The sequence below is a fragment of the Notechis scutatus genome, chromosome 2, assembly GCF_049901735.1.
Source record: "Notechis scutatus isolate UNSWTSFEM ecotype Mainland chromosome 2, rNotScu1.2, whole genome shotgun sequence".
Taxonomy (NCBI): Eukaryota; Metazoa; Chordata; class Lepidosauria; order Squamata; family Elapidae; genus Notechis; species Notechis scutatus.
Genome location: NC_142010.1, coordinates 111225984 through 111298072, shown reverse-complemented (window position 1 = coordinate 111298072; position 72089 = coordinate 111225984). Strand labels below are relative to the sequence as shown.

Sequence of the window (72089 nt, the reverse complement as noted above, 5' to 3'; positions counted from 1 at the left end):
ATTTTGAAGATATATCCCGATTTTCAAAAATAGCCAACAGCCAAAAGATTAAAACTTGACACTGTTAAAACTGGCAGCTAAAGTTGTTCTTAATTACATCCACATTTATTGTTAGGATTTTGGACAAGTAAGGATCTTACTGGATATATTTTTCATCAATTAGTCAAAGCCCAAGAGCCAGTTTGGTCTAGTGGATAAGGCAGGAAACCAGGAGACTGTGAGTACTAGTCCCACTTTTGGCACAAAATCAGGTGGGAGACCTTAAGCCAGCCCCTCTCTCTAAGCCTTAGAAAGCAAGTCATGGCAAATTATTTCCAAAAAATGTTGCCAAGAAAACTTCAGGCAATTGTCCTGGCAGTCACCAGGATTTAATATGGACTTGACGGCACCAAAACAACAACCGCAACAGTAAAAGCTTAGATAGAGATTCAAAGGCCTTCCCACCTTGCTTATTTTTATAAGGATGTTCATTCCTCACTAGAAATCGAGCCCTTCAGATGGGGAAAAAAGTCGTTTCTTACTTTCACATCAATATTTGTAACTCTGACTCCTGCACAAAAGTACAGGTTAAATGTCACACACATAGATAATAGTCATGCTTTCACCAATTATGAGAACATAGATCTATCTTCCCTTCCCATTCCTATAGCATTATGACATGTTAATAGTTTTATTAATTCCTAGAAGAGCTGAGTTCTTTCTGTTCAACCAGTCAACTAAGAAAAGTATTATCAGCTAGACTGCCACCTCCTTTACAGCATGCCTGGCCCTTACTCATTTTTATTAGTTAAATAAATAGGTAGGAAGGCTACCTAAGTTGGCTTCTAGAGCAAGATATACCTTTATTTTTCAAAAGTAACAGATATTATAGTATAAACAGAGGACTAAGAAATAATGTCTTGTATGTATATTTATACAGAAATATTACAACACACCATTTGTGGGTGTGGCTCTCTGAAACTTTCAAATCCTTCCAAAGGATAGCATGGATGTCACTGCTGATTCTAATGTTTTGTGCCTCTTCTTCAGGCTACAGATCACACCTTCCAACAGAAGTGCCATTATCGTCATGCCAACAATCGTTGGTATGACAAGCCAAACCTGCCTTTGCCCATCTTCACTATACAACATTACGCAGGACCAGTTACTTACCAGGTACATTGAGAAGCTTCAACTTCAAGCATTCCTGATTTCGTGTGTCTGAATGTAAGCTGGGGGAATGACAGAATTTTAAGTTGGACAAAAATAAAGTTGATTTCATCAACAAATTTCTAAGGCAAGAAATTTTAGTTACAGCATTCCTAGCTGTTCGTTTTCAATAAATAACTTAAGAAAAAGAATCTGCTTGTGGCATCTTTGTCATGCTGGCTTGGTTGTCCAATTGAGACATATAATTCTTATGTTAGCTCAGAAGTGTGATATTTCTTTTAAAAGTCCTTTCTGAATGTTCTCATTACTTATTATGACCATGTTTGAAATGTTTTTCTACAAAAATGAAAGTTTTCTTTTAAAGGCAAGCTAAAAATTAAAAATAGAAGTAGCATTTTAATTTTCAAAAAAATACAGGCAAAATAGTAAGCCAGAATTGCCAAGAATTTTAATTTTTTGATCATGAGCAAGTATTTGTAGAGTGTTCAATCTTGTTAAGGACTATAGCTGTTAAGAATGTATTAATGGTAGAAAGTTGAGTGAATATGTTTGAATCCACACTCTTCTCTTTCTTTTCCCCAGTTAGAATTTGAAATCAGGTTGAATGTTTAATTTTGGTTTGGTAGGAGAAAACAATCAGGGTATGAATTTAGTCTACACCAGGGATGTCAAACTCAAGGCCGATGGGCCAGATCCAGCCAGGAGTGCTTCAATCTGGCCTGTGGGACTGCCCTGAAAAGAGTGAAAGATTGGCCTGTGGTACCTCTGCCAGCAAAAATGGAGCCCACATGCAGCCCTCCAAAGCTCAGTTTTTGCTGGCAGAGGGTTGCAGGAATCCCTCCCAGCTGAAAATGGAGCTGGGGAGCCCGTTTTTACTGGCAGAGTGGTCGGGCCACAGGTGCCCCCAACACAAGTGATGTCAAGCTGGCCACACCCACAACAATCACCCCCCCCCCGCCACCCCCCAAGTCAAACACAACCCTGATGCAATGAAATTGAGTTTGACACCCCTGGTCTACACTTCAGTGGTTGATGCATTCTCTGTCCCTGTAAGAGACCTCATCTGTAAGAATAACCCCAGGGAGATTGATGAGCTGCAGCATGCCTTAGTCATTCTGTCTTATTCTTTTGTGTAAAACAGGTGAGGTAAGAATCCTCCTGGGAAAAGTCTGAAAACAGATAAGAGAAACATGTACATGATAGCCATAGTGCAATCCAGAACACATATACTCTGACCTAAACTCCCTTGTGTTCAATAGTTTATACTGCCTGGGTAAATCCATTGAAGTTACCAGCCTCATGTTAAATAAATTAAGAACCATAAACAAGAACCAATTGTGAGAATGATATAAATTCTGGCTTTTCAGGTTCACAAGTTTCTAAATAAAAATCACGATCAGTTACGCCCAGAGGTCCTGGAAATTTTTTCACAAAGCCATCTCAAGGTATAGTGAATGGATTAGGTTACTGTTTACTTTTGGTACGTGCATTATTTTGGAGATGGACTTTTTAATGTATTTATTGTACAGATAATATTATATGATCAAACATTCATGCATGGGATGTTGCGGAATTGTGGACAAGACAGTGAAGGGCTATGCAGAACGTCATTTAATGCGGAGTCCTTGTTGCTCCCTGAGCTTGCTTATTTGCTTAAAGACTTTTTGTTAGCAAACTAAATACTGTAATTTCATCAGTGATAGGGACAGACATTCTCTTCTACTGGAATATCCTGGAACATTTGGATCATGGTTCAGTCTGTTCTCTTATTGATATGGCTCATTGTGGGGCGTATATAATTTCTAGAATACTCCATGATCGAATACTTTATAATTTCATCCATTCTCTTATAAATATCAGTTTGTTTGCTTATTAAAGTTCAAAACCTGCCTGTGGTAAGAGGGCAGCCAATACATTGTATAAATACATAAATAAATGTATTTCAGGTCTTGAGTGAATGGAAACATACCTTCTTTTTGCTTACTTTTCATTCATATTTTGACGTTATTTTGATGATGAGTGACTTTAATTATTTCCCTATGTTCTCTTTGATTCTTTTCCTGTGAAGCTGGTGTCCAGCCTTTTCTAGAATGTCAGCGAACAGCAGGTCAACCAGAGAGAGTCAAAAAGTAGGCTCCAAAGGTTAAAGCATCGAGCATCTACATTAGTATCTAGATTTCAGCAATCTTTACAAGATGTCATTGCTAAATTAGACAGGTAAAGAAATAAAGTTATGTAGCTGCCATTTCGTATGCCTATATTACCATATCTATGTTTGGAATGTGAGTAGCAGAATAAATTAAAATGGTATCCAATAGTTGAAAGGGAATCTTATCACCAACACATTTCATGGTACCTTTTGAAGATAAACTTACAATTTATTGTTTTCAGCATATAATGTTAAAATCATAATGTGTGCTACGTCAGGCAGACTTATTTGCAGGAAATATATCTAGAAACTTCCTTATGCGTTATCCCAGAAATTCTTCAGATAATCTTGGGAACATTGGTGGATTACATGATTGGAATAGAAAAAATGATAAGGTGGATTTAACCAGATTAGTGCTCAGATAGGAGGTCATCAGGAAACCCCCTGGGCTACAGGTTAGATTAAGGAAGTTATATTTTAAACATTGAACCGTTAAAGAATCGTTAATTGTTAAAGAAAGCAAGAGGAAATTAAAAGCTGAATGCTGCCCCAACTCCCATATAGATCTGTCCAGAGTGTAAGCAGAAATAAAGCTTGACTTGGAGGAGATTTAACTTTAAAATAAACAAAGGAAAGGTGGTTTAATTCCTATCACTTTCCCTAATAAGTGTAGTTAAGTAGAAATCAGTTCCCTATAGCTGGCATCTGTAGTAGTGTCTAGAGTAATTCATCTCATTCCATTAATGGTTTTATTTTTTAAAAGTCTGTTAATAGTTACAATAAGCAATATCATCCTAATTTCTTGAAAATTGAGGTACATTCTTCAATGTTCATTCATAGCAATGAAACTATATTTCCCCTTTCTATCTTCATAATAGCTCTCTGTCAAATCAGAAAAGAATGTTTCATCTTCCAATGTTTCACTTCTTCCTATACCTTACAGGAGCCATGTTTTCTTCGTTCAGTGCATCAAACCCAATTCCAAAAAGGTAAGAAAATGATTCCATTTGCAAAACTGGAACCGAGTTGATTGTCAGACGCTTCTAAGAGGAATTGAATTTTTGTGACAAAAAACAAAGAAATAAAAGTTAGAAGTATAGGAAGAGATGGCAACAGTATTTGATTTGTAACAGGGCTGTCAAACTCACAGCCTGCGGGCCAGATGTGTCACATGCTGGCCACACCCACACCCAGTTTAGCGAAGGGGGAAAAAGTTGCATTACATCACATGACGATGCCATGATGATACGAGTTTTACACCCCTGATTTATAAAGAACCAGTAAATCAAAACCAAGGGAGATTTGCACCTGAGTATTTGAGTTCTTTCTTAAAGCTAGAAATTTACTTTTTTTTTAAACAAACAGCAACCAAGAACAATTGAGAATACCGGATAATATCTGTAACAGTACTCTAAATAAATTTCATTTATTTAGAAAGTAAGAAAGCATTTTGCTCACTCAGAAGTTCATACTATCCTTTCAACATCAAATACTTTATCTGCATCTCATTCATCCAGCAAAAAGAGTTAAGTGTGCTTTCTTAATGGCATTAGTAAGAGACAAGTAAGAAAATAATGAAATTCAATCTTTACACTATGAGACATCTGCTTCAGAGAATACAAGGAAACTTTAAGTTAACATTAACATATATTAAGTTTTATGTTTACCTGGGAAACTTAGTGTGCCTTATGAACACTGCAGCTCAGTTAAGCTAACAGCTAACCCAAAAAAGAGTCAGTTTTAGTGTAAACAACCCTTTTCAGGCTAAAGTAGGCCCTCTTACACTGTTATAAGAGAGGTGAAATACTTACAAAAGGAATGATTATCCAATTCACCAAAAGCATTTTTAAAAACCATGCTTTCCCAGCTGCTACACATCATAGAAGGAGAAATGGCAGGAAACAGCAGTTTGTCTATCTTGCCACTATTGTGAGGGCCGAAACAGTGTCTACTTCCTCACCAACCTTGATGATGCACAGAGGTAAGCCAGATGAGTAGGTGATCAGATGACTTAGTCCCTGATGCCTTGAATATGTCCTGGGGAAGAGCAAGGCATGCGTCTTACCCTAGTTTCATGACATTGTGAAATATTTCTTTCATTTTAAAACGATCCTCTTTTGTCCATGTATATCATGGCCTTTTGAAACAGAACACTTGATTCTGTTGCAAACATAATTAGTTTGTGTAGTTGGCTGTGTATTTTCTTTTACAAAATGAGGGGCCCATCAGTGCACTGATGATGTTACCTAGTTTGGGGAGTGAAACATCTGCAAGAAAACAACCAAGCTAAGAGAGCACCAAGGGCCCCTCATTTTAACACTGAGCTACAAATATTCTTTTATAGAAATCGAAAAACTGCAATTTGTAGATGTACAGTGGGTATTAATGTATTGATTTTTTTTTTTGGCTGTCTTTTCTGTCTTTGTTCCGTTCATCTTTTGTGGATTGATCTTAGGTGCCAGACATCTTTGATACAGAATATGTGGCTTGTCAGTTGAAACATTTGGGGATTTTAGAAGCCATTTGCCTCGGGAAAGGAGGCTATCGTATCCGCCTTTCATTCCACCACTTCTTAACTAGGTAACGGTATTCCTTTTCTTTGCTATATCAACGCATAATAAATGTATTTAAAGCATATGTGTTTACTTCCAATTCAACCTTTCTTGAAGTAACTTCTTCTAAAATTCAACTTGAAAATATTGCCTAACTTATTGGAATAAAATATATAAAATAACCAATAAGCAATAAAATAATAAATCAGAATAGAGAGTAAAAACAGCAAAGAAAAAAAGTCTAAACTATTGGAGCCAACTTAGCATCTTATTAAATGACCCGGGAGAATAAAAAAACGTTTGCCTAGCACTGAAAAGGCTTTGCTTCTGCTACTTGGGTCCCAGGCATGAAAATCAAGTTCAGGATTACCAGTGACAGTTCAGAGAAGTAGAATGGGCAATATACTAGTAGAATCTGCAGCCTGCCAGTGAACCTGCAGGCCAGAGAGAGATTTTCCTCTCAGCCAACAGAGAGAGAAATCTTATTATTCATTGACCTGACATTTAGCAGCAGCACCTGTAGGTGAGACAATACAGCAGAATGGCTATTTCAAGAAAACAACCTAACAAGTTACTCCTGCAAATGATATACTTTCCTTCACCTTTAGTTATCTTAATTGGAGCCCCCACCCCACTCCTCGCCAAGATATTGTAGGATTTTCTCAGACACATAATGTAAACATCTGCCATGGTCTGTGGGAACATCCTTGAGAGGCAGGAGGAGGAACAGCCACAGCCTAGCAATGGTCAGATAAGAGATATTTGCCTCTGAAGTGCTTGAATTTGTGTGTACTTTCTCTGACTATATCTTGTGAGACTAGAGTAATTTGGGAAGTGAGTGTTATCCTCCTTTGTGTGACTCAGGTATGGAGTCCTGGCTGGCCAAGGTCCCAGCTGCTTGCAGAAGAGAGAGAGCTGTGTTGCTGCGCTTTCCCATGTGGTGGGAGATATCTCAGAGCTTTATCAGATTGGAGTCACCAAGGTAGATTGTCTAAGTGCCTGCTTACTGTTTAGCTTTAGAAAGCTCAAATATGGATATTGGTTTCACTGGCTCATCCTGAATAGATTCTCCCTTACATATTGCCAAAATTTAGAGTGAGCCTCATAGTCATCATACTTAAGCATGCTGCTTTATCAAAAAGGACTTCCCCAGGTTCTATTGTCTCATTTGGGTTCTCATTCTGTTCCTTGGCACAGTGGCATCCATTTTTTTCCCACTCTTAAAAATATTTTTTACATATTGCATATGGAAATACATAATTGTAAGACTAGACACCTGTTCAATACCTTATTGTCTCACTTATTTTGACTCTTAAACTACTGGTAAAAAATTATTAATTGAATGAAGAGTTTTCCGTGACTGCTGGATACTCTCTATTGCATTTATTGGTGTAATTGCTATAAATATATTTTTATTGTGTTATTGTATTCTATTTCTTTTACTTGGTCCTTAATGACCAAGGTGAATCATTAATGAAATTAATGATGCCTTGGGCATGAATATAGTTAAATACATTTATATCTGAAGTCATCGTACTTCATGAGTAGAATAAAGATTGTTAAAATTAATTAAACAGGTTCTGCTTTCCCACCCACTTATCCCTTGTTTTAGACTAATAAGACAGTGAGGGAATGAAGTTGCCTATGTGTTAGGTAACCACCCAATTTTTCTGTAGTCATTGTTTTTGGCTATTTTTTCCAGGTGTTCTTGAAAGAAAAGACATGGCAGATGCTAGAGAAGCAACGAAATCAAAAAATGACATGGGCCATTGTCACCTTCCAGCACTGTCTCCGAGGGCTCATCAACCGTTGGCAGTTCCAGGTCTTCAGGCAGAAAATCACAGTGATCCAGGCTCACTTCCGAGGTCATCTGGCAAGGTAAAGAAACAATGATCAAGCAGGCAGGGCTTATATAATGTTCCTAATATCAGAGGAAACTCCATTACTTTTGATGTCAACTGGCAGATTTACTGACACCAATGGGTTATAGCAGCTTTACCCAGCAGAGGTTTTCAAAGTCTCACACTTATGTCTTGTTTTCTAACTCTACTCCTTCTTTGTAAACTTCAGAAAACGATACCAAAGACTGAAGAAAACTCTGCTACACTTTGGGGTGGCTGTACTTATTTCTGGAAACCTGGTTCACAAATGCAAGGTAACAAAATTATTGACAAAGAGTGGGGATATATATATATATATATATATATATATATATATATATATATATATATATATATATATATATATATATATATATATATATATATAGACATTACACATCAGGAGGATGGTGTTATATATATATACAGACCACCCTCAACACAGACCACCCTCAAGACAGACACACACACCAACAAACTCAGAAAACTACAACAATGCCAGAAACCAACTCCCCCTCACAGCCACACATGAAACAAACAGTGCACAACATCTCAGACAAGATCCTCACCGAAGCCGAAACCAAGGTCCTTTCAAAAGGATTCAACTTTGCTGTTGCTCCCAAACACATCCCCACAGAAACCATCATATGCGGAGTTGAAACCAGCCTGACCAAAACCAACCCTGATGAGGCTAATAGAATCAGACTCGAAATCACCAACATCCTCTGCACTAGCAAACCACCCAAAAGCAACTTATCCAAAGAAGAACAAACTGCACTACGTAACCTGAAAGAAGACACCAGCATAATAATCCTACCAGCAGACAAGGGCAACGCAACAGTGGTTATGAACACATCTGACTACCAAACCAAGTTAACCAACCTACTCCTAGACCCCACATACAAACCCCTAAAGACAGACCCCACCACCTACCTGGAAAAAACCACCAGATCCAAAATAAAAGCCTCCCCCATCAGTGAAGAAATCCAGCAAAGAATCATACCCAGAGAGAAATCATCCAGATGCCCTAAGCTTTATGGTCTCCCAAGATACACAAAGAAGGAACTCCACTTAGACCAATAGTCAGCTCCATAGGCTCACCTCTACAAAACCTAGCCAAATTTCTCGCCAAACAACTACAGCCCTATGCAGAATCCATCAACTCACATGTAAGAAACTCATTCCAGTTCATCGAGATCATAAAGAAACAAAACTTACAACCCAGCGACCTACTAGTTAGCTTCGATGTCATATCCCTCTTCACCCAAGTGCCAATAAAAGAAGCCTTGACAGCCATCCAAAACAAATACAACCCCCAAGCACATCCTAGATCTGACCAACCACTGTCTATCCAATACATACTTCACCTACAATGGACAAAAATACAAACAAATAGAAGGAGCACCCATGGGATCACCCCTCTCACCTGTCATCGCAAACCTCTACATGGAACACTTTGAAACACAAGCTCTAGAAAAATATGATCACAAACCCAAACTCTGGCTCAGATACGTAGATGACACCTTCATAATCTGGCCACACGGGAAAGAAAAACTGAACAACTTCCTCACACACCTCAACAGCCTACACCCCAAAATACAATTCACCATGGAAACAGAAGCTAACAATCAACTTCCCTTTCTAGATGTCTTGGTATACAAAAAACCCAATGGCTCCCTAGGACACACCATCTACCAAAAGAAAACACATACAAACCGCTATCTACACGCACTCTCACACCACCACCCAGCACAGATCAATTCCGTAGCTGAGACACTCATCTCCAGAACAAAATGCTTAGCTGATGAACAACACCTAAAAACCGAACTAAACACTCTCACCAACGTACTAACAGCCAATGGATTTCAAAGAAAGAAGATCACCCACCTAATCCAAAAAGAAACCCCAACCAAAATCCAAGACAGAGAACAAGAGAACGCAAAGCCCTCCTCCCATATATAAAAGGCACTACAGACAAAATCAGCAAGATCCTCCAAAAACACAACATTAAAACAGCATTCTGCACAAACAGAAAAATATCCACCATCCTAAGAAACCCTAAAGACAAAATCGAGTTAGAAAACCAAGGAGTATATGAAATCCCCTGCACTGCCTGCCTCACCACATACATTGGACAAACTAACAGAAGAATAAGTGCACGCGTTGAAGAACATAAGAACTCAATCAAAAAGAAGAACCAACCTCTTCCCTGGTCCAACACCTCAAAGCCACAGGACATGAGATTGACCTTAAAAATACCAGAACTATCGCCAAAACTGAACACCACAGCAGCAGAATAATCAGAGAAGCCATAGAGATAGAAAAACGCCCACACAGCATGAATAAAAGAGATGACACCTCCGCTTACCAGCCATTTGGAAACCCGCCCTCATGAACAGAAGTACCCAACATGATAAATGACACCAGACCCACACCCATGAGGGCCACACAAGATGCCACCACCACACTTCCACGTAAAAATCAGACTCACACCCACACAGAAGATGAGACACGACCACAGACCAGAAGCCGCACTGCAGCTGCATCACTACCCACTTCAAACTCCTCTGAACCATACATGAAGCGAACTGACCCCCACCATGAAGATGTGGCACGACCACGAACTCGAAGCCAAACGAACACAGACCCAGACCCCAAACTCAAAGCCATATTAAAAACCCAAAATGCTACATCACAGCCACCTGCTCAGGACATCACATCAGAAAACTCAAGAAATTACACCTCAAGAACTCAAGAAGTCACAACACAGCAAATGACCCAGGATATCACAGCACAAGACCAAGGATACCACAGCAATAAATCTCACAAGGTCATCACACAACCCATTACCCAAGCTGTTACTACACAGGAGGCTAATGGAAAAGAGATCAAAACACAAACGACCCAGGAGATTACAACGCAAGACCCAGGATACCACAACAAAAGAACTCACAAGCCCATCACACAACCCATTACCCAAGCCGTTAAAACACAAGAGGCTAACGACCCAGGAGATGACAGCACAAGATCCAGGATATCTCCACAACAAAAGGCCATTACACAGCCCATTATACCAACATCAACTCCTTCAACCAATCAAGAGGCTGCAGCACAGCCAACCAGCCCAACACACCATCCCCCACCACTTGTATATAGAGAGAGATGGCAGCTCCGGTCACACACTGCTTGCACTGGCACTAAGCCGAAAGCACCAGCCTGAAGATGGCGAGTGGGACCTCGCCCGCGTTGCCTAGATACTTTGAATCTTACGCGGGAGAGAACCGAATAACCAAAGATCCATATATATATATATATATATATATATATAACACCATCCTCCTGATGTGTAATGTCATTACCAGAAGAAAGAGAAGAAAGAGAAAGAGAACAACCCTGAGGAGAAATAACCAATCATTTATTCAACAATTGTTAAAGCCCAACTTTACCTGAAATAGGAACCCTGAACAATAGGAACACAAAGAGTTGTATAGAAATTAGACGGGTGCAGTTAGGAAATCCTAGGGATCTGATTTGTTAGCAGCTTTTTGGGGGAGTCAAGCAGGTCCTGCTCCTACATGAGGTGATTTATGTTGTTATAAGCCCTTTCAGGTGCGCACCAGAGCTGGGGAAGCCCATTGTTAAGGACATTAATCTTAAGGTAGTCAAAGGGGTATCTCTGATTGATAGTGGACCTTGAGGTTTCACTATGTTGCAATTCCTTTGTTAAGGCTGCTCTTGTGCTATGGGCGGGTGTGGAGGCTTTTATTCTTTGCTTTAGATTGGATTACAGCAGGCTTGGTCTCGGGGCTGGGAGGGTCAGTTGGATCTGATAGGATTAGGCAAAGGCAGGAGTTGAGTTTGACCTGGTCATGTCCAAAAGACAGAGGAGTGCCTCAAAAGGGTGCGGTCTCCATTTTATATGCTACATTTATTTTCTCTGGCACAAAAAAGTAAATTTAATAGAAGGAAACAATAAACGAAACTTTGCTGTGAGTGGAAGAAACATTATGCGCGCGCGCGTGTGTGTGTGTGTGTGTGTGTGTGTGTGTATTATGGAGAATATGGTAGATAAAGTAACCACTCTTTCCCATCCTCCCCAATGTTGCCAGAATATGTCTATATCTGTATCTGTATGATTAGGATTCTGTGGTGAAAAGATCCCAAGTTGTATGTAGTTGATAGGTCCAGATGGGCCTATTAGCAAAACAACATTGAGCATGACTCTTAAGTTAGGCTGTTATGGCTATTAACATCTAACACATTTTAGGATGTGTAATATATATTTCTTCTTCATCATCATCTATTTGTACATAAACAATCAGTACTTGAATAATTTTTGGAGTGTGGATATTATGATTATAAAATGACATCCTTGGAACCTTACATTGGAACACTTTACAAGATTGGCTTCTTGGGAAGCTGTATGCTAAAGGAAATGTCTGGACTGTGATTCTGTTACTTTGGGCTTTTAATCAAATATAAAGAACTAGTTTAAGTCAAAGGTGCACAACTAATCCATCTGGGGTAAAAGTGCAAAGTTAGCATAAGAAACCAATCATTATTCCCTTTTTCCCTTGAGATGACTTCTTCCAGTAGAAGTCACTTGGAGTCAGGTAGTGTACAAATTTAATTTAAAAAAAAGACCTGGCAAAAAACTGACTCAGATATTATTGTATAACCCAAAGTGGTGACATTCAATTACATACAGTATCATGTGAGTCAGTGGTGGGAGTCAATTTTTTTTTACTTCCGGTTCTGTGGGCATGGCTTGATGGGCGTGGCGTGGCTTGGTGGGCGTGGTGTGGCTTGGTGGGCGTGGTAGGGGAAGGATACTACAAAATCTCCATTCCCTCCCCACCCCACTAACCTGCTTTCCAGCTCTGTTCTCCTGTGCAGGGCAACAAAAGAAGACCCAGCCGAACATCTGGGGCTCAGGAGGTAGAGAATAGATGGGGGCGGGGACAATCAGAGGTGGTATTTGCCAGTTCTGCGAACTACTCAAAATATCCACTACCGGTTCTCCAGAAATGGTCAGAACCTGCTGAATCCCACTTCTGGTGTGAGTGGATTTTTCTTTAAGATTTCCTCTTTTATGAATCCCTTGCGCAGCCTGTTCAAGGACCCACACACACTCTCCAAAATAAATAGGGGAGGCAGGGAGAAGAAGGAGTCTGTTCTTCTGCTGATCAGTCAGTACATGGATATAATTAAATAAAACCCAATAATTACCCGAGAAGGTCCCAGGAAAATGTCCACTGCAGGCCCAGCTTGTTTTGGATTTTCAAGTTCAGTTCCTAGCCAGAGGTGGGTATTCAGCAGGTTCTGACCAGTTCTGGAGAACCGGTAACGGAAATTTTGAGTAGTTCAAAGAACTGGCAAATACCACCTCAGACTGGAGATTTTACAGTATCCTTCCCCTGCCAGGCCCACCAAGCCACGCCCACAGAACCGGTAGTAAAAAAAATTGAATCCCATCACTGTTCCTAGGTGAAAGTGTGTTCTGCACCTATTCTTCCCTCTTTTAATGGCTCCCTGTGATTCTATGTTAGGAACAAAGCAAGGTTATGCCTTTGATTCATCATCCCTGCCCTCTGTGTTTAGTGTATGATATGGAGAATTTATGGGAGAATTACAACAATAAAAGGTCTCAAAGTTCACTATTAGAGTTGCAGATCCTCCCTGTTCATTTTCCTCCAGTCAATACTGCCGCTGCAAGGACTTTAGCATTCTTTTAGTCTTCACCAGGCAGCCGGTTGTATCTGTTCACTGGCACTCAAAAACCGGGCTGTGGGAAAGAGGGAAAGAATAATAATAATATCCAATATATCGCTAAAACAGCAAAACTGGTAAGTACCTGTAGGGAACACTGGTTTATAGACAGAAAAGACAACGCCGGGGAGAAGCAGATGATTGTAGTTCAATCTGCCACACTTTGGAGGAAAAAGAAATACGATGCGTCTTTTCCAGTATTTTCAGTTATCCTCTTCAGGGGTTTGAATAGTAGAGGAGAAAGATTCAATGAATACCTTTTCTAAGTCAAACTGGCAGTTGCAATTACACCCATCATTTATAATATTGTGTTAATTCAATTGCTAGTTAATAAATAGAGCCTGGGATTTAATGGTAGTGAGAAAAGTACTCTCTCTCTCTCTCTCTCTCTCTCTCTCTCTCTCTCTCTCTCTGTGTGTGTGTGTGTGTGTGTGTGTGTGTGTGTGTGTGTGTGTGTGTATGAATGTATATAGATTTATTTCTGTTTTGAGCATTTAAAACTTCCGGGAGCTTCATATTCTATAGCTAATGGTATCTCATATTCCTGTTACATTTTCCCTCTTTCCTTGAGGAAGAAATCCAAACCTTTTTTAAACCAGGTACATGCTTTTAAGGAATCAAGATGTTGCTATGAACATTTATTTGTATAATTAACATTCTGTGAATAAGGGTGGTGGATGAGTACATATAGCATCGTCACAATAGTACTAAAGGAAAGTGCGCACATTGCTAATTGTGAAAGTAAAAGCAGTTTGGAAGACAAGCCAGAGGTGAGGGAAGAGAGAAAGCATAGCTTTCCATAAGATGTATGGAGAGTCTATGGGATTCCCATAAGGTCATTTTATTTATTTTTTCAATTGCTTCTTCGTGTAAGATGGAAATTGGAGTAAATGTATATGCTGTAATATAAAGCTATATAATTTACAAGAAACAAAGAATTTAATTTTCTTTTTCACAGTGCTAAGATTTTTTTTTTTGAAAGAGTCTAGCTTGATCATGCATACTGGTGTTTTTTTTAATACTATCCTTGTTCCAGAGGGCTGAGAACAGAAAACAGAGAAACAAGTCACTGGTCAAAGGTACTGAAGAGAGCAGGAGTTGCCTGGAAATGGTAGGTTAAATTGATAAAGTACTGGCTGTCATCTGGCAACACCCCAAACTCTGCATGCATACATTTATTACTGTGCATTGCTGGATCATGTGTGGAAGTGGGAACATTTTCTCTCGCTGTGTATGTTTCAAATTTCCATATATGATGGCACTTTGTATGCAAAGACATTTATAGCCATCCATTAAAAACACAATTAGAGGTTGCTCCCAACAATCCTAAAACAATAAAAGTGAGAAACAAAGGCAGAAATAAAAACTTGGCATCACAACTACTTTTCCTTCAAGGAAGCCAATGCCATTATCTTAGGGGAAGAGCAGCAACTCAAGGCAATCTAGATTCTAGAAGGCAAGGAGGGTGTGGGAGGTCTGCCCAATATTTGGGGGTAGAATATCCTACAGGGCAAGGCTGTCATGGAAAAGGGACATTTCCTTAGTCCCACTAGATGGCAATATTTAAGGGAAGGGACCTGGAACATGCCTGTTCTATACTCTCTGATAGAATGGGCAGACGCTGTCAGGGAGATGTGGTCTTGCAGCTCTAAATTGTCTTTTCTACTTTCCAAACTGTTAGGCTGAGCTTAGGGCCCGCTTCCAAAATACTTCATCCACTTTCTTCTACTCTGTTAAGTAACTTTGGAAAGTAGCCAAAGTGCTAAAATCTGAATTTTAAGATATTTTCTGTAAGTTAAACGTTCTTGTGGAAAACTCTTATCATAATTGTAATAATCAGATTTTGACCTCAGGTTTTGTAGGTTATTGCTTAAACCACAAAAGACAAGAACAAATACATGTTTATGTATGTTGCTATAGTATGGCATATAGTTTATTTTTTTGCATGAGTAATTTAGTAATTTAATGCTTCTGCAAAGAGGTTGTCGAACTGTTGGGCAGAACCACATATTGAAACCTTGCTCCTTTGTATATGTATATGATATCAACACACATAGAAAGAGCCAGGGCTTCAATCCATGGTTGTTCCCTTTCATTGCAGACCTTCTGAGTGGATTGATTTTATATTGGATAAAACATCTTTGCTTGATTTGTCTACCGATTAATGTAATACAACATAGACAAATGTAGCTGATTTGGGAGCAAGATGCTTTGACAATAGTTCATGGTCTGATCACCTTGTACTTGAATTGCTGAAGTTCACTATCCTTGGAAATGCCCTTGGAGACTATTCAAAAACTGCAATTATTGTAGAATGCAATAACGTACTTGCTGATGACGTATTTCGGCAGAACTCTTGTTCTAAGAGTTGGCAAGTTATTTCAGATTACACTTGAATGTTCTTTTGAGCCCTTTTATCTCAGGAACATCATGCTCTGAATAAAGTCTGCCAGTTGTGTGGGTTCAGTTCCAAGAAGGTGTCTTTCCATTTAGAAGGTTCACGTCCAGAAGCAGGTCTTTTCAATAGCTAGCCTAGTTACAATGGAATAACTCATCCCCAAGGCCAAGAAGTTAATTTCTTTAACTTTCAGGAAAAAGATTAATTCAAATAGATAAACACCTGCCATATACTATCCCAGACTTAACAACTGTTGATAAGAAAGACCAAAAAGAAGTCTGCATTGTTGGGTCAGGAGACAGCAAAATAAAAGAGAAAGCAATGTAAAAAATATCAAAATACAAAGACACCCCCCCCCCAATAGAAGTAGAAGATTGTGGCAAAAGAAAGCAAAGATAGTACCAAAATTAATAGGCACCTTGTGTGCAATCCCCATGTGGAGCATCACTTGAACAGCATTGGTATTCACCAAATTCACCATCAGTCAGTTCTAACAGGCAGCTGTACTTGGAACTTCCTGCAATAATACCTCTAATATAATCAAAACAGCTGCCTATATCAGGTCCTTTGGAAGGATTTGATAGGTGGATGCCAAATTCAGTCTAAACATCTGGCTGCCTGTGCAATGAATTACGATAATAATAACAATGATAGGAATTATTGATTTCTGATTCTCCCCTTTTTATACATCTACTAATTTGGAATATTTATGGACATTCAGGTCCCTTTAAAAGCAGAGTCTTTATATGGGACTCTTTCTTGCTTGAATTTAGTTACACTTCTGTTGTGTAAGTATGCTGTTATTTTTGCCTGCTGTGTATTCACCAAGTTTAAGTTCCCAATCAGATATTATTGAGGTTGTGTTTTTCTTCCAGTGTTGAGCAAATTTTATTCTTGATGGTGTAAACATATATTCCATTAAATTATGACATTCCTTGTTGATTTTTTTTCCCTGAGATTATGCCTAGTAGGAAAAATTCTGTTTTCCATTTTTTTTTCCTGATTGTGAGCCATTCACAGTCAGTCTATTCTTAGGGTATCCAATAAATCTTCTGTAATAAATAATAATCAAAGCATTGCAAATCAAAAATGGTAGTGTACATTACAGAACTAAACTCTACAAGTTATTATTTAAACCCAAACAGGTAGAGTAGCATAACGGAAAAATATCCCATTCCTCATTAATTCCTGTATGAGTAATTTAAAATGTTAATGCAGTGGGCTCAAAAATATGCAGTCACTGTGAAATTGTACAGTGCTTGAAACTCTTTTGTCTTCTGATTCCCACCTTTGTCCCCTGGCAAAAGGGAGAACCAAATGTAATGTCTCTGTAGATTGGATGCCACATTATTGATTGTTTTCATGAAAATGCTTCATGGAGTCTGAGAAGCAGCAAAGGCACCTATCCACTTCTCAACTAGGGAAGCCCAACAAAGCAAGTGCAGATTTGACCTAGCCATTTCCTCATATTAAAATCTTAGACTGCTCCTAGTTAAGGAATTGCCATTATGATGGGCTGCTCAAAACAGCTACTTGTATTATTCCAGCAAGTGTTGTGTTGAACTGATGCAACAAAATATTCTTACTTTGAGCAATTATTAGCAGTGTATGTGGGTGTGGGTGCCTTTGGGTCAATTTATGGCTTCTGGCAACTGCCTGTGCCAGTCCCTGCAGTTTCTTTGCAAACATTTTGCTATTGGCTTCTTCCTAGAGCTGAGAGGGAGAGACTGGGCCAAGGTCATCCAGCTGGCTTGGTGTCTGAGGCAGGGCTAGGACTCAGTATTTCCTGATTTCCATTCTAGTGCCTTAACTATCACACCAAACTGACTCTTTTATTAGCCACAAGGAAATGGAATGTATTTATGCTTTCTGGTGTATTCTCAGCTTTCTGGTGCCAACAGTATGAAGTCACATGCTCTCTGCTAAGGTGCATATTAGTCATTGTACCCTGATCTGATCTGTGAACCGATTTATAATGTCTTTGGTATTTAACAGAAAGATAAAGACTGCTTTAAGCAGACTTACCCCCAAATAAGCTTTAATTAGATAGCCATCTTCTCTCCTTATAAGAGCAAGGAGAAGGTAACAGAATAATAGAATTGGAAGGGATCTTGGAGATCTTCTAAATCTAATCCAACTCCCTACCTAAGAAGGAAACCCTATACCATTTCAGACAAATGGTTGTCCAATCTCTTCTTTAAAAACTCCAGTTTTGGAGCATCCACAACTTCTGGAGGCAAGTGGTTCCACCAAGTAATTATTCTCACTGTCAGAAAATTTCTCCTTAGTTCTAGGTTGGTTCTCTCACTGATTAGTTTCAATCCATTGCTTCTTGTCCTGCCTTCAGGTGTTTTGGTCTATAAGGCGTTATCTTCTGTTTGCATTTTTTCTGTGTTTTCCCATTGTTTTTTCCACTTTTCCTTCCCATTTAGAAAACAATAAAATAGCTGCACAGAAAAATGGCTGAAAATATGTTTAAACCTCAGTGATTATTATAACTTAAGCTGAAGATGAAAAGTCTCTTCTATATTTAGGAGAATGTTAGATAGATAGATAGATAGATAGATAGATAGATAGATAGATAGATAGATAGAGATAGATAGACAGACAGACAAAGACAGACATAGAAGTAGAGATAAAAACATCACTAACAGTAGAGATGCAGTAAAGACACCTCATATCTACCTCTGCTTACACTGCTTCAATTTAGAAGTGATCATTTTATCATTTGAGTCTACAATCCGTGGGGATGGATTATAACAGGAACTTGTTTTCTCAACAGCTGATATGATACCGAATGTTGCAGCCATCAACATGGCTTGAAATCTAAAAATAATTTTAAATATCTAAAAAAAAGTTTTATGAGCCATATATTCCAAAATATATGGAAAATTCAGTGAGTAACCAGGAAAAACAGTTATTAGAATTACCTAAATTGACTGAAGCTTAACAAGGTGTTTTTTCCTGGGGCATTTGGCCCCCTACAAAAATAAACTCTTTAAGGCATGAGGCCTTTTTCCTCCTTTCTTTAGAACGTATAAAACCATTCTAAGCAGTTCTATACTATGTTTCTCATATTGCCCCTAGTTGATGACTTTTTTTTATTGTTAATGGCTTCCTCCTAAATCAGATTTATGATTTATTTGTATATGCTTATTATGAAAGTGAAGGTTTTAGTATTTTTTAATTTAACCAAATAAACTGCATTTTACACGAGGAGAGGAATTAAACTAATAAAGTGCCTTTCTTGCTATTTCTTCTCCTTAGGATGTCCGAAGGCTCGAAATCCCTGCTGAGCTTGCAGCTCTCCTACGCTTGGCTCAGGGTGAGTAGAATGCCTGGTGGGGGGGGGCTTGCATTTGAATTAAGAGGGTGTCCTTGACCTGCAAAATGTTTTTAAAAACCTAAAGAACATCTTAAAAATTAGGATTTTCCCCCCACTGAGTATTTTCCTGCTGTTCTCCATGTGCTTGAATATTTTCTAAGTACTTTGGATCCAAGTGAGGTTGTTTTGATTTGATAACATGACTTCTCATTTAAAATGTCGAAAAAGTGTTTAAAGGTTGAACTTAATTTGATAATCCCCAAGATACATGTATATTTGATGTGTAAGTGGTTGTAAATGAGAGCTGGTTGCCAAGTGCCCAAATGACAGTCACATGACCGTGGGGGAGGTGTGACAGTGATAAATCAGGTCATAAATCATTTATTCCAAGGCTGTGATACATTTGAACTGTCATTAAGAGCAGTAAGTCAAGGGCTACCTGTACAATAATGAACTTAGAATTGATTGTGAAGGTGTTAAACCAAAGATCTTCAAACTTGGCAAGTTTAAGACTTGTGGACTTGTCCCAGAATTCCTGAGCCTAACATGACTGGAGGAGGAATTCTGGGAGTTGAAGTCCACAAGTCTTAAAGCTGTCAAGTCTGAAGACCCCTGTTAAACTGATAGTTTTAGCTTTCTTGATTCAAGAATAAAGACCGAGAGCCTACTAAAGAAATAAGAAGGAACTCAATCCTATAGAAGACAAGGACAAATTTAGACAAGGACACAAAGGACATCTTAGCAGAATTATTACAATAATGGTATTTCCAGTAATAATATGTGGCTCATGAAATCTCTACATTGAGAAAAAATGAGAGAAAGTAAATAAACATCTTCAAATTATGAATGTGGAGATCATAATGAAGTACTCTGTGGATTGCAAGGAGAACCATGATATGGATCCAAAAAGGAGTAGATGCTTTTGTGATCAACAAGCCACAAATGTCTTATTATAGGGTCAAAATTAGGTGTGATTCACTTTACACTTTACGTTACAATTGCCTTGCATATGAGTGAAGTATTGCCAGCTGATCACTAGGAAAAATTATTGTGCAATGGAAAGAAGATAGAAACAGAAGAACAGATACGATGTCAAACAGATCATTGGAATATCTTCAGAACAGCTATGAATTGAGGGGGTCCGTGGTGCTCTCTGAGCTTCCTTGCTTTCTTGCAGACATTTCATTACCCAAAGTAGGTAATATAATGAGTACTGATAATGTCACCTAGTTTGAGTAATGAAACATCTGCAAGAAAACAAGCAAGCTCAGAGAGCACCAAAGACCCCCCCTCGTTTCATTTTTATAACTGTCTGGTTTGGTTCTGCGACCCAACAGGACAGACACAGACTTCAGAGGATAATTAGGACTGCAGAAAAAACGATTCCTACCAACCTGCCTTCCATTGAGGGCCTGTATACTGCACGAGACAAAAAGTGGTCTGTGAAAATATTTACAGACCCCTCACATCCCGGACATAAACTGTTTCAACTCCTTCCCTCAAAACGACACTATAGAGCACTGCACACAAGAACAACTAAACACAAGGACAGTTTTTCCCCGAAAGCCATCCCTCTGCTAAACAAATAATTCCCTCAACACTGTTCAACTATTTACAAAGTCTGCACTACTATTACTGTTAATCTTCTCATCACTCCTTATCACCCATCCTTTCCCACTTGTGACTGCATGACTGTAACTTTGTATCCTTACAATTTATATTGACTGTTTCCTAGTATGATTTGATTGTTGATTGTACCCTATAACTATCATTAAGTGTTGTACATTATGATTCTTGATTCTTAACGAATGCATCTTTTATGTATACTGAGAGTATTTACACCAAGACAAATTCCTTGTGTGTCCAATCTCACTTGGCCAATAAAGTATTCAATTCAAACCTGAGCTACAGATATTCTCCTTTGTTGGAGCTATGAATTATTTCTAAAGGCAGTTTAAAACAGTCCATAAAGTCACTACACTAAAAGTCAATCCTGACTAAATGACTCCTAACCATAATGTAATGATGGCTTGTTTAATGCAACATCTGTTCTTTTACATTCAAATTCCTCAGACTAAAAACAGGTTTTCAGCAGTTACTTAATATTCTAAGTTTCTGTGTCTCAGCATATGGACACCTTGTTTGAGCTTGGGAACTAAGCATAGTGGGGCTTTGTTAATATTTGGATGGCATGACCATGGGATAATTCCAAGGCTGTAGGCTAGACTGGGATATTGAAAAACATCCTGGAATAAGGTAATAACAAACTGCTTCTGCATTGCTGCCAAAACTGTATTGCTATCCTACAAATATGTTAACGCTAATTTAAATTTTATTTGTATTCGTATAATGATTTAATTGTGAATTGACACATTTGAATGTATATATTTATGGTTTATTTTGATGTAAGCCATCCAGAGTTGCAGAGAGATAGGTGTCAAACAAATTTAATAAATAAATAAATAATGGTAGACACTGGGAGCTAGGAAATGTTAACTTGTTCAAAAGAAGTCTCTCATACTTCACTTCTAATGCTGAAAGTACACCTGCTTGCTCTTCTTAAGATTATAAGTATCAAGACATGTATATGCACATGTCATGCAAAGACAGTCACAGTTGGGGCGTCTGTTTTTTCATTCTTATGTTGGGTGGTATGCTTGAATAAACACGCCTTCATTATATTGAAAGATAATGCTATCCTATACAAAATATTGTCTCTGATCCACACTGATCCTGAACTGGGGGAAAGGATCTATAGAACAACCATCAGACTTTTTGCAAATAACATCTCAAGCATTGTTCTCTAGGGATAATTCCTTGATACAATAAACTCCTTTGGCAGTTCCGATGAATACTGTTGTAAAGCATTATTAAGCCCTGGGAAGCTTTAAAGGAGAGAAGGAAGAATACTTGGCAGTAATGCGCCCTTTATACATGCATTCCTTTCACACAAAAAAATATGAGGATCTGGCAATCAATGGCTCACCTCAGCTTCTGCTCCGGAGGGAGTGGTCCAAAGACAGTTTTACTGCATCCCCTCTGGAGATACATGATGGTGGTTTTCCACTGGGGGGCACTCTTGCCTCATCCTATCTCTTTGCTCCTTTTGAGTTCCCGCTTGAAGCCAAAGAGCCGTAGTATCTTCTTCCCTTCTGCCTATTGCTCTCAGGAATAGTTTTATTGTTCTTCAGCATTGTGGTTGGATGTCTCTCTGCATTGTGGCTGCAAAATGGACATGTGAGAGAAGAGTAAAAACAAAGGCACAGGGCCAGCTGACTAACACTTTCTATGTCCCTCCCATTGGCCAACAATTGCAGGGTTGTTTTCTGGGTTTTTAAATAGTAAACTGTTGCAGATCCATAAATAGAAGAAATGGATAGAGCAACTTCTTAAAGTTATCTAGTTTATAGGATACATCTTTCTCTCTAAGGAACTGAAATATTATTCACCATATCACTGTAATTGTTCGCGAACTCATAGGTTGCAATGAAATAGTAGCAATCACAGTAGATAGTCCTCAAGTTATGACCACAATTGGAAACAGAATTTCCCTCTCCTTGCAAGGCAGTTGTAAAGTGAATTACACCTGATTTTATAACCCTTTTGGTTACATTTGTTAAGTGAATCACTGCAGTTGTTAAGTGAACAATATGGTTGTTAAGCGAATCCATTTCACCCCATTAACTTTGCTTGTTTGAAGTCGTCTGGAAAGGTTGCACCTAGTGATCACCTTACCTCCCAGATGCTGCCTAAATACATGCCAAGTGCCCAAATTTTGATCACATGACCATGTAAATGTTGTAACGGTCATAAGTATGATGTCCAGCTGTAAGCATTTTTTTTCAGTAAAGTTGTAACAAATGATTTTGAATGGTCACTAAACAAATGGTTGTAAGACAAGGACTTTCTGTAATCACATGGAAACCTTGTTTACAAAAATATCACTGAGTGTGTTGGGCAACCTCTTCATATTTTGTAGCAGCCATTTATAAAATCCATATAATTTGGACTTTGGCTATTGCTGGATTGGGGAAAAATAATTCCATGATCAAAGTCAGTGGGCAAGATTCCTTGGCTGAAAAAAAAATCCCCTGAAATCACTGGCATCTATAAGCATGTCCCACTATTAAGCAAAAGGGTAACATTGACAAGAATGAGCAGGAGAAAGCCAGTAAGTATTCTAGCTCAGCCAGATAATTCCTTTTGACAACCAAAAGGATTTTGGAAATGTCACAGTCAGTGTAATACAACTTTTCTCAGCTTGGCCCGCTTTATATTGGTGGACTTCCACTCCCTGAATTCTCTGCAATTGCAAAGCTGCTAATGAATTCTGGGAATTGAAGTCCATAGATATGAAGATAGGGTGCGGTGGCTCAGTGGCTAAGACACTGAGCTTGTCAATTAGAAAGGTTGGCAGTTTGGCGGTTCGAATCCCTAGCACCACGTAACCGAGTGAGCTCCCGTTACTTGTCCCAGCTTCTGCCAACCTAGCAGTTCGAAAGCATGTAAAAATGCAAGTAGAAAAAAATAGGGACCACTTTGATGGGAAGGGAACAGAGTTCCGTGCACCTTTGGCATTTAGTCATGCCGGTCGCATGACCACAGAGACGTCTTCGGACAGCGCTGGCTCTTCAGCTTTGTAACAGAGATGAGCACTGCCCCTTAGAGCCGGAAACAACTATCACATATGTGCAAGGGGAGCCTTTACCTTACATATGAAGAGGGCCCCCAGTCTGCTCATTCCTGGAGCCTATTGACTGCAACATGCTATGTTCATAAATGTAAGCATTGATCATTACAGCAAACTTTATGGGAGATTTATACTGCATTGCTCCCAGGAAAAATACATGGGTGCATATCCCTGCACTGAAAATAACTTTTCAAGTCTTCATGGGTTAATTTACACTCGCTTTTCACACGGGGAAGAGCTTTAACTTAGTCCCTTTTCCATCTTTTTTTAGATCACCATCATGCTCAGAGCAATCAAGTCACTGAAGTGTCCCTTCCAGAAGTCAAAGCAAACGCTACCTTCTCTCTCCCTCATGATATTAACAACTTTCCCTTCTCTGCATTTATCAAAACTCACTTTCAGGTAAGACTGCAGAGTCCGTAAATGAGTGTTCCCTAATTTCCTGATGTCCAGAACAGTCTGCAGGGACCGTTTTCCTGTTTCTTGTCTGTTGGATGGACAAAGTAGGTCTTGTGAGCAAGGTGGGCTGCAGCATTGTCACCTCAACTTCCAGTCTACTGGGCATCTAAACGTCTTTCCTTTCCCTTGGCTGTGGCTGCCATGACATACGTGAAAAAGGTCCTTTAGCTTATGCTTGCTCACCTGTCAACAAATGCTAGAAAGTAGGAGACTGTGAGTTCAGGTTCCGCCTTAGCCATGAAAGCCAGCTGGGTGATCATTGGCCAGTCACTCTGTCTTAGCTCAACCCACTTCACAAGGTTGTTGTTGTGAGAAAAAAATAAGAGGAGGAAGGTGTGTTGGATATGATCACCGCCTTGAGTTATTTATAAAGATAATAAAAGCAGGCTACAAATATATGCATAACTAAAATGGAGGTATGTGCGGGGGGTGGGGGGGGAGGAATTGTGACCTAAATGCCTGTAGTGCCACTTTCCCACCATCTCTCTGTCTTTGGTTCTTTGCAGGTTGTGAGTTTTCCAGCCCTTGGACAGCCCTTGCAAGAGCCTTTGACCCAACTCCAGACTGAGCACAGACAAAACGCTCTACAGCTCAACAAGCTGGTAAGAAGAAACAAAGAAGCAACTGAACCCACAACCCGAAACTACTTCCCCGGCTTGGTCAAAAAATGAAATCAAATCCAGTTTAAATCTAGAGCATGATTTAAATAAAGACACGGATTTAACAAACTAAACTTATGAAGGCTGTAGAGGATCTTATGCTATTTCAGGGTAGAAGGATCTTCCAGGAACCTCAAGGTCATCCCAGGCTTTTACTCCTGTAACAGAAGGATTTCAAGGAGCTTCCAAGGAAGGAAATTCTGGATGACCAGGCCAGGCCCAAAAGTCTTCTAGATGCTAACATTTGTAGTTCAATGGCTTTAGAATGGAATGTAGAAAAAGAGGTTTTCAGCAATTAAGAATAACAAGAAAGGATTGTGCTTGTGCCTAAACTGGATCCTGTGCAAGTGTCTGAGCCCTGTCTTCTCCTTTCAGATATGATTTCAGAGGTCAGATGGGAGAATGGGCATATATTTAGCTCAGGGATTGGCAACCTTAAAGACTCAGAGAGCCACAAAGGTCCTAACTGGAAGCCCCCGTTCAATTCTGGAGTTGACCAGACTCTATTCCCCCACCATAGAGTCTCCTCCTAGTGCGGCGTCCTTTTTCCTCTACCTGTACTTTAGGTTACTAAAGCCCTATGAGTTGTGGAGCCAATTGGCAACAGGGAGCCGCAGCAGAGGGATGAAAGAGCCACATGCGGCTCCAGAGCCGCAGGTTGCTGACCCCTGCTTTAGTTAGACATGTTCTCATATACACAGGGCTGTTTGCCAGTCTTCCCTTCTTCCTACCACTCAGTGCAGCATGGAGCTGTTGGTGAAAAGAAGGGGACAGAAGGAGCTGGGAGAACAATTTTGAAAACTCAATCTTGAGTTTCTTCTGGCCTATGCAGCTTCTCTGGCTATTCCCAACAAAATCTTGCCTCTCATTTGTTTTCACAATTTCCTCCCTATTATGCAGAATCTTTTTTGACCAGCAACCACAGGATTACTTTGGATCTGTTATCTAAATTGTGTTTAGAATTGTACCTAAAGGCTCAGACAACCTTTCTGTGGGTAAAGCATGAATGGGAAGCTATCACAATACCTTTGATCAGTGACTCTGTCCAGAAACTTCATATGGCTTTTTAAAATATATTGAACAGTCCTTATCTCTCCTCAGGTTTCTGTGCTTATCAGAAAATGGTTCATTACTTGGGTGTGATTCAAGGGGGCGACTGATAAGATACCAATGTCAGGAACAATGCAATTAATATATTACCTTTATTATGTGTTTATGTTATGTAACTATATATGTCATAATTTTATAATCTTGGAAGAAGAAACCTTACTTTTTAATCATTGTTAATTATACTGTTTTCTTTTAAACATTTTAACTGGATTTTCTATATAAAAAGAAGGAAAATCACCTTTTACTGTTGCTTGTACCTAGAGATATTACAGGTAATACTCTGAGGATAGAAAGACAGAAGAAAGAACAGGAATAGCACACTAATCCTAAATTTCTAACAATTAATATATCTCCTTACCTCCTTACTGCATTTCTTGTAATAAGAAAAATAAACCCACTTCGCTAAGATGGATAGAAAGGGAAAACAATCACCAGTAGGTTATTGACATTTTAGTGTGTAGAAAGTTTCAGGTTCAATTCCTGGCATCTCCAGTTTAGGTTTAGTGATAGAGAAGGAGAATTATATTTTCAAGAAAGACGGAAGTTTTTTGATATTTTCAGAATTTTAGTCTTCCAAAATAGAACTATAAATTAATTCTCTGCTTGCATTCTATCTAATGTGTAGGCTCCATAATGTAATCCTAATTTCTATAAAAGAGATGGGGTATGTGCGCTAAAACTTTCTTTGAATTTTGGGAGTCCTGGGCTGTTGTGCCCAGGGACTAACCTATCCCTGACTTCTTATAAGGATGGTAAGAAGGGGTCAGAGATGAGATTTTTCCATCCATATCTGACATCAGTGCCCCTTATTTTTCTTGTACATCCCTTCCTCTTCCTGCAGATTTTGCGATTCATCAATGACCGGGATTTGATGACCATCCATGAACAGCTTCTAGGGAACTACATAGCAAGCCGAGGAGTGGCCGGCGTCCCACTACGCGATGAACTGCTGAGCCAAGTGGCCACCCAGCTGTGGAAGAACCCAGATCTGGAGCAATGCCAACGAGGCTGGGTATTGATGGCTACCCTCCTGAGTGCCTTCGCACCTTCACCAGCTCTGGAGAAACCTCTGCTGAAGTAAGAAGCGGGGCTTTTTCCTCGCTGGGTTTCGGGAAGCATTGAAATAGCAGCAGTGGTTACTGAAGGCTCTTCATTTGCTGGGATGTAGGTTTGTGTCAGACCATGGTCTGGAGGGCTACAACGGCATGTGCCAGCGCAAACTCTTAACCTCCATGAAGCAGATGGAGAGTTACTTGGAGCTGTCCCGCAGTTTCCCTCCCACCCGCCTGGAGTGGACTGCCAATCAGAGGAAAGGAAAGATGGTGCTAGAAGTCTGCACTTATAAAGGTAATCGTTGCTCTCCTATTCAGCACTCAGTCAATCAATGTAGTGGTGAGATTCAAATTGTTTTACTACCGGTTCTGTGGGCGTGGCTTGGTGGGCGTGGCAGGGGAAGGATACTGTAAAATCTTCAGTCAGAGGTGGGATTTGCCGGTTCTCCGAACTACTCAAAATTTCCGCTACCGGTTCTCCAGAACTGGTCAAACCCTGCTGAATACCACCTCTGAATCAATGGGAAGGGATCTTGGAGGTCTTCTATCTGACCCCTTGCTCAAGCAGGAGACCCTACACCAGGGGTCCCCAACCACCGGTCCGCGGACCAGTACCGGTCCGTGGAACAAATCCTACCGGGCTGCTGGTTTGCTGGGCGCCGCCATCTTGTTTTGATGAAAAAGTGCTTCCGGTGAGCTCACCGGAAGCACTTTTCATCAAAACAAGATGGCGGCACCCAGCTGATGCCGGTACCGGGCCGCGGCATAAAAAAGGTTGGGGACCACTGCCCTACACCATTTCAGACAAGTGACTGTCCAGTCTCTTCTTTAAAACCTCCAGTGATGAAGCACCCACAATTTCTGAAGACAAGTTGTTCCACGGGTTAATTGTTCTCACCCTTAGGAAGTTTCTCCTTAATTCCAGGTTGCTTCTCTCCTCGATTAGTTTCCATCCATTGTTTCTTATCTTGCTTTATGTTTTCGGGAGTAGCATTTTCAAAACCAGTGAACTGTGGAACTGTATGTGGAATATACTGAAGCTCTCTGTTCCAAAGGTTTTAGTCTGATTAGCAAGACTGCAAGTACAACAAACCTTCGTACAAAATGTTCCATTGTTTTTCTTTGGGTCTACAGGGAGACAAAGGTTTCCGGTCCCACTGCAATTTATAGTGCAGTTTTGGTGAACCTTTTCGGCCCTGGGTGCCAAAATGGGAGCGTGCGCACGGGAGAGCACCGGACACCAGAAGAGCAGCTCCCCCAGTGTGCATGCGTGCAATGGGAAGCTGAGCTTCCAACTTCCAGTGTGTGCATGCACGTCGGCCACCTGGTCTTCTGGTTTCTGGCATGCATTCGCGCGTGAAGATCAGCTGGCGCATCAGAAACTGGAAGCTCAACTTCCTGGCACATGCATGCATGCCAGGGAGCTGCTCTTCTAGTTTCTGGCACTCCCATGTGCGAAGACCAGCTGGCCAGCGTCCATGTGCATGCTGGAACCCGGAAGAGGAATGGGTGATGGCTGGTGTGCCCAGAGAGATGGCTCTGCGTGCCACTTCTGGCACACATGCTATAGGTTTGCCATCACAGTTATAGTGCATTGATAGCATGAGAGCAAAGTCAGAAATCCAGGGCCTGAGAACAGACTGGGCCATTAAAATACAGGAGTCATCCAGTTGTATCACTATGAAATCAGTATCTCTCAGTCCTCTATGATAGACAGGTTGGAGAAAGAGACATAACAGTTGAACCTCAGTCTGCTATATGTTTTAAAATTGAGGGTATAGGGAGTAAAAACAGGAGTAAAAAAAAGCAGAGCTTTCAATATTTCAGAATAAATATGTAACATTAAGCTGTCAATCTCACATCTACAGTGAGCTGCTCACACTGCAACCTGGTATGCCCATTTACTTTTGGCTGTCCTTTCCATTATCAGGATGGCATCCTGTGTACCTACTAGAGAGGTGCCCAGAAGAATCCAACCTTGCAGAATTAAACAATATATGAAACAATATATTTGGGGGAGCAGGGAAAATAGGAAAAAAATATGACTAGCTGGCATGCATTATACAGTATAGCAAGATTTTCTTATAGGTTATATTCATGGTTTTTAAACTCTCTTTTTCTTTGGTTTAGAGGAGAGGATTTCAGCAGAAGTAGAATCTTGGACCACAGGAGAGCAATATGCAGGCTGGATCCTGAACTCAAGGTAATCTAAAGGCAAAGAGAAATTGGGATTTGCCTCTTTTTTCAAAAAACCCAGTTAGTTGCTTTTAGATGTCCACCAGAGCTAAAGACTGTATTCTTTGATAGAATTTCTAATCACCAACAGAGATCTCCCGTTTCTTTAAAGACTCATCCAAATGATCTACAAACATATCTTTTATTACTTTGCAAGATAGTTCAGAGACTTGAAAAAGCAGAAGTTTGAAGGAAAATGATAATGTTTATTTCATTTACTCTTGAAACAATCGCCTCTGAATTCAATGGCCCTTATTCATTATTCAGTAGTGACTCTTCTGCAGTGAGAGATTTGATATTCTTTCAGGTTATTCATTAATTTTCAAAAGTCCAACTCTTATCTCTGTTGCATATACCCTATGATAACCTGAAATTTATTAGCTTTTCTTATGATATTCTTATACATATTGTTTATGTGAGGTGTTAACCAGCACATAAGAAATACAGAAGGGATGTGGTGGCTCAGTGACTAAGACATTGAGCTTGTCAATCAGAAAGGTTGGCAGTTTGAATCCCTAGCACTGCGTAATGGAGTGAGCTCCCGTTACTTTTCACGCTTCTGCCAACCTAGCGGTTCGAAAACATGTAAAAATGCAAGTAGAAAAATAGGGACCACTTTGGCGGGAAGATAACAGTGTTCCATGCACCTTCGGCATTTATTCATGCTAGCCACATGATCACAGAGACGTCTTCGGACAGCGCTGGCTCTTCGGCTTTATAACCGAGATGAGCACCGCCCCCTAGAGCCAGAAACAACTAGCACAACTAGCACTAGTGCAAGAGGACCTTACCTTTAAGAAATACAGAAGCTGGAGGAGGAACATATGATTTTCCTCCCTGTTCCCTACTCACACCATCTTCCTGATCCTTTTCACTGCTTCATATCATCCTCTGCTACTTCCTGTGACACTACGTCTCCTCTCTTTGTTGATCTCAGAGGTCTGGATACAGTCCCTCGCGGATGGTCCGTATCAATGTTCACAGGCAACAATTGGCAGGATTTAGCAGGCTGTGACTTTGTGTTGGATCTCATTGGTGAAATGGAGGAAGTAAATTGCCCTTCTCAGTCCTCCTCTAATTATCCTATTCACCCTGAGAGGGATGTGAGCTACTTTCAAAAGAACTCTCCAAACAGGTAAGTGGCTGCCTGATTACCTCCCGTCCCCAGCAACCTCTCTCTTGTATCCCCAGAACTCTCTGCTTTTGAGGCCCCACTCTTATTTCTCTTTTTGATAGGATGTGCTTGGATATCCCTCCTGCACCCACCTTTAAGGCCCCTTCTTTCCCTCCACCTCCCCTGCCTCCCACGTTTAACAAGGCGGTCCATCCAGGTGAGTCTCCATCTCAGGTCAGGAGTTCAAAGGCATCTGAGAATGCTGGGGAGAGATTGATCTTTGCATCCTGAACCAGTGGTGGTATGCTACTGGTTCGTCCCAGTTCACCTGAACCAGTAGTAAAAGTCACTACCCGGTAGTAAAAAAAAAAAAAGGCCTCCATCAGCTGAGAGGAGGGGGGGGAAAGCCTCCGACAAAGAGCTGAGAGGATAAAAGACCAAAAAGTGCATGGGAGGGTGGGAGGGTCACTCCTAGATTTTCGTTTCTTCATCCTGTCAGCTGATTGGCTTGTTAGGTGCGCGCACATTAGGGGTGCGCATGCATGCACACGTGATCACCCACCAAACTGGTAGCGACTAAGGTAGGATCCCACTACTGTCCTGAAGCCACAAAAGCTCCCCATATTTGGACCTTGGGCAGGAGGGGGAGATACTCAACTAATGCATTGAGGATAGATGAAGGAAATGAGCAAGGGATAGTAATGGAGATTGACAGGAGTTTTATTTCTTTGATTAACAAGGATTGTTTTTATCCCTTCCTCCTCCCCTTCGCGAATTAGACATCATGAATAGTCCAACTCCCCCTAGAGAAATGGATCACTACCTGGATGGCCTCTTTAAACCTCTGTTACATGCTGGCTCCAGACCTCATATGTCAGTAAGTCTAATCTTATTTAATTTTTTTTGCTGTTCCTCATACATCACTTTCTGATACCAGTGGGCACCGAGAACAGAACAGTGGTGGTGTTTGTGATCACTGCCTCTTTGCCAAACATATATGATCTCCAGGAGTAGCTAGAGTTGAAACTAAATGTTGATATCTCTCTTTTTTTTCCCCTGCCTCTCTGCAGGATATGGAAAGTGAGGCAAGCCTGACTGGTCGTATGAAAGGAGGTGGGAAAATGAATCAAGGAGTCTATTCAGGTATGAGTTTGAATACGGGGAGGAGAACAACAGGGACTTACTTGGTAGGATAGGTGGTGGCTCCTGCAACTGTTCTTTTTTAGCAATTCTGGAATCAAGGCTTATTATCCATACTGCTGGGATGAGGGTTATTTGGCCTAAATATTTCTGGGATGAGGATTATTGGCCTAAATATTTCTCCCTGCATCTAGGGAGGTTAAAAAAAGAAAGGGTGGGGAGTGGGGGGAAGGAAAACAACTGTACAAGGACAACATGAAAAATCTCTAAAAACTGTGGTATAGAATTCCATATGCTTCAAATACAAATATATTCAAATATAATTCCTTTAGAGGGGGAAATGTAAAAAAATGTTACAATGCTCATACTATTAAATGTATTTGTAACTGCAGGTATCTTTTACAAAGGTAAAACATATGTTCCCATACGTAACAATAATATAACTAGCAGTATGTCAGTATTATAAAATACAGTGAATAATCTACATAGGGCTTCCCTTGAAGACCATCCAGAAGCTACAGCTGATCCAAAATGCAGCTGCGTGAGCTGTGGTAGAGAGATTGTGTTAGACTCACGTGCCTCTATTGCTTTGCAAGCTGCACTGGTTCCTGTTTGGCTTCCATGTGCAATTCAAGGTGCTGCTTATCACCCTTAAAATCTTTTGTGGCGTAAGGGCTTTGGATTTTATTTAGGGCCATCAGATCTGGCCTGCAAAACTCCAGACAAACACAGGGATAGAATATTGTTGCAATCTAGCGGTCATCCAGGTTTGTGCAACCCAAAACAGGGAGCCATAATCAGCCAGACTCTCTTCTCTCCATCCATCAGGTTATCCTGGAATGATGACTATGCCAGCTTTTCCATCTATGCCAGTTATGGGAGGAATGATGCCAGCCACCATGCCGGGAATGCCAGGTAACAAGAACACAAGAACTTGAGGGCTCAGGTGGGATGAAACCCAGCAGAGAAGAAAAAGCCCAGCCCCTGGGAGAAGCCCGCAATCTTCCTAACAATGTTAGGTTTTCCAGTATTAAAGGATCACATTGCAAGTGATTAAAGCATGGGTGTCAAACTCACACTCACTGTCATGTGTCGTATCACGACGTTTTCCCCATTTGCGAAGCTGGGGTGGGTGTGGCCTGCGTATGAAGTTTGACACCCCTGGATTAAAGCATTTTTGTCTGTCAGTTCCATTCTTTGCTACTTGCTTCCCTCATTATAATTGCATGATTATGAACATGTTTTTATAAAAAAATATTTTATTTGCAAATACTTTTTTATAGTTTGACACATGCTTAAATCCATCCTCAAAATGTAATTTTGATGTACATATGTGTGTAGTTTTTTGTTTTTTTTAAATTGGGCTATGCTTCTTGTTTATCATGATCCCTGATAGTCTGCCAGTGGATAAACATCGGTCTGGCAGACTTATGACCATAATTGAGCCTGAAATATCAATGTCTCATAGTTTGGATTGGTTTCAGTTGCTATCTGCTTACTATTGGTATAAACCAGGAATGTCAAACTCAGGGCCTGCGGGCTGGCCTGGAAATAGCAAAGGACAAGCCCCCAGTGCCTCTGGCAGCCAAAATGGGGCACAGGGAGGCCTCGTTTTGGCTGGCAGAGTGCTGCAGGAGACATCCGTCCCATCTTCCCCAGCCTGGCCAGCCCACCCACCAAGGAGAACTATAATGCTGATCCGGCCCTCAAATAAATCTAGTTTGACACCCTTGGTATAAACACTACAAGAAGAAGCCAGTGCTTGTTTTTCATCCAGTTAGAATATTAATTTCTTCATTCTTATCCTCTGGCCGTGATAATTCCCCTAGGAATGCAATCATCTTTTAAACTTTTTATTTGAATTTATTACCCCCCTGCCAATTCCAATGGACTTTGGACAGCATTCGCATCTTATACATTTTTCATTCAAGTGGAAGTTTCCTGTTTGTAGCTTACGCAAGAATTGCTGTGCATTTAACAGCGTGTGGGGACATATGCGTTGTGATTCTATGTGAAAACCCCCCCCACACACACACACACTTTTGCTTTCAGGTATGATGATGACTCAGCCCATGATGCCTTCAGTGGATCCTAACCAGGCAGCAGCACAGCAACAATCAGTCATCAACCAACAAGCCCTGCTTCTGGTACGTGACAGGGTTAGAGGGAAAGAGTACGCAAGACAGGGAATTGACTTGGCTGGGAGTCATGCCTAGTTTGCCAGTTCCCACAGCAATCTGAAGAAATCATTTCTTGTGCAATGCGGTGCATCAAAGGGCCAAGTTATGACTGAGCATCTACTACAGGTAACGTGCAACCTCAGTTGAGTCCAAAATTTATGTTACTAAATGAGAAATTTGTTAAGTGAGCTTTGTCCTAATTTGCGACATTTCTTGGCTTAGTTGTTAAGTGAATCACTGCAGTTGTAAAATTAGTCACCGGGTTGATAAGTGAATCTGATTTCCCCATTGACTCTGACTGTCAGAAGGTCGCAAAAGGTGATCACGTGTCCACAGGACACTGCAGCCATCATAAACGTGAGTCAATTGTCAAGCATCCAAATGTAAATCATGTGACAATGGGCATGCATGCTGCAACAGTCATAGGTGTGAAAAATGGTCATAAGTCACTTTTTTTCACTGCCGTTGTAACTTTGAACGGTCACTAAGCAAACTGTTGTAAGTCTAAGATTACCTGTACTAGGGAATGGGTTCAATGGAGAGAAATTACCTCATGGGAAGGGGTGGTTTTTTTTGCCAAATTTGTGCATGATTGAAATATACAAATGAGTGAATTCATGAATTAAAGATATGCCAGTGGTACCATATTTACAGATAGTCCTTGACTTACAACAGTTGGCTAATGACTGTTCGAAGTTACAATGGCACTGAAAAATGTGACTTATGACTGACCTTTGCAGCATCCCCATGATCCCTTGTGATCAAAATTCAGATGCTTGGCCACTGGTTCCTATTTATGACCTTTGCTGTGTCCCAAAGTCCTGTGATCCACCTTATGGGATCTTCTGACAAGCAAAGTCAACGGAAAAGCCAGATTCACTCAACAGCACAGTTCCTAATTGATCAACTGCAGTGATTCACTTAACAACCGAGGCAAGAATTGTCATAAATTGGGGTAAAACTCACTTAACCAATGTCTTACTTAACAACAGAAATTTTGGGCTCAATTGTGGTCTTAAGTTGTGGGCTGCTGTATTCATTGTGTTTGTGTTAAGCTTTACTTAAGAGCAAGGTGGGAGATATTACAGAATAATAGATGTAGAGGAGAAACACATGAAGAGAACTAGCAAAAGAAAAATTTTAAAACATGAAAAGTGAAACCATAGTTCAGTTATGATGAAAAGTAATCTGAGATCTGAATGTTGGTGAATATAAATCTGCAGTTAAATAAGGAGCAACAAAATATGAATTTGATTTTGTAGGCTCAGCAGATGACACTTCAAGCTATGAAAATGTCAGAACAGGATCAGCAGCGGCAACACAAGTATAGATCTCCTGAGCGTTCACCCCCAAAGCGAATATCTTCACATAGATCACATGAATATTCAAGGCAAAGAGAACCCTCACCCCACAATTCACCTACATTGTCAAGGCCAAGACGAGCATCACCAAAGAGGAGGACATCTGAACGTTTAAGACGAAGGCCATCATCATCAGAAAGCTCACCTGAATCTTTAAGATCAAGACGAGTCTCACCAAGGAAGCGATCACCTGAATCTTTAAGATCAAGACGAGTCTCACCAAGGAAGCGATCACCTGAAGCTTCGAGGCCAAGACGAGTCTCACCAAGGAAGCGATCACCTGAAGCTTCGAGGCCAAGACAAATATCACCAAAGAGCAGGTCACCTGAATCTTCAAGCCCAAAGGAAACCTTACTCCTCAAGAGGCCTCCTGAACTTTCAAGATCAGAAAAGGTGTCAATAAAGGAACAGCCTTCTGAATCTTCAAGACCAATACAAGATTCTTCTTCTCCTCCACCTCCCCCACGATCCCCGGTACTGAGTATTCCTTAATAGAATTCTTTTTCTGGATGATACTCCACTGAGTCTGCATGATGGAAGAGAGGGAAAGAATCCTATTACTTCATTTTATGGGGTATAGAACATGACATCCCCCAGATACATATTTGTTGTATCTGAATTCCAAGAAACTCAGAATTCATAGATAAAGTCATCTCATTTTAGTTATCTGCCAATATATCTGATCATAGATTTGAAAGTTAGTGTGTATTCGGATGGATTCAGTGTTAAATTTCTGGCTATTTATCAGCTTGTATTAAATAATTGAACTAGTCATATAGTCACAAATTACACAGGTTGTAGGACTGGAAAAGAAAACCAATGGAATGGAAAAATATCCTGTCATTATTCTTTGTAGTTTGGTGGTCCATAATTCATATCTTCCTCTGCTTGTTGATTTGGTCAAATGCTATGGGACAAAATGCTAATTAGGTTTTCATAAGGGGAAAAATGGGATTTCTGCTCAGCTCCCAAGGTTTAAAGAGAAAAAAGAGAGAGATTGCTACTCAGAGTCCCCTGTAGTTAGGCAGCTAATAAATTTAAATGAAATCAATAAAATGAAGTTCAAGCTTTCTGCCATTATATTTGCTCTGAATTTAGAAGACTTGGCCTCAAATCTTACACACATCAGATGATAAGGTAAATCCATTTTCTGTTGTTAAAATAAGCCTGCATTAAGTTCTTCCATTTAATCTGTGAGCTAACATAAGTACATTAAATGTGCAAATACATAAAATGTACCATAAAATTAACTGAGAAAAGGCTAGAATAGAATCATTTCCTCCGACATCTTGTTTTAATTTATATTGTTCTGAAGTGAACTGAAAAAGAAGCTTCTTGGACGAGAAGCAACAAAATATTCAAGGAAAAACTAAGTCCAGTTGCCTTTTGGAAAAGCATGACCTGGATGACTGAGAATCTCTATAGACTTGTTTATGTCCTCAGGGATTTTCCGTAATAGAAGATCATTTTGTTACTTACACTCATACTCTCACATTTTCTAATTGTAAAAAATAAGCGTAATTTTTGATAGGTGATAGAATTGCCTTGGAAAGCACCCATCTGCTTGGAGAAAGGTGCTCAGGCATATCTCCCTTGGAGTTTAAGATTCTTCTGAGGATGAAACGGTAGTAATATGGAAAAAATTGAGTCCTCAAAACCAGCTCAGTGAAATCTCTGTCAGGATTCAAACATATTAGAGAAGACAGCCTCTATTTTTTTTTCCCTTCAAGTTTGCTAATATGTTTTGATCAAATGCTTTCCATGAGTATTTTTATTACTCATCTGCGATTGGGAAAAGTCGATCTAGAAGTATATTTGAATTCTACAGTTTAGCTGTTTCTCTAAAGAAGAAATCAAGGATCCACATTTTAACCCACCTTCTGCTGTATGTCGTAGATCCGCATTTTGGAAGATGAGGTGCCTGTCGACATCAGAGTAGATTCCCTCTCTAGGGGGACTTTTCAAAAGAAAATAGAGTTCTTCCAGAGACTGGGTGAGTTGTAAGCTAATGTCCTTCCCAGATTGTCGTATCTTCATTTTTTAATACTAATGCAAGAAGATCTTTGTTACAGCCTTCTCATACTTCCAAGTAAAGTTTTTGTAAGAATAAGAATGAATTCTTGAGATGTGATTAATTCTTTTCAGTTCTTCAAATAGAAATTAATATTGATAACAGGAATAGGATGAGGACTTCTAATGACAAACCAGCTTTGTGCGTCCATTGTCCAACGATTAGGATTCAGTAAAAAAAAACATTTCCAGTCATATTCTCTGATATATTTACATGGTTTAGAACAGTGGTCTCCAAACTTGGCAACTTTAAGACTTGTGGACTTCAACTCCCAGAATTCTCCAGCCAGCTATGCTGGAGAATTCTGAGAGTTGAAGTCCACAAGTCTTAAAGTTGCCAAATTTAGAGACCTCAGTTTTGGAATAATCTAAATCTTTGGTTTGCTAAAGACTTCCTTTGTTGTAGTGGCACCTAAGTCTCAGTGCAGTTCTTTCCCCCTATATACAGGTAGTTCTACAACAGTTCATTTAGTGACTATTTGAGTTACAACGGCACTGAAAAAAACAACTTGTGACCGTTTTTCACACTTATGACCGTTGTGGCATCTCCATGGTCACGTGATTAAAATTCAGATGCTTAATATTTGGTTCATATTTATGATGGCTGCAATGTCTCAGGGTCAAGTGATTCCCTTTTGCCATTTCTGACAAGCAAAGTCAATGGGGAAGGAGATTCACTTAACAATCATGTTACTAACTTAACAACTGCAGTGATTCATTTAATAAATGTGGCAAGAAAGTTATAAAATAGGGCAAAATTCACTTAACAACTGTCTTACTTAGCAACATAAATTTTGGGCTTGATTGTGGTTATACATTGAGGACTAGCTGCATAGTCTACTTCTGACTGTCCATAATCCATACACTTTTAAAAAGTAAAATTTAGCTGTATCAGTCTCTTAAATCATTTGCAATCTCTGTTAGTCTGGTTTCTTGCAGATTTTGCTTAGACTGATGCTAGGAAATAATAGAATAGAATAGAATAGAATAGAATAGAATAGAATAGAATAGAATAGAATAGAATAGAATAGAATAGAATAGAATAGAATTCTTTATTAGCCATGTGTGATTGGACACACAAGGAATTTGTCTTAGTGCATATGCTGTCAGTGTACATAAAAGAAAAGATACATTCATCAAGAATCATAAGATACAACACTTAATAATAGTCATAGGGTGCAATAAGCAATCAAATCATACTAGGAAACAGTCAATTTTAAAATTGTATGGATACAAGCAACAAAGTTACAGTCATACAGTCATAAGTGTCATAAGAAAAAACATAGATCCATGCTTGGACTTCTTCTTTTATATAGGAATTGAAACAATTCCATTGAAGAAAGTCATTTCCTCTTCAAAAAGTGATAGAATAAAGGAAAAGCCAGAGGACCCAAGTGCCAACCAAGAATCAAATTCAGGTAAGCTGTGAACACTTCTGATCAGCATCTGAATACTTTAAAAAGCTCCTGCAAGAGACTTTCAACAGCTTGATTCTTAATGTTGTTGCAAGAGGACCCAAAGTGCTACCATACCAGTTTTGAGAATGATCTTTTTGTTGCAGCAGATATTTTTTGTAGGTAATAGCTGATTTTGAAGGGGTCCTTGGTGCTCAACTGAACTTGGTTGTTTTCTTGCAGACATTTCATTATCCAAATTAGGTAACATCATCAGTGTTAGTGAAGAGTAGGGTTTGCTCTCAGTTTATATTTTAGTGGCTTGCCGTGTCAGTGTTGGGGAAGGGGTTTTGGAGATTCATTGGTTGTTTACTATTAGATTATTTGGCAGTTCCTTGGTTGGAGTATTGTCTACTTCTTGATTGTTGGCCTGATATTAATCTTGGAGATTTTATCAGATATGATAAAGAAATAATGCCAAAATATGAATGTATGGAAGAAGACATCAATTAGATGTTGACTACTCTTTGATCTGAGCGAACTGCAGGACAATCCATGATTTTTAAAAAAAATATTAATCTTCTATAGACCAATTTTTCTATTTGCCTTTCACATTATTACAGCATGTTTTTGAGAAGTCCCAAAACATGTTGTAATAGCATTTCATGGGTGAGAGTATGATTCTGCACCCCAAATGGCTTCCTTCATATTAATCTCTGCAGAAAGGGCTATGGTTAGAGCACAGAAACATATTCACTCACTCACTCACTCAACAAATCTATATAGCAGTCTATCCAAGGAACCCTGGGGTTGCTTTTCCATCCTGTTCCTTCAACTTTTCTACTCTGAAACAGTTGCTTTTGCTATTTGTGTCACTACCCATTCTATTTTCTTAGACATGCACACAGGATGAAAACAGCAAGGTATTTGTGTAAGAGATTGGAGAGTAGCTGTTTAGAAACTATTGGAGAATACAAAACAGTGTGTGTGGGAGGGGGGAGGTTTAATAGGGTTGTAATTAAAAAAAAGAAAAGGAACTACATACTCTTAATTCTTTACTTCAGATTTACCACCTCCTTTGCAACTGGAAAATTATCAGGAGAAGAAATTCCGGGATATGAAGCCTGAACAGCCTGAACCAAGCCAGGAGATACGGAACATTATTAAAACCCACAAGAATCGTCCAGTCCCACCACCAAAACCCGTCATGCCTGTTAGGTAAGAAATGTGCCAAGTTGAGCAAAGATCTCCCCTGGTGGTTGAAGTTGCAGAAAGAAAAGATTCAGGCCATTCCTAGAACTTCTCAGTTTGAGGGAAGGAGGAAAGTCTGTTAATGTGTGAGTTGGTCATTGACAAAATATCTGTCTCCCAATAGTGGACATTTCTTGCATAAGCGACTAACCATCTCCTCACAGGATTCCCTTCCTACAGTAGGAACAGCCATGGAGCTTTTGTATCTACATATGTAAGAGAACTTCTATAAACAAAGTCTCTAAGGTTGGGTCTTTTGTTGTGCACAATCCATGGTGGTCCACACAACAGGTCATCTTAGCTGGTTTTTGTTTGATTGCAGAGACATCTCTAAAGCTCTAATGAAATCCGAGCCAAAGGAGGAAGCTCTAGCAAAACTGGAGGCTTTAGGGTTGAATCAATCATTGGTGAGTGTCTGATGGGTTACTTTCAATCTAGTGTGAAGAAGGGAATGTCCTGCCAAAGTTTGCAGGCTTAAATTTCCAATCAGCTCATAGTGCTCACTGGGAAGCCTCAAATAATTCACCTTTTCTTTGCCCAGCCTGTGGATAAAAATCTGCCACCAAAGAGAAAATAGAACTTATTTTCATAACACATGAAAACAACTCACCTGACTACAAATGTTTGCAAATGTTCTGTCTGTTCTCTGGATGGAACTCAATCTTCCGAAAATAATTTTCATAGCTTGAACCAAAAGACACCATGATTTGACTTAGAGACAAGGCACCGCTAACTCTGTTTAGATGCTGTTAAAAGCTATTCACACTACCAATAAACTGTTATAGCATTTATAATGTTTGCTCCATTTAAATCATCCCTCCATTTAAATCATCCTAATCTATAGAACTCTTATCAAATGAAATGAACCAACTAAATGCCAATTGTCTTCAGTAACTTAGAAGAGTTCTGTCAGAAACCTTCCAGCTTACATTATTGTTTGCTTTTTATATTACATGTTGTCAAAGACTAACTTGCTAGCTGTGTGATGTGAATGAGAAGCTAATCATATGTGAGTAACATACAACCATGGCTGAATTGAGCCTTTGTTCTTCCTTTCTGCTCCCCCATCCCAGGTCTCCTCTGAAAAATGTAAGCCATCACCACCTTCACCACCGGCCAAACCCTCCAATACCATCAAAGAAAAACAACTGGTGCTCACAAGTGTTTTTGGTCCTGACAGCTCAGTGCTTCCTCCTCCCCCTCCTGGCCCACCCCCTTCTTTCCCTCCAGATTTTGTCACAGATGAAACAAAAGGTAAGCAAACCCTCTCTGATACTGTAGATGTTGGTAGATCTGCTGTTGATTAAGTTAGGAAGCAGCCATCGTTACAGCTGGAGTGTTTTTCCTGGGGGAAAAAGTGGTAAGCATTTTGGGCGTAACTCTGGATACATTTATTTTACAAAACTAATCAAGGTTTTTTGCTAATGTAGCAAAAGCTGCACAATATAACCTGGTCTTCATTGCGTTTCATAAATAACATAATTTTATAGCGCAGCAGGAGATAAACTGTAAAGGTGATGCAGTAGCAACGTTCCTTCTTATTTTGAATTTATTATTTCCACAAAATATTTTAGTTCACCTTTTGAGTTTATATAATATTGTACCAGAAGCAAAAAAACGGTTGATTATTGAGTATTTATTTATTAAGAAATTTATTTGCCACCCATCTCATGATCTCATGACTCAGGGCAGCTTACAGGATAAAAACATTAAAATCATCAGATATGCAATGAAAAAAAATAGATAAATTAAAATCATGAATACAAAACGGTGAAGGAGGGACCTGGATACACGGGGTGGGGTGGGGAGGTGGGATTAGCTTTTAATTAGTCAACCGCCTCCAGTATGAAGTTCCCTCATTGGGTTCCCAAGCCATCTGGCAGAGCCAGGTCTTAAAACCCTTACAAAAAGTCAGGAGGTTGAGAGCCAATCTCATTTCGGGGGTAACATATTTCAAAGGGCAGGAGCCATGGCAGAGAAATCTCTTCTCTTGGATCCTGCCAGCTGAAATTCTTTGACTGACGAGATCCACAGTATGAATATGCTATTTTGAAAGCATTCGAAAGCGGTGATGGCACAGTGGTTAGAATGCAGAATTGCAGGCAAACTTCTGCCCACAGCCAGGAGTTCAATCCTGACAGGGCTCAAGGTTGACTCATCCTTCCACCCTTCCAGGGTTGGTAAAATGAGGACCCAGATTGTTGGGGGCAACATGCTGACATTGTAAACAGTTCAGAGAATGCCATTTGGGGCAGTATATAAGTCTAAGTGCTATTAATATTGCTATTTGAGTGCTGACCTAGATTATAAATGTCCTGAAAGCATCAAACAATATTTAAATGGTAACAGCGAACAGAAACCATTAAATCATAATCCTCCTTTTTAATATAACCTTTTAATACACATGGCCTTTCCCTGCATGGCTCATCTACATTCACTAACCATTCAACTTTTATGCAGCCGTTCTCAACTAGAGATCTCCAGATCAATGCTGATGCCATTCTCACCAATCATTGTCTCCCTGACCGAGGATGTGACAAAACTCTATGGATCATAATTGGGAAAGGCTGCCACAGCCTCCTGGCTAGGACATTGCTCACAGTTATTGGTGTGATTCCGCCCCCCCCCCCCAGTTTATTCTTTTTTTTCTTTATTACTGTAAATTGAATTATTACATTGAATGTCTTTCATTGAAGGGTACTGTATGCATTTATTATAGCAGACAACAGTTTATTGGTCCATGATCAGTTTTGTTTTATACAGTTTTAAAATCCGCTTGTAGATACTATGAGAAAGGTAGTTTGTAGCCAGAATCTTTACTGAAGTCCCTTTTTAAGAGAAGATGCTATGTTGTTTTGAATTTGAGAATGCACTTGTAGAGCAAGAAGATCTCAGAGATATTGCAAAATATTCTCAGTTGCTTTGAGGATAACTTTAAAAAAACCAACCTACACAAAGTAGAATGCTACATTCCCTTCTTTTTCTGTTTCTTTCACACTTAGATTCGGCTAAGACACTGTTGGAAGACACTACTGTCAAAACCCAGCTCTTCAATCTTTCTGCTAGTGTCAGCTTCTCCTATGCTAACCCTACTTGGAAACTCTTCCTGCGGAAAGAGGTGTGTCATGGTCCCACCTCCTTGCATTGCTTTTCTGGTCATGTTTAGCTACTAAAACTAGTATCTCTGACTTCATGTCCTTCTGTTGTGACAGCATCTCCCACAGTTTAGGCATTTGGTGGCTAGTCCTCTTGCAGCTCCCATTCTGCAAAATGTGTTTGGATAATTTCAATGCCTTCTGTCCTGTATGCTTATTATGGATAGTAGTCTTAGGGTTATGAAATCTAGGGTGGCTCACATGGGTTATTGTATCATTGGTAGTGATCAATTGTTCAGAGTTGGGATAGGTCTAGTGGTTAAGGCTCTGGGCTAGAAACCAGGAGACTCTGAGTTCTAGTCCTGCCTTGGGGGTGAAAGTCATCTAGGTGAACTTAGGCCACCCGTGCTCTCTCAACCCAACACATCTTACAGGGCTGTTGTTGTGAGGAAAATAGGAGGAGGAAGGAGTATTAGGTATGTTTGCCACCATGAGTTATTTATAAAAACAATAAAGGTGGGATTTTAAAAAAAATTTTTAAAAAATGGGATCAGGATAATGGCAAAAAAGTTACCCTGTGGTAAGATGAGTGGCCCAAAAAACTTGATAAAAAATAATAAAAAATAGTAAGCCTTTTTAAATTACAGTGTGAAAGCATATAATTGGTTAGAAGCAACATGTCTGATTGTATGGCTGGTTGGAGAAGAATAGCATTCAAAAGGATAGGGTGAGTTTAGTTACTTTTCCTATGCCAGTATAGAGTTTTATGTCGATAAGCCACTCCTTCTCCCCCCGAATGAAATATATGTTTATATGTTATCTTCACTCAATGAATTGTGTTTGAATATATTAATGTACACCATCATGTGCTATTTTGAGTCATGATTTTATTTGTACATATGCAAGAACAACTTTGTGTTGGATCTCTTCCTCAATAGGTTTTTTATCCCAGGGAAAATTTCAGTCATCCTTACTGCTTGAATCTGTTATGTGACCAGGTAAGTGTGTGTGTGTGAGAGAGAAAGGGAGAGAGGGAGGGAGGGAGAGGGGGAGAGAGAGAGAGAGAGAGAGTGAGAGCTCACACATGTGTCTGAAAGATAAGAGACTCATTTTTATTTTGGTCATCAGCCTCTCCATCACAAGATTCCATCTTTTATTTATTTTTTTCTTCATTATGTTTTGTCTCTTTCAAAGAATATACCTGGTTTCCTTCACACGCTCTATCTCAAAGCTTGACACTTGCATTGTAAGTCTTACGAGTTGAATTGTAATCCATTTTTGTTCCTTCCCAGATCTTGAGAGATACTTACTCCGATTCATGCATTCGAATTTCCAAAGAGGAGAGGCGCAAAATGAAAGACCTGTTAAGTAAGGAAGCCATGTGCCCTTCCTGGTCCTCAAGGATCTTGGAGGCATGCATATTCCATCTAAAACTGAAGAATTGTTTTCCATTCTTTTATTCATTAAAATTATGGGAACTGTTATATGATAACCATCTTCTGCCTTCACAATCTGCTATTGAACGAGAGGTGGTATTCAGCAGGTTCTGGCCAGTTCTGGAGAACCGTTCGCGGAAATTTTGAGTAGTTTGGAGAACCACAAATACCACCTCTGACTAGAGATTTTACAATATCCTTCCTCTGCCACACCCACCAAGCCACGCCCACAGAACCGGTAGTAAAAAAAATGGAATTCCACCACTGTATTGAACCCACTTAAGACTCTCCTGCTAAGACAAATAACCCACTTCTAAATGTTCCTTGCTTAGTGGTAACTGTTTAGGGATTGAAATAATCATCAGCATTGTGTTAGATGAATTTCTGCCCAGTCCCAACGTCCAGAAGTTCAGGGCTTTCCTTCCATTCAATAACACGAGGCAACCCAGTTCCTCCCTTCCTTCGGAAGACAGCACTGCCAATGGCACAGGGCTTATTCTCCACCCCGGGAGCCAGCCTCTTCTTTTGGGTATCTTGGAAGGCATTATTGCTCTGCATCACTTCCATCAAAAGAAGATTCAGCTGCCAGTCTAGCTGCTTTCTGGGCATGGCAACATGGCGTTATGTTTTTCTTCCATTTGGGCAATAAAATTTCTTTCCTGCAAATCATTCTCCAGCATCTCCACTCCAGAGAGATCCTGATCCACAAGTTTAAAAATCCAGAGTGCTTTCTGCTAGCCATTTTACATGCACATGTCCCAAATTTACTTAATCCAACCTAATCTCACCACAGTTATATATGCATTCCTATTCTTCCAAAAGAAAAAAATGTCCCAGAACAGTGTTGTCAGGGTTTGTTTCTTTGAAGTGAATTTGCCCTAGAGTTTTGAAATGTCTGTTTGCTTTATTTGCAAAGATAAGTGAAAGCAAACAAGTACTTCTAAAAGCCAGGAAACGGTATGGGTAGCCCTCTGAGGTTGCACCCAGAGTTTCACTTAGGAACTTGCATTTCTTCCTTCTCCCTTCAGCCACAAAATTGCTATCTTTCACATGTACAAGCACTCGCATGTTTCCTTCTGCTGGACCTATTCCAGATTCTGATGACTCCTCATTCAAAAAGGAGGAGAGATTCTCAAGTCCCATTGCTATCTCCAAACCACAAATTCCCATGAATAAAATATAACCAAAAGTTTTAGACTATTAAAACAATCTATTTAATGCCAATTAATGGTTTATTACCAGCTCCAAGAGATGGCTCTCTAATGTTGGCTGCAGAACACCAGATCCCTGCTTGCAAACTGTCCTTAGAAACAGCGCACTCTTTGATGTGCTTCCTAAGTGTGCTAAAGTCGTCTCTGTAGCTTGCTTCCATCAGGGGGATGGATCCATAATCTGAGCCTGCTGATGAAGCTTTTTCTTTGTTTTGTTGCCGTCAGCTGAATTCCATGTGGGCATGGATGGCAGCTCCATCACAGAAGAAGGAATCAAGAAAAGAATTGTGGTGGCTGCTCGGGATAACTGGGCCAGCTATTTCTCTCGCCTTTTCCCAGTAAAAGTAAGTTTGCCTACCTCAGCCTTCTATAATGCGACAGTCCTGTTATGTCCTTCCACTAAGATTTAGGGGTTACTTTCCCCTCAGGGCTTCAGCTATTATGGGCAAATCAATAACAGGGCACCCCTCTGGACCAAGCTTTCTGCTACATAAAGGTTGCCTGTGCAGTGAAGGCTGACATTGTTGAAAACTGACCATGAGTAGGTAGACTGTGTGAGTAGATAGGTAGGTAGACCACACCAGAAAGTTTTTAGGCATCATGTTTAAGCCTGTCTCCAGATCATACTACTCTTTTGTTTGTTTGTTATCCTCTCCATTTTTATCATCTCAAGGCAGATTCACACCCAATGCTCCCACCTCCTAATTTCCTCACAACTTTGTGAGGTGGGTCAGACTGAGAGAGGATGACTGGCCCAAAGACACCCCTACCTGGCTTCCTTGCCTAAGGGAGAACTAGACCTTACTGTCTCTAACCCAGCATTTTAGCCACTACACCACGTTGGCTGTTGTTTTTATAATTTAATTGGATTAACCCCTTCTGCTAAACTCTACTTTGTTTAAGTATAGTTTATAGATTAAAGGATTATTGGTTGGCTTTCCCTGTACGGCTGAGCCAAGTCAGATAAGCAATATTTTTTCTTCACCTGGAATTTTCTCTTGTCCCGTCATCTCATTTAATCTGGATGGGTAAAACTGCAAAACTCAGAATGAAAAAAGATAAGGATTTGTGTGTGTGTGTGTGTGTGTGTGTGTGTGTGTGTGCGTGCATGCTAAGAACTGTGCGAGGGAATAATTTGTCAAGGGTAGACCTGGCCTGCCTCTTTTGTGTTCCTCTTTCTTCTGGCCCAGGGGCCTGAAACAGAGCAAGAGACTGCAGTTTTCATCCATCAAACATTTGGTCCAAAGAGCCCAACTCTTCAGATGGTCCACCAAAGCAACTCTCACAAAAGTTTCCTTGCTGCTTGAGCAAACATTTTGTCAACCATTTTGTTGCTGCTGTCTGTTCCCTTCCTGATAGGGAGAAAATGGAAGTGATGTCCAGATACTGGGTGTTTCTCACCGGGGTCTGCAGCTGTTGAAGAAATCCAAAGATGCCAGTTTCAGTTCTGAACATCTGAAAATCCTTTGCAGCTTCAGGTGAGAGGCAATAAAATCCATGTATATAACTGTTTTCTAAATTCATGAGGGAGACCATTGCTTCCTTGGCAGTGGAATACCACAAACTTGATCTACCAAACCTGGCAAACATATAAACAAATGCTGAGTGTGGATACAGCAAATAAATCAGGAATGCTAGCTACTTGTTGGAGAACATCAACTGACTCCACTTGGTGAAAAACTCCTTCATGACGCGAATTTGCACAGCACATCAATTCCCAACAGACTTCCAAAAACATATGGCTTTTTATAGCTATACCGAAGCATTTCATTTCTTCTTTTGACTTTTTTTTTTATTCCTTACCCTATGAGACTTCATGCTTATGAGCAGGGCCTATTTTAGTCCTCCGCATTACTTATCTGTTCAATAAACTTTATATATTTTAGTTTGATAAACCAATTAACATATATACGTACAAATATACGTATTCAATTTTTTAAAAAACCAAATGTTCCCATATTCCCATTGAAACACAAAATAAAACAAGTTTTGCTTTGATCTTCTCATTCAACTCATGTTTGATTCACTTGTCTGAATCATTTTGAGTTATTCAATCTGCTTTTTTTTTTTTTTTTTGCTGCAGCACCACCTGGTCTAGATTGCATTGTGGCAGATTAGAGAGATCAGCAAGTATAGGTTTAGAACTTGATAAAAGGGGAGAGCAGATGACCTCTGCCTTGGTACTTTTTATACTAGTAGATTTCTTATAACTACTTTTGAGAGTACCGAAGCCATGTCCTAACAAAAATTATTCCAGTTAGGCTTAGTAAAGTATGGTAGGTGCTAAAGAACTAAGCCAAGGATGAAAGCCAAACAAGTCAAAGAATTCATGTTCTCTGACTTTTTCAGTTATGCAGATGTCCTTTCTTTGGAGCTGATCAGTCGGAATATCCTTCAGTTCTCTCTGAAAAATGAGCAGCTCATCCTTCATTCTCAAAAAGCTCAGCAGATCAAGGCTACGGTGGAAATCTTCCTGAAAGAACTGAAACAGGTAAGAACGAGATCATTGCGCAAGCCACGAATCCTTATGGGCTGGTTTTGGAGGGATTGTACAGGTAACCCATCTAAAGCACTGAGTGCAAAGGCCAACATTTTAAGGTCAACCTATTTCCCCAAATACAGATAGTCTTTGTATTACGACCCCAACTGAGCCCAACATTTTTGTTGTTAAGCGAAACATTTTTTAAGGGAGTTTTGTCCCATTTTATTACCTTTCTTGCCACAGGTGTTACGTGAATTACTGTAGTTGATAAGTTAGTAACATGGTTGTTAAGTGAATCTGGCCTCCCCATTGTTTTTGCTTGTCAAAAGCTGGCAAAAGGTGATCCCATGACCTTGGGGCACAGTAACGGTCGTAAGTGTGAACCAGTTGCCAAGCACATGAATTTTGATCACATGATCATAGGGATGCTGCAAAGGTTGTGTGAAAAATGGCCATAAGCAGGGGTGGGATATGACAGGGTTAACGAGGTTCGGTGATTTATGATGTGCTTCCCTGCATGCCGTGAGTGCGCGCCTGTAAATCATCATCAGCAAGCTGTGTGCAGAGAAGCAGCCTTTGAAACAGCCCTCTTTTCCTGCTTTTTTAACTACAGCTGTGCCTCGTTCAGCAGCTGAAGTTGAAAAATCAGGAAATAAAGGTCAAGTAAGAGCCCAGGTGGGCAAGTGGGCAAAAACATCAGCAGACATAGAACCGGTTCTATGTCTACTGCTCTTCAGAGCTACCAGTTCTACAGAGGTGGACAGAACCAGTAGAAACTCACCCCTGGCCATAAGCCACTTTTTTCAGCGCCATTGTAGCTTTGAATAGTCACTAAATGAACTGTTGCAAGTTGAGGACTACCTATAATTTCAACCCCTTACCTCTTTTTTTCCTCTCCCGCCCTTCCAAAAGGATTCCAACTATGTCATTGCTATGCGTAACTATGTCACAGATGACAAGAGCCTCTTAAATTTCAAGAAAGGTGACTTCATTCGACTACTTCCCATGAAGGGGCTGGAGCCAGGTGAGAAAGATTCAATCCAATGAATCCTCTTTCAACCTCAAAATATTTCTTGTCAAGAGTGAAACTGCTGTTTCAATGACTGCCAACTGCAGTGTGTGGTTTTGAGCATTTTAGAATTGTTTTGTGCTCAAAACATATCTCTTACTTCCTTCTGATCTCACAAACACAATATATTCAAAAGACTGTCTCTTGCCATGCTGCCTCACATTCAAAACAAGATGTATTAAGCTCAAAATGGGATGTTTTAAATTCAAATATGGCTGCATTTGTTGAAAGAGTTCTTAGACATTACTGAATACTTCGTGTTTGTCTGTCAGGAATTCAATTTGTGAAATTATCTGTCCACAAATAACTAATATCAAGAGTCCATAATGACAACACACACACACACATTGTGATGACGTGGCAAAAAAATAACAAAAAAAAATAACAAAGTCACCAAAGTAGATAAATTCCTTGTAATGCCTCCAACTTGGCCCCCAATGTCCAATTATCCTCGGCAGAAGATCAAACTCTTCCAAAAACAGTCTACAAAGGGAAGAAATGCAGTCCGAACCCAAAATACAGATAAAGTAGAAATAAAAAACCAACACAAACCACACTGAAGTAATGAACACGACAGACCAGGATAATAACTTGCAGACTTCCACAAGATAATGAGGCAGTTGGGAGGATGCCAAAACCCAGATAAGCCTTGGCAAAGATAATGCACACTTTGCTTCCAACAACTTTGCCATGTGCAGTTTGCCCTTTTAAACAGTCTTCCCAGCTGTAGCCCATGAAGGGGATTGGGGCCCTTTCCTCCCCCATAAACCACATTGCTCCCTTATCTGTTCCTCCCTGCGTGCCCTAGGATGAAGAGGGGGCGGGCCTGGGTCTTCCTCTGAATGCCCAGCTGGCCTGTGCCCTTCCCCAGTTTCCTCCACAGCCACCAGAGCCACACTCCCACTCCCTGTCAGCTGTTCCACCTCTCCCTCGGAATCAGAGTCCAACTGGGGAACACATACACACATACACTAATACTTCGAGCAGACAAGCACATTGATTAGCTAATTTTTGTGACACAGTTCTCAATAGCTGTGCTGATTGAAGAATTCTGGGGAGTTTCAAACTCACAAATTAGTAGCCTATTCAGATTTGGAGGGGCTGCCCTATGGGTAATACGTTGCAAAGGCAAGTTGTCTAGCCTAATTTCAATCTTTTCTGTTCAGGTTGGCAGTTTGGCTCTATTGGTGGGCGCTCTGGCCTTTTCCCTTCTGGAATGGTGCAGGTGGTGGCAGCTCCCGATTACCTCAACCTCCACATGAATCAACAGGAAGAAGTCCGAACAGGCTGGAAGAAAAACACACAGGAGAAAATAGTTAACAAGGAGGTGAGGGCTCAAGCAGAGACCAAGGGGATTAGTCATGCCAGAAAGTGAAGGGAGGAGATGGTGTTGTTGCTGAAGAAATGAACACCATCCACAAAGACTGCAGATTATGAAGACAATGCAAGAGATGGAATATGAACATCACAGGATGAATTTGTTTCAGTACCAAGAGTACCGGTTCTCTGATGACTAATTTTCTGTCTCTTCAGAACTCTGCCCCCAGCACAGAGTCAGAAGTTACCAGGCCTAGCACACCTATAAACTCTCTTGATATTTGCCACTACACTATGACGGAGTTTGCGATGGCACATTTCCGAGAAGCCCAATTCATGTAGGTATTCTGTAGCAAAAATCCCTTTAAACATACGCTATTGCAATCTACACTTTCACTTTAACAGCTAGCTGTGACCTGCTTTGTATTATGTTATGTTATCACTGGCATGGGAAAAGATTCTTTGTTTGATTATTGCAACCTTGTATTTGCTGTGTGCAAATATTCAGACATTATCTAGGTTATGTTAATTAATTTCTTGTGTTAATAAAAAGCTGGTGTACAGATAGGTTAAACAGACCAGTGAATAATAGTCTGGGACCATGCTTCCAATTCCTTTATCAATGCAGAGAGGATCTGCTCCTTTGTTTCCCACTGTCAAGTTTATTTGAGCACAGGTTTTCTTCCTCCAAACCTTTTCCATGTATACACTTTTCAGGTCACTTGTTTCACAGAGTTTTAAGGCACATAGAAGTAATTGAACCTTCAGTAACGTCTCAGACATTGCAATTCTGAATTACATTTCTATTCATGATACACACTGTGGAAAAATAAAGAAGATATCAGACAGCTAAATAAAGAACATGCAAAGGAAAGACTACTTCTAGCACCTTTATTCCTATCCAGATATCTCGAAGAAACTGAGCTGTTGTTCTTTTACTTGAAAATAAGGCAATTTTTTCCATAACCAACTGACAGTTGAAATCTCACATCTTTTGGGACCTTTATGGGATCAATTACATAACTACATTATGAGCTGTGGTGGCGCAATGGTTAGAGTGGAGGCTACTTCTGCTGACTGCCAGCTGCCTGCAATTTGGCAGATCGAATCCCACCAGGCTCAAGGTTGACTCAGCCTTCCATCCTTCCAAGGTGGGTAAAATGAGGACCCAGATTGTTGGGGGCAATATGTAAATCACTTAGAGAGGGCTATAAAGCACTGTAAAGCGGTATATAAGTGCTAGTGCTATAGCTATCAAGGATAGATGTTCAATCAGTCATCTAAAATAGCCTTCTGATCCTCCTCCTGAAAAATATTTATTATGCCAGAGATGGATTGGAATGAGAATTTTCAATGGCTGGTGATCTATTTGAAAGATATTGCTATGCTGTCAGAATGATCACAGAAGCTACATGGATTCTTAGCTGCTCAGATATATTTCTCCCAAGACTCTGATTCATCAACTCTACTGGAAATACAGGTTTAGGAGCACCGGAGCACTGGATAAAAATCTTCTTTGCTTGACAAGCTGAAATTTTGCTAATTTGCTGATTAGATAATAACTGGATGATACTGGAAAATGTTCCAATGAACATGTTCATATTTTTACAATATATAGAAAATACGGGCTACTGGCTATGTAGAAAATTGCTATCCATTACAGTCAGCAAGTAATTGTACTCCAAAGAAACATCTCCTTTCCTCTCTCCTCCCCTCCCTTCCCACTCCCCTCCTCATGATTTAACTATCTCCAAATAAATATTTTTATATTTCATTTATATGCACGCACCCACAGCAAACACACACCCATGCATATTCTCCACAAGTTATTATGCTTCATCCTGTTAAATTTCAACCAAATCCCAATCACCGTCTAAATTTCATTATTTTCCCGCCATTTTGTTTAGTGAAGTCACTCTTGATGTGCTGTGATCAATTCTTTTAGTGTATTTATTTAGTCTGCAATATTTAGTTTAATGTTTGATTTATTATAATTACCTTTGTATAATGGTCTTATACAGTGTCTGCTTTTTATATATTTAAAATATGTGTCAATAAAGAATTAAATGTTGAAAAAAGTATGTGAACTTTTTAAATTAACAGCGCACTGAGGTTCATGGAGCTAAGAAACACATTGTCAGGTGCTATCTCAATCTGAGGAAGTATATGATAAAACCAAATCCCAGACTATTGAACAATTTAAAGCATACCTAAAGGGATGTCTTCATCTCTGACCCATGCAGAGAATAAAGTATGTATAGTCAAGGCTATGGTTTTCCCAGTTGCAATGTATGGCTGTGAAAGTTGGACCATAAGAAAGGCTGAGTGCCGGGAGGGCGGAGCTGGCGTCGTGATGATACGGCATGCGATCTTGGTGGTCTGAGATCGCTGCCGATATCTTTGCTCCTGGACGGTCCTATCGGATCTAAACCGTCCCGAAGAGATGGTGAGAGTGAAGAGCGCATCCTGTCGATCCCAGGGATACCGCAAAGTCCCTGGTAGATCCAGGAGAAGCTCTTCTTGCCAGCGGCAAAGAGGCAGCCATTAAAGCTGCTGAAGTTGGGACAGCTCCGAAACGGAAGAGAACAGAAAGAGAGAGTGTTCTGGTTTGGTGAGAACTTTTCTTATTCTAAGATCTGAAAGGACACCCTAAGGAAAAGAAAGAATCTGTAAAAGTTTTGACAGAAGTGATTAAGCGGCGATTTTAAACAGGAATGTCAAAGTAATGGTTTTTTTTTTTCATTGCTGGATTTTCTATACACGATCTTATATATTGAAACTGGACTGGTTTTTTCTTTTACATCTATTTTTTTTTCTCCTTTTTGATTTTGTAATATTTTAGGCTAGAGGCTCCCTTTTAGTTATTTCTTTTTTTTAAAATATCTTTTTTTTTATTAATTATTATTATATCTTGCTTGGAAAAGGAGGGGGAAAGTGAGAGCAAAAAAACTTTGTAACACTGCCAACTAGAGGCTTGAAAATATTCTATTTCCTCTGTGACCAGACAAAGCTGAGAAAGAAAGAACTGAGACTTTTTTTCAAGGACATTCAAGGACATTCAAGGATAAGATAGAGGGAAGAGCATGGGAGAGTATTATTGCAGGTGCTCTTCTGGGTTTCTATCAACAGCTGGAGTCTGGTGTTGAAACCTAGGGGGAAAAAAGGTGATATGTTTTTGGAGAAGAGAGTTATAATAAGAGCCTTGGATAATTAAACAAAGTGCAGTGTGCTCTTTTTACTTTTTCTAAGTTGTGCTATCCCTCCTCACCAGCTTTATTGTATTTCATTTTATCTTTTTTTTTCTTGTAATAACTATTTGGATTTTTGGCTTTGTTGGAGCTTGTCTTTGTTTTTCTTTTTTTCTTTGGAAGTCCAATCTCTATGTTTGCTTTTTATTTTAAAGAGAAAGCCTTAGTATTAATGTTTCCTTTTTTTAAGGGAATAGCCCTTTTTTCTCCTTTCCTGGTATTTTTGTTTTTTCATCTACCTTACTGGTTTATTTTTATGCACTCTTTTCTATTTGAGACCTCTCAATTGGATTAAGGTGTTGAAGAACCTGAAGAATTTTTCCTTTTCCTTTTTTTTCTTTCTTTTTTTTTTCCAAGCCTTTTTCTTCATCTAACTACTGATTGGATTAAGGTATATAAGAACCTGAAGAAATATTGTCCTCCCTTTTTTTTTCTTTCCTTTTTTAATCATTATTATTTGGCTTCTTTTTTCTACTATTTTTATTTCGAACTATAATTGGTCATTTCACAATTGGATTAAGGTTTAGAAGAACCTGAAGATTTTGAATTGCTTAAAATGAGTAGGAAATTTACAGCTCCTGGTTCTTCAATTTCTACTTCTTCCTCTCCACCATCTGGAGGACAATGTTCAATACAGACAATGTTAAAGCAAGAAAAAGAACAAGAAAAAGTGATTATGCAAGGAATTCAAAATATTCAAGCAAGATCAGAGAATATTGAAAAGAGAATAGAGAACTTTGAACAGAGAACATTGAACAAAGAACAGAGAACATTGAAAAAAGAACAGGGAAAACTGATGAAAAAGTGGAGAACATCCAACAAATGATGTTGAAGTATGATGAGAGATTCCAAAAAATTGAAGAAGAAGATAAACAAAGAGATAAGAAGATTGGAGAGACTTGTCAGGTAAATATTATTTAGCAAAGAAGGATTGTGAATACGCTATCAACAATTTCTCTGAGCGATACTAAGTATGGAGCTCAAAATGCAAAACAGGTGATTGTTTTTGTCACGTTCCTCAAGAATGTAGGAGTAGGTTTTCCTGTCTCTATCACCCAAAAGAAAACCATGAAATAACAGAATAACAGAGTTGGAAGGGATCTTGGAGGTCTTCTAGTCCAACCCCTGCTCAGGCAGGAAACCTTGTCCCATTTCAGACAAGTGACTGTCCAGTCTCTTCTTGAAAGCCTCCAGTGTTGGAGCATTCACAACTTCTGGAGGCAAGTTGTTCCACTGATAAATTATTCTGTCAGGAAATTTCTCCTTAATTCTAGGTTGCTTCTCTCCTTGATTGGTTTCTATCCTTTGCTTCTTGTCCTGCCCTCAGGTACTTTGGAGAATAGCTGGACTCCCTCTTCTTTGTGGCAACCCCTCAGATATTGGAACACTGCTATTATGTCATCCCCAGTCCTTCTTTTCATTAAACTAAACATACCCAATTCCAGCAACTGTCCTTTATATGATTTAGCCTTCAGTCGCCTAATCATCTTTGTTGCTCTTGTCTCCTCTTCTCTAGAGTCTCAACATCTTTTTTATATCATGGCAATCAAAACTGGATGCAGTATTCCAAGTGTGGACTTAACAAGGCATTATAAAACACTTCACGTGATCTTGATTCTATCCCTCTGTTAATGTTAGTGATGTAAACACTGAACTTGCTCATAAGTCCTTAATTGTTTAACACTGAGCTTCATTTCCAAGAAAACCTGAATGGGATACAAAGCTTATTAAAACAATATGCAATAAAATAAAAACACTGAAGCTGCATCATTAAAATAAAAATAGAGAAGGTAGCAAATACTGTACCTATGGTCACATAAGACTTCCATCGCCTTCCCAGAAAAACTTCTTATTTTTTACATGCCCTATTTATTCTTTCAGGGTGGAGAAACATGTATGCAGCTGATAATGTCTATTGAGTATTTTAAACTAAATGTTAAAGTTTTTAATTTAAAGATGTTTGGGTCTTGAGAACAGTACTGGGAATTGCTTCAGTCCTTTAGCATAGATGTAAGTTATTGCCTTGCAAAATAGATGAGTGCTCATAGACCATAGTTTAAAAAATTATAAACACAGAAAGCTGCTTTCTAACATTGTCAAGTTAATATGATAGAGACATATTCCTTAAAAAGATATTTTAGTTTTAGCATAGTTTGTTGTGTGAGTCGAACAATGTTGATTGTTCAATAAACTCTGCTAAGCAAAACATGGTTAGTGCAGGGTATGACTCCAGTTGTTATATTTGATATTAGAAAGGCCCCTTCTCTTTTAGTTCTAGAGTCTCTGCCAAAATTTGTTCACATTTGCTGGTTGGTTGTGTTTTTTGTTTTTTTTGGTAAAACACAAGTAACTAATCTTGAAAAGTGAGTGATAGATAGAATCTGAGATCTTCTGCAAATCATTGTACGCTTTTCCACTGTGCAAAGGTTGCATCTGGGACTGACCACTTGCTAGAGATTGGAGCATCTCTTGTAACTTCCCACAATTCATTTTGTAGGTAATCAAGTCTCCATTTTGTGTTTCTGCCAGGCAAGCATGGAATGGCATGCGAATTGAACAGATGGACCCTGCTCTCTTGGTTCAGCATACAATGGTAAATCAGGAGGAGTCCTTGTGTCTGGGTGCCGCCTCCTCTTTGTTATTTGGAGTATGGAAAGAAGTCTTTTTATTTTAATTAATATTTTTTATTTTAAATACAAATAATACAAGCATAGTACATGTACATCTAAATACAAAAGAAAAAAAGAAAAGAAAAGAAAAAATACAAATATTACAGTGCACCCCAACCCCGGAGACCATTTTTTTCTTATAATTATTCTTCTATAACAATTAAAAGATTTACTATATATTCCAATTGTGCCCTTATCCCTTCCAAAATGACATATATTCTTGAGTAGGTTTATTCCCTTTGCCTTCCACCAACACTGTTTTTTATAAAATTCCCCCATATTTCATTATAATTGTTTACTTTAATCATCCCCTTTTTAAATTTAGTTTCTGTTGTTAATTTATCATTTGTTGCCTTATTCAAAATTTCATTATACCACTCATTTCTTTGAATATCCCAATTTCATCCCCAATATTTAGCCATCACTAACCTAGCAATCATTATCAAATTTACAACCAATTTCTTTTTTGTTTCATTTATATCGCGTTTATCCACCAGTAACTGTAATGCAGTTCTCGGTGACATATCTAAATTTACATTCAAAAGTGCATTCATTTCTCTAAACACTATGTCCCATATTTTTTGTGCACTATCACCATCCCACCACATATGTTTATATGTTCCAATCTCTTTCTTGCACCTCCAACAAATATTTGTATATTTACCATTTACTTGAGTTAATTTACGTGGTGTTAGGCACCACCTCCATATCACTTTATATCCATTTTCCTTAACTCTAACTGACATGTTCTTATATATGCTTCTATTCCAAATATTTTTCCAATCATTATCATTTATTTCTCCTAAATCTGATTCCCAAATAAATTTTAAACCTTTTGCATGCTCTTCTAATTCAGTTAATATTCTATATATTTTCCCAGTTCTTCCTTTACCTATATATTTTTCATTCACCTCACATTCTTTTATAATCATTTCAAATTTTGTTAACTGTCTATCTTTCTCCTCGAATCCTTCTTCCACTTTTATCCATTTCTCTAATTGTATCAAATTCAAGCAATTTAATTTAATATCTGATAAAATGTTCTTTAATTGTGTTATATTCTTTATTGCGTTCTTCCAGTCTTCCCATTTATATATCTGATTTTATTTTAATTTACTAATCCATTCTTTCAAATATTATCTTAGGGAATTTCTCCATTTCCACCACTGGTGTTAAAGGAGAAATTCCTGGCATTAACCAGTGTCTCCATTTATTCCATAAATCTATCAAATTTTTAAAAAAGGGATTTTGAATCCTCCTTGCAATTTTTAAAATATCCTTTTTAAACCAATACGTTTCTATAGGATCACCTATTTCCTTTAATTATTTCAACTATATCCCTCCATATTAAATATCTAGTTACTGCTATAATATCTGGGACCACCTTTAAGGAAGAAAATAGATGAGACAAAAAGAAAAGCGAGTTGGGGGCCTTTACTCATTTTTGGCTCTGATCCCATCCAGCATTAGCTGTAAAATGTGGGGGGGCCCCAATGAATTATTCTTGTGCAAATTGACAAAAAAAAAAGTTGCTTAGTCATGTATTAAATTTCATTGGGGAAAGAGGACACGCCCATCATTTTCTGCATATCTTTTTAAAATCCACTGCCTCTGTTGAATCTCTGCCTTCTGACTTTGTAGGTACCAATCCAGGAAGCTCTCCTGTTTCATTTTGAAGATGAGTTGAATGACTTGGCTACAAAACTTTTTTTGAGTACGTAATGGTCCATTAATGAATCAATGAGAAGTGATGGGTAGTCTAAGAGCCATAGTTAGAACGAAAATTCTGCCGACTGTCGGCTGCCGGCAGTTCAATTCTCACTGGCTCATGGTTGACTCAGCTTTCCATCCTTCCGAGGTCCATAAAATGAGGACTCAGGTTGTTGGGGGGAAATATGCTGACTCTGTAAACTGCTTAGAGAGGGCTATAGAGCAGTGGTGGGATTCATTTTTTTTTACTACCGGTTCTGTGGGCGTGGCTTGGCAGGCGTGGTAGGGGAAGGATACTGTAAAATCTCCAGTCTGAGGTGGTATTTGCCAGTTCTCCAAACTACTCAAAATTTCTGCTAACGGTTCTCCAGAACTGGTCAGAACCTGCTGAATACCACCTCTGCTATAGAGCCCTGTGAAGCAGTTTGTAAGTCTAAGTGCTATTGCTATGGCTATTGCAATTGCAACAGCACTGATTAAACTTTTATTTATTTGCCTATGGATTCAGGAAAGGTGCTGAGAACATTTCTACTTTTACTAGTTCTCTGAAAATCAACTACCAGGATTATATTTTTGCTAGGATAACTCCATATATGTTGCTTTTGCATTTTTCAAAACTTTTCCAGCTGACAATGTGGTAAATAAAAGACAAATGATGGGGGCAGGAGAGAAAGGATTAGTAGTTAGTCATCATCTTAAATGAAATGTGAGAAGGGGATGCTATTTATATTGGACACTCAACCTGTAAAAACGATTTTGGTTATGTATAAACATTTTAAACACTGTTGGAATGAGAAATCTTTTTAAATGCAATGTTTGATCCCCTCGCATTTTAATTTTTTTTAATCTTTTTTTAAAATAGATTCTTTAGCAAGAATTATTTTAGACACCAGGCAGCACTGCAAGTTCTTATGAGATGGTGCTTATGCATTTCCTCTCCCACATTTTCTGATAATTTTCAAAAGATCTTGTACAAGAACAGAGAAATCCCTTGCATTTGGGTCTATAGTTTTATTTTATTGTACATAATTGGTGGTCAACAACAGATGTTTACAAAAGTTATATTGCTAATTCTTATTCTGAATCATCCTCTTTAGAAAACTCACACACGTTCACTGGCAGTTTCTCTTTCCTAAGTGGAAGATAAATTTAGATATTGTACTGTTTATGTTTGATGTTGATAATACTGATCAAAACAGAGGCCCCTGAATCTCCTCTTAGGAATCAGTGCCATAACCCTATATTTTACTTTTCCAGCTAAGATTAATGCTGATTTCTTATTTTGAAGCTCTGATGAGATTCATGGGAGACCAGCCAGGCCTAAAGAAACAAGATAAAATGGATTATATCTATGATATCCTTCAGGTTTGTGGCTCTTGTGGTGGATTTGTGTAGATAACTGTGACTGAATGAGACGTGGAAGGCATCAGGTTTCTACTGAAGGGGCCTTGATGGCCTTGAAAGGAGATTGATTTTGAGATGCTTATTTTCCCTTTCTATTCCCCTTGACGAACTCTAGGATCTCATACCTTATCTTAAATTCAATTATGCACTTTTAAGCATTTGTAAAATAACAGTCATAGATCAAGAGGGAGCAAAACATTTTAGCTGACAATCAAGATAAAGTAGGGAATGGGAGGAGGGAAAGGAAGCAAAAAAGTTAGGAAAGGAAAGAAGTTAAACACTCCAAGTTCTCAGAGTCATTTCAAAATATGAGTTCTTATCACTAATGGGTTGATATATAGTCTGGTTTATTTCAAAACTATGGTAAGCTAGTGCTGTTGCCTTTTTGTTAAACTTTTGAGAAGATCTGAGCTTCTGCTCTGAGTTCAGCAGGAAATTCATTCCTGATTCCTTTTCTGTGGCACATATAACTTGCCTCTTTGACCTCCAAATTCTGCTTGCTAAAGGTGTGATGGTTAAGTGGAATAGGAAGTCCCAGTTTCTGGGTTCTTCATCAGAACCAAAGGGTTTTTCATATATTCCTAACAACCACAATGCAGATTATCATGAAATACTGACCTCAATCTGATCTCAGAGTCCAATGAAAGTGCCAGATAACACGCCAAACTTGGGAGTTCAGGATTGCAAAGTACAATTAGGGACCATTGCAGAAAAGTTAATATCCTAGTGTTTCTCAGAACAGGGGTAATCCTAGTGCCTCCCATGTGGCCTGCAAGAGAAGAGGAAACTAAATTTTTCACATTTTCCCCCCTCGGTTTTTACAGTGGTGCAAAGATAAGAAGACTCTGCATGATGAGGTTTACTGCCAGGTTATCAAGCAAATCACTGGAAATCCTAATATGTAAGCACCAGAGAACGTAACACTGATTCTTCACATCTTGCATGGGTTGCTGATTGATTCCTGACAAATATTTAAAGTATTGTTTTTTAAACTGGTTCATTAAATAAGAAACTCCTTGTTGCCCCACACTGCCAAGTGGCCAAGGGAACCAAAACCAGAATTTGTTGCTTCTCCATGGTGGTACCATTGCTCTCAGTAGACTCCCAATGGGATAGAAAGGCAATAAATAAATAAATAAATAAATAAATAAATAAATAAATAAATAAGGAAGGAAGGAAGGAAGGAAGGAAGGAAGGAAAGAAAGAAAGAAAGAAAGAAAGAAAGAAAGAAAGAAAGAAAGAAAGAAAGAAAGAAAGAAAGAAAGAAAAGATAGGAGTAGTGACACATCAGTCTGATGGACTCTGTTTTGGGAATTGACAGATAATTTATTTTTCTGTTACAGTCTTATATTTTTAGATGACGTTTTCTTTTATTCTTACATAGTTCTACAGAAGGCTATAGGCTACAGTTGCTCCAGATAAATGTACGTTGTCTTAGTTTTAACTTCAAGAGTACAATTATGTTATCTCATAGGCTTATTTTTTAAAGATACAATGGCAGTCCTATATAGAAAGCTCTCACCAGATCTTGGGTTTATGTTTTTTTTTTAGTGCTGAGATGGGCAATCTTATGATGATCACATCCTCACTCCCCCCCCCCCTTTTTTTTGAGGGCAAGGTGTTATGTTGTGGTGGGGTTCATTGGTATTTTTTAAAATTGTGATGTGGCTATTTGGAGACTTACACAGCTGTTGTCACATTTCCCACTTCAAAATTCCATTTTTGTACTTCATTTACCACCACCTTCTCATTTATTTCTCCTCACTGTTCTATCTTTTTTTTCTTTTCCCCTTTTGGTTGATAAGAAATATTTTCATTTGTGATCTCTGAGATGTACTCAAAGTCTGTCACGGTTCTTTCTTTGTTCCAGGGACAGTTGTCGCCTTGGCTGGCAGCTCCTCAGCCTTTTGACTGGATACTTCCTTCCATCTAGTACCTTGAGGCCTTACATCACTGAGTTTTTGCAGCAGATCTGCTGTGATAGCACCCACCACTGCTCAGGTACATGGCCTGTCTCCTCCTATTCATTAGTTGTGAAGAATCTGTGGTGGGATTTTCCATGCTCACAGTCTATCCACCACCAACCCTTCATTTCTGAATGTTCCTTAACATCCTTTTAATAGTCACAAGTCAACTGCCAACCCTTAGTCCTGTGTGGGGAAGGTAGGTGGGGAACTCATGCATGAGTTCCAGCACCTAATTCTATTTTAGCAGAAGCCTCTTTAAATGTCAGTCACACTTCCTACATCGTATGCTCAACCTTGTGCGTGTGTTTTTTAATCCCCAGAAATAGCCAAGGATTGCCAGAGCAACCTGAGGAAACTAATCGTGTATGGAGGCCGTCAACACTTGCCATTTTTTGCGGAGATGAGAGCATTTTTGGTAAATGAGAAGGAGATATCAGGGTCGGGGTAGGAGTGTCTCCTGCTTGGGTGCTGAAGCCTTCCAGGCAGAAAAGCAGAAAAGAACCTAGCTGGGGAAGAGGGTAAAAACAAAGCAAATACTGGAAATAGGACAGCTTTTTTATGTGCATCTTGAGGTTGAATCATCTGCATGAACATGATTTATGAAGGTCAGGGTTGAAGGCAATTTGATGTGTGAGAAAACAGGCTTTTTTGAGCAAAGGTTTATTTGTGCTGCTGAGTATACATCTTTAGGGAGGCCTGATGTCCAGAATTACAACAAACTATTCAAATGTTTTAGAATTTAATATTTTGAACAGCTTCATCCTCTGGCAGAATTCACCTTAAAGACCACAATTACCCCAAGGTTCATTATTCTTGTGCACAATTTTTCTATATTTTTGATTATTTGAAAAAAGTAGTCTTTAGGGTGGTGAATTTTTAGAGGCAAATTGTGGACTTATGACAAAACCCGTTTTGACAGGTCACATTATTTGCACACATATTTATAATAAATTTTGTGTACATCCTTGATGTTCATTAAGAAGTTTTGAAGAAGTAAGCCCAGACGTGGTATTCAGCAGGTTCTGACCAGTTCTGGAGAACCGGTAGAGGAAATTTTGGGTAGTTCAGAGAACCGGCAAATACCACCTCTGACTGGAGTTTTTACAGTATCCTTCCCCTGCCACGCCCACCAAGCCACGCCCACAGAACCAGTAGTAAAAAAAATTGAATCCCACCACTGAGTAAGCCAGAAGAATATGTAGCTCAAACAAATTCTTCTTTGAGATGATTAGAAGCAGTTATAAGAGAAGAAATCCAAGAACATGTGTTATGTAGAACAATGTATCTGGAATAATAGATGTTGTAACAATATTTGAAGGAAAACAAGATCCATAGCTGCTATACTGTATCAATCATAGTAATATGTGTGATTACAATGACCCAGAAATAATTTTTTTACTTATTAATGCTAAGGATGCAACTAGTAAGACTAGCTCAGATAGCTCACATATGTCTTTGCTTTCATCAAAATTATCTTTTTAATTTTAATTTAAATACTAAACTAAAGGTTTAGCTACAGGTTCCATTGATTTGAAGAATAAAAAAATGGTAGTCTTCTATTTATGACCACAATAGAGACCAGAATTTCTGTTGCTAAGTGAAGTGGTTGTTAATAGAACAGTGCCTGGTTTTAGAGATATTTTTTTTGCCATGGTAGTTAAGTTAATCAATACAGTTGCTAAGCAAATCGCTGGTCATTAAGCGAATCTGGCTTCTCCATTGACTTTGCTTGTCAAAATCTGGCTGGGAAAGTTGCAAATGGCGACCAGGTGAATCCAGGATATTGCAACCATTGTAAACACATGCCGGTTGCCAAGTATCTGAATATTGATCAGGTGAGGATCTGTTGTAAGTCACTTTTTCCAGTGCTGTTGTAATTTTGAATAGTTGCTAAGTGAATCAATGTAACTTGAGAACTACCTCTACTCAAGTGCTTAATTCTATTTCTCAAGGGCTGCATTTTGCCAAGAACTGGCTTTCAATTAGGAACAAAAATGCCTACGTTGTACTGATTCTTGCTTTCCTGTTGTCAGAAGGGCCACTGTTTCCGCCGGATATCAATCGTCTTACCTGGAGGTGTGCGATGTAATGCAAAGATTAAGATGTTCGCTGTAAGTTTCTGTTTAGTCCATTAAAAAGGATATTGTGGAGTGGTGTTTCATATATCCATGGTGATGTGTATTTTCTTTCTTTTTTAAATTAATGTTGATGTTGCCTTATTGAGAGGACACTCAAAGAGCAGTTTGAGGCAGACATCTAAGAGGCCAGCCTGCATCTTGGGTGACTCAGTGATGCTCTTTTCTTTTGAAGTTCTTGTGTCTTCTTATCTGAACCGTAATATTTTTTTCTAGCCTTTTGAGGAGGGAAGATTGAGGGAGCTTGGCAACAGTGGTTTGCATCCTTGGATTAAAAAGAAGCAGATGAAAACAACCTGAACTTGGAGTCACAGCAGACAATAAATACTCAAATGGCCCGACTAACTTCCTTGTATTCCTTCCTTTGAATTATTTATGGGTACATTAGGAATCCCTCCAAATTTCTCCCTTTTTAAAAATTTGAGCAAAGCTTTGTAACCTGTTTGCTGAGAGGTGTAGACACAATCACACTTTGGATTAAAGCTCATGATAAGAATGCTAAATTCTCTCTCGCTTGTTGTGAAAATCCAAAACAAACAAGATCATCTTTCTGAAAACTGAGAGGGCTTGTTCCACCCACTGTTTCTCAACTTTTTTTTTCTTTTTTGTATGTGTGATTGTTCCTATACCAACCTATTTTTAAAAGTAATGGAATTAAACAAATATTAAATCTCACTTATCTATCTCCTTTGCACCTTTTGATTTTTAAAATGAAAGACGCTGAGTCCAAGACTGCCCTTGCCTTGGAAGGCCTCATTCATGCATTTGGCAGGGTACATTTTTCCAGACAAAACAATTTGCGTACACTTAAATAAACTATTTTTTTTTCTGGTGGTAGGTTACAGCAGATGTGTTAAAGCAAATCTGTGAGAACATAGGAGTTACTGAGTTGGGGGAGATCCAAGAATTTGCCATCCTAGCCAACAAAGACAAAGGCAAGTGTACCGGGGCTAATGGTCAACTTCAATACAGTGAAATCTGCTAAATATGGAGATTCACCCTGGTGTAGCTTTATCCTTCCCACTGACTTCTACTGCCAGGTAATTCTCTGGGGTTATATACGGTCATGTGAAGAAGAAAGTACACACCTTCTTTGAGTTCTATGGTTTTATGTATTAGGAGGGCATAGTGAAAATCATCTGGTCCTTAGCAGTGCTTAAAAGTAGATGAACAACAACATATGACATGGCTTTTCCATTTCGGCTTTCTGTTTGTAAAATAAATGATGACATGGTGTAGTTCAATCACATCATTGGTCGGGTTGTGACGTATTGCGACGTTTTTTGCCTTTGTGGAGCCTGTGTGGCCTGTGTGTGATGTATCCAGCTGTCAGTTTGGCAGGCCTGGTGTAATATGTATGTTTTGTTCATTTGAGGTTGTATTTATCTACTTTCAAGCACTGCTAAGGACCAGGTGATTTTTACTATGTCCTAATACACATAAAACCATAGAGGGTGTTTTTTCTTCTTCACATGACTGTAATTTCTCAAGGCTTACATGTGAAGAATATATTCATGATGATAGCCCTGATATTGATTTTAGGGCCGTGTTATGATGTGCGCATGGATAGAGAATCTTGCACATATTTATTTAAAGTGCGGCTTTGTGATGGTTTGCTCCATGCTTGGTTTGGAAGGCTTCATATTCCCTTTTAAAGGAAAAGATTTGCCAGTACTCCTGGATCTGGGCCAGGTAGCAGTGGGAGACCTTTTTTCCCTGTTTTGAACCAGTTTTTGATACAATAGCAGGTTTATAATCCTTTCTAGAAATTACAGCCTGTTGATTGCCATATTTTATCATGGTAATGTAGAGTTTTAAGGGAATTTAATTTAGGTTTTTGTTTTTAGTGAGCAATCTCTTGTCTCATTCATGAAATTTGATGGAGAGTCCAAATATCACCTTTCTTTTTTAATTTTCCCATATATGCCCCACCCATTCTTTTCTTTCTCTCTATAGAAAATTCATTGAGGTAGGGAATATGACAAAGCTATAAATGCCTTTTGTTTGTTTACTAAAAGTTGTCTCTTTGAATGTAGTCATTACATTACATTAGCATTTCCAATGTTAAAAATCTAATTGCTTGTTAAGGCACATATCTTTGTCAGCAGCTCTTTTATTGCTTTTTTAAAAAAATAACATTTAAATTGCATCTGCTCCTTTTAAGTGTAGGTGTAGATGTCATGTTTTGCTTTCAAATGATGCCAAATATATATTTCTCCTTCTGTCATGACATTGGGGGTGGGGGCGGGCTTCTCTATGGAATAACTAAAAGGGCATTTAACTAAAAGTTTTATGAGACAAAGATAGAAAGATGTAGACAGAAGAAAATGTTACTATTTTCTTTATAAGCGATGATATTGTTCAGTGAAAATTGACAGACAAGCTGGATGAGTTTAATAGGTGGAATTGTATACATATTTGCTACATTTTGCTATCAGCTTGAAGATTGTAAAGTTACCATATAGTATAGTAAAGGGGATAAGGTTGCCTTACATTTGAGGAAATAGGTTGACCTTAAAATATTTGCCTTTGAGCTCAGTGCTTTGGATGGGGATGGCATGACCATGGTTCTTTATCCTATGCAGGCAAGATGATAAGGCCTTTGCACCAGGAGGAATATGTCCTCGACTATTTGTTAGAAGAAAGTTCAATAGAACTACATTTCTGTAGGATCACTTGGAAGATTCCTTTGCACTTCGATAATGAGATCTACATCAACATTCATTATAACCAGGTATGAAAGGAACAGTCTTGGACTCTTAGTAAGACTATGAAGAGCTGGTATGAGATTATGGTTAAGGCCTGGACAACATCTTGGCCATAAAAACGCAATGGGATTGAATGTGTGTCAGTGACAGTCTACCCATAGTAGATCAGGGGGTTGTTGTGAGGATACAATTAAGATAGGTCTCCATGTATGTCTTCTTGAATTCCTGGAGAAGATGTGAGATGATGAACAATGATGATACAAAGGACAGCTGTATAATTCTTATGGAAGGTGACTCATTGGCTAAGAGTACATGATAAATTCCTATACCCACTTTGCTGAATTTGCTGTATTTATTTACTGAACTTTTTTGTTGTTATCACAGGATAATGTTAGGAGTTGCAACATCTGTACAATTACAAATGTTCCTTCAATGATGCCCACTTTAAAAATCTACTACGGAGAAGTACAAAGCAAACTCTCTTCTGGTTTATTTATTTCTAGGTCTTGCAGAAATATATGACAGGAACACTGTTGTTGCAGCAAACCAGCAAACTTGGGCAGCAGCTGGGCATCTTGGCTTTGCTTCAGCACTGGGCCAGAGGAGCTCAGTCGGTCCCTACAAGGTAAGTCTTTCTGCAGTATTGGAACAGAGGTAGGCATATCAATTCAGAATAGGTTGTAGACTAGGTTATTTGTTTATTTGTTTATGCAGTCTAGGAAACGGCCCCAAAGAGGGAGAAAATTGTAATATTAAGGAAATGAGTAATTGCCATGACCCATTAAAGCAGTTCTTTACAGATGATGACACCTCTGTTAGCATACTCAACAGACTTGCAACACCCCAAATTGCATAATTTCTCTTCCCTTCCAAAACCTAGGTAGCTTTCTATTAATCCATTTTCAAAAAAGCATACATAGAATGAACAATGTGCCATACACAAAAACAAGGACCTGAGACAAGAATATGTGTATGTGTAATTTAAAAACTGCCCATCTCCCTCAGAGTGACTCTAAACAGCAGCCAGTTAAACTCCCCTGCCTCTGCATAGGATCCTGATTCACCATCCAGATCAGTTTCCCCCATAACTACGGCATTTACGCATAGAGTTGCCAATTGCACACGAACACTTAGCATTTTTCTGAATACTTTTTAATTTCAGTTTATGGTCAAGTCCATATTTTCTATTTGTCTAAATAGAGAGGAACTGAAGAATTACATCCCTGTTTCAGACACGCACATCAGCCCAGATATCATTGAAATTGGCATGGCTTATCAACTGGAGACAATAGAACCACTTGAGCCCCTGCAGGCACAAATACGTTTTATTGGTGAGTTCAACAGCTGCATTTGATCAACATCTTAAAATTGGTTCTGGTTTTATGCTGCTACCTGAAATATGTTTTGTATGGGGTAGCATGGGATTTGAAGGGGATGTTTTTTATATACCTATTTTCCTGAAAAGTTGTATGTACATTTTATATCTACTGTACATGTATTTTATAATTATCCTCAATAGGCAAGATTTTGGCATGGCTTTATTGCTATTTCATCTTATTTCTATATGGATATAAGTTGTATATTTGTTCTGACCTAGGCTTCCCAAGGGAAGCAGACTCCTCGTCCCGATAAAACCCCTTTTATATAGGTTAAAGTGAATTCCTCTCCAGCAAAGTCCCGGAAAACAGTTTTTCACGACATTTCACAACTACAAACCTTCATCAGGCTTGGAGAGTTGCCAGGCTGATATCTTCCAAACGCCATGCTGTGGCAGCAATTACTTGGCAAGAAGTCAGGAACAGATCTTCACCCTAATGAATTGAACTAATTGTCTCCTGCAAACACCACTTCCCTTTCGGTTCTCTTTATTCCCTATGGGAGGGGCCATTCACCGTCCACCTGAGCTTTTACACCCAAGTCGACCCTTGTTCCTTAACCGTTCCCTTCTCCGGGCAGCTCTGCACATGTGCACACTGGGAACAGGCTCCAGCTGTTCTTCTGCCCCACTGATCCCTGACTCTGAAGGCAGCTGATAACTGTCAGTCGGCCCTGGCCTAATCTCTGCCTCCGATGCAGAGCACTTCGTCAGAGCCTTCCCCAGACGCCAGGACTGGCCCATGTTCCTCCTCAACCTCCTCACTGTCTGAGTCTGCTGCCAGCTCTGCTAGCTGCTGGTGGGCCACAACAATATTGTTGCCAAAACTGTGTATGCGTAGACGACCCCTAAGGATGATTTCAGTTTGCAAGTGCTGTGATTCAATGGAGAATCTCTCCCACTCATTACATATAGTCCTTGACTTACAACAATTCATTTAGTGACCATTCAAAGTTACCACAGCACTGAAAAAAGTGACTTATGACCATTGCAGCATCCTCATGGTCACAGGATCAAAATTTGGATGCTTAGCAACTGACTCATGTGAAGCGGTACATCACAGGCTTACAAGGTTCTGTTACAATCTCGATAAAAGTCATTTTGGCCCTTTTGTGGAGTCGATTGATTTGGTACACTAGTGGAGCTAACAAAAGCAGAGAAGTGATCCCTCAGAACAAAATGCAAACTTCCTTAGCCTCATAAAAAAACAGATGCAGTCTCTCCTGTTGCTCTCATGTAAATATAGAGCCTTTCCCAACTCTGCTGTAATTACCCAGTTGGGATGATTTGCAGGCAGGGAATCGTATGGCAATAACTGTCCAACCACAACTGCAAGCATTGTTGGGTATGCAAAGTGTTTGGGTCTGGAGGTTTGGGCAGCTTTGAAAGTGCCACAGCTTCAATGGCTTGGCTTTGAGCCACAGTCTTGCTTTAGCACAGATGGCAACTTGCCCTGGAAAACATGCACAGCTGTGATGTGGGTTTTGCCTATGAGCCTGACATATTACACTCCTTCCTATCTTGTTTCTCTCCTTGCAGAACATGTGATTCAGCTGCCGCTCTTTGGCTATAATGTTTTCTCTGTGGAGAGGATCAGTGCTCCAGATATCTCTTCACCTTGCATTGTAGGAGTGAACCAGGAGGAAATTGTTGTCATGAGCAAGGAAACACAGGTAGGGCTACAACAGAAATATCACAATGGATGAAACATTGGAATTTAAATAAATAGGATACCATTCAGGTCAGGACATTGTCACCCGTCTCTTTCAAGTATACCAATCATTCCTTGGCCTGCATTTGTCAGAAGATATTTTCATTCTTTTGTTGAAACACATTCCCTACAAAATTTGATTAGCACCCAGCCATGCTTAGATTTTGAAAGCCAATAAAACCTAGCTCCGTGATGGTGAACCTATGGCACATGTGCCAGAGGTGGCATGCAGAGCCCTCTCTCTGGGCACGTGAGCCGTCACCCCAGCCAGCTCCACCATGCATGCATGCATGCACTTCTTGCTGGCCGGTTGGTCTTCGGGTCTCTGCCGTGCATGTGCTGGGGGGCATGTGCATGCATGAGGCACAGTGGAGCACATGCATGGGGCGCACACATGTTATACTTTGGGGATGCGTGCATGTGCTTTGGGCGCTTGGTGCCAAAAAGGTTAGCCATCACTGACTTAGCTATTTCATTCAGTCTTGCTGGCTGACAAGAAGGATCTCTTTTAAGTGTACGTTAATGCTGCCTGGTACGTGAAGAAGATACTGTATTGTTGCCGTAATGGTTTGCTCTGCTTCTTGTTTAAACCTTGTTTGTATGCTAGCCACTCAGAGCTGGTAACAACTGGAGCAACTTACAAGCCTAAGAAAACCACTTATAGTTTTAGATCAAGTCTTTCATACCAACATTGCCAAAACACAACTCTATTCTGTAGCATTCTGTGTTCCCGGTATTTGAATGCTGTTGGTCACTTTCAGTCCTTCCAGTGGAACTTTACTGGTGTATTTTAATCCACACGCATACAGAACTGGGCAACTAACATGCCTGGGATTTACATTTAAAAATCATTCACAAAATTTCTTATTGACATGTAAGGATGGCCTTCATTGAGAACATTGCCCCTGTGAAAGTGAAATACTAAAGTACGAAAAAGATGACTGATTCTGCCATGTCCACCATGCCTGTCTTTCCTCATGTGCAGAGCAATCAGATCATCATTCCGCTGAAGCAGATACTACGGATGAAATCCTTACGTCCATTCAGTGCTGCTGGCTTTCCAGGCATAGAAATCAACTATGGCTCAATAGAAAATCCCAAGACTATCTGGTTTGAATTGAAACAGGTAACATCAGTTGTGCCGCCTCTTTAGAGAAATATTCAGAAGGTTCACTGCACTATCATTTTTTTCTATTTTTCAACCAAAGATAGCCAAAGCTATAGCCAAAGATAGTGGAGCACAGATCAATGCAGGCAGCAGCTGCGGCTTTGCATTGTAAAAAACAAACAAACCACCCTGTCACAGTTCCAAGTAACAGATCCAATGCAATCAAAACTCTGAAGCCAAGGTGCTCCTCAAGTCCAAATTTATTAGGCATGTCACATTGGCACATTTGGTGAAAACCTGACTCTGAAGGCCGTAAAGGTATTCTCCACCCAAATTAAAATCAAAGTTCTTTCCTCCCAGTCCACATGTCCATCACCTGGTCCAACCAGGTCACAGTCCTAACTCTAGTTGGTTTCAGTCCACGCCTCCCCCACCTGGTGAAAACGTCCTTGGTTCCCAGGAGAAAATGTTTTATTTTGGCATCAAGTCCCCAGCTATCTCTATTCCCCGCTCCCATTCCCAGAGCTCAACCAGCCTTGCTGTGGCAGCCCTGAAGACGCTCCAACATGACCTCAGGGTTGACACCCTGGTTTGCAACATCAGCTTTCAGTGTATATGTTTGGATGAAATGGGTTATTCTAGCTTTAAGAAAAAGGGAGAATAGTGTGCCTACCAATAGCTTTTTTTGTTTGTTTGCTTACCTCAATGATTTGTGGTCTAGTCCAAACCAAAGATGATGGACTTAGGGTAAACATATAGGATCACGTTAAATTTAATTGACCACTTGTTCTTCTTTTTTGTACACTTTTTTGTTGTTGTAGTAGTTGCTAGGTTTGAATGTATGTTCGTTTCATTTCATTTTACCGTTTGTTTTACTGTTTTATATTTTATTTTCTCTGATAAAACAATAAATTTGATCGATTATGGCTCTAAAGCTCTAAACATGATTTATGAAGAAAGAACACTATGTTATCCTAAAAGTTGTATGCTGTGTTTGTACAGGCACAAAGAGAGTTAGATAGAAGGTTTGACAGGAGTTATTTTGAGACTTTGCTTTGGAAGGAGAAACTGCCTGTCTGAAAGGAAAAACAAACAAATATTTCACACTGCTTTCTCTTTTGACAGGCTAAAACATTATATCATTTGATTACAATCATCGGTGAGGAATCAGATTCCCAGGCTTAGTGACAACCAGGAGAAGTTGGCTGCAATATCTTTTCCTGGAACTTGAAAAATGCCCGTAATCTTTTGATGTGTCCACTTGCCAACTGCTTTCTCCCAAGTCAATGTGAGCTATGGAAACGTCATTCTTTTGAACCACCGTTCACTATTCTCCTATCATCATTCCTGCATCACTTCCAGCCCTTCAATTTGCAGATAGCAAAAGCAGCTTCTCAACTTCGAGCCATACAAATATGCCATAGCTACTCTGGAGTATCTTTGGGTGGGTCACCTAACCCAGGGGTGTCAAATTGAAGGTGCTTAGATCTGGCCTGCGGGATCACCC

The 72089-nt window shown here is 39.5% G+C and overlaps 1 protein-coding gene across 1 annotated transcript; it reads left to right on the top strand.

Moving 5' to 3' along the window:
• The first annotated feature begins 17272 nt into the window (after positions 1 to 17272).
• Positions 17273 to 71767, top strand: MYO15B (myosin XVB). Its single transcript, XM_087954188.1, has 42 exons — positions 17273 to 17332; positions 19165 to 19222; positions 24184 to 24314; positions 24878 to 24973; positions 26982 to 27217; positions 27309 to 27487; positions 29323 to 29395; positions 30365 to 30562; positions 30664 to 30762; positions 31334 to 31418; positions 31612 to 31684; positions 32510 to 32596; positions 33734 to 33828; positions 35124 to 35185; positions 35339 to 35696; positions 37119 to 37215; positions 38609 to 38710; positions 39751 to 39904; positions 40260 to 40344; positions 40978 to 41191; positions 42940 to 43055; positions 43971 to 44030; positions 44325 to 44400; positions 45905 to 46023; positions 47039 to 47157; positions 48029 to 48170; positions 49074 to 49185; positions 50397 to 50601; positions 56325 to 56388; positions 58106 to 58178; positions 59463 to 59539; positions 60403 to 60479; positions 61449 to 61579; positions 61866 to 61960; positions 63579 to 63656; positions 64519 to 64615; positions 66266 to 66414; positions 66892 to 67013; positions 67589 to 67719; positions 69303 to 69436; positions 70460 to 70600; positions 71708 to 71767. The coding sequence occupies exons 1-42, from the start codon at positions 17273 to 17275 to the stop codon at positions 71765 to 71767; spliced, it is 4920 nt and encodes a 1639-aa protein (XP_087810314.1).
• The last annotated feature ends 322 nt before the right edge of the window (positions 71768 to 72089 follow it).

Bases quoted from the DNA above. Each gene is read 5' to 3' on its own strand.
- MYO15B (XM_087954188.1), top strand. From the start codon at position 17,273: ATGGAGTCTGAGAAGCAGCAAAGGCACCTATCCACTTCTCAACTAGGG. The intron at 61,961-63,578 runs GTAAATGAGAAG...TCCTGTTGTCAG, and splicing joins CGGAGATGAGAGCATTTTTG to AAGGGCCACTGTTTCCGCCG. The intron at 66,415-66,891 runs GTATGAAAGGAA...ATTTATTTCTAG, and splicing joins TCAACATTCATTATAACCAG to GTCTTGCAGAAATATATGAC.